We start from the raw sequence: 56,932 nt of genomic DNA, 5'->3' as shown, positions 1-56,932 counted from the left end.
AGTGGTCTAGAATGTCATTGTATGCTGTAGCGTTAAGATTTCCCTTCACTGGAACTAAGGGGCCGAAGGGGCATTATTCCTATCCTCCAATCTTTACGGTTGGCACTATGCATTGGGGCAGGTAGCGTTCTCCTGGCATCCGGATTTGTCTGTCGGACTGCCAGATGGTGAAGCGTGATTCATCACTCCAGAGAACATGTTTCCACTGCTCCAGAGTCCAATGGCGGCGAGCTTTACACCACTCAAGCCGATGCTTGGCATTGCACATGGTGATCTTAGGCTTGAGTGTGGCTACTCGGCCATGGCAGCCCATTTCATGAAGCTCCCGACAAACCGTTCTTGTACTGACGTTGCTTCCAGAGATGGTTTGGAACTGGGTATTAAGTGTTGCAACCGAGGAGAGATGATTTTTACGTGCTTCAGCACTCGGCGTTCTCGTTCTGTGAGCTTGTGTGGCCTGCCACTTCAAAGCTGAGACGTTGTTTCTCCTAGACGTTTTCACTTCACAACAGCACTTACGGCACTTACTGGCTCTAGCAAGGCATGAATTTGACGAACTGACTTGTTGGAAAGGTGGCATCTTATGATGGATTAAATAATAAAAGTTCCTCAGCCATCTACACACTAACTCATAATGACAAAGCAAAAGTGTTTTTTTATTTTACGTTTTGCGAATTTAGTAAAAATAAAAAGGTATACATTTTGCTATGAGACTTGAAATGGAGCTCCGGTACATCCTGTTTCCATTGATCATCATTGGGTTTCTAAAACCTGATTGGAGTCCACCTGTCACTCTGACAGAGCTCTAGAGTTCCTTGGTGGAGATCGGAGAACCTTCCAGAAGGACAACAGTCTCTGCAGCATGCCACCAATCTGGCCTTTACGGTAGTTGCTGGACAAAAGCCACTCCTCAGTAAAAGGCACATACCAGCCCGCTTGGAGTTTGCCAAAAGGCACCAAAGGACTCGCCGACCATGAGAAACAAGGTTCTCTGGTCTGATGAAACCAAGATTGAACTCTTTGGCCTGAATGGCAAATCTGGCATCATCCCAACGGTGAAGCATGGTGGTGGCAGCATCATGCTCTGGAGATGTTTTTCAGCAGCAGGGACTGGGAGACTATTCAGGATTAAGGCAAAGATGAACAGGGCAAAGTACAGAGATCCTTCATGAAAACCAGCTCAGAGCTCTCAGGACCTCAGACTGGGGTGAATGTTCACCTTCCAACAGGACAACGACCCTAAGCACACAGACAAGACAATGCAGGAGTGGCTTAGCGACAAGTTTCTGAATATCCTTGAGTGGCAAAGCCAGGGCCTGGACTTGAACCCGACCTAATGTCTCTGGGGATACCTGAAAATAGCTTTGGGCTCCCAAGTGGCACAGCAGTCTAAGGAACTGCATCACTCGACGCTGTAATTGCTGCCAAAGGTACTAAGGGTCTGAATACGTATGTAAATGTAATATTTGTTTTTTTGGGGGAGGGGGAAATAATCTAAACCTGTTTTTGCTTTGTCATTATGGGGATTGTGTGTAGAGATGGGGGGGTGACAAAATGTGGAAAAAGTCAAGGTGTCTGAATACTTTGACGGCACTGTATAGTGTAGTTTTAAGCGTAATTGATCGTGTTTACACTTGAAATGTCAATACAATATTCTTATGACCGCTAGAAACCTTTCTAATACATTTTCAGAGTTGCATAGGAGTTTTGCTTCGACCCGATAAAGACATGTACTACATCTCAAAGATGAATGCAATTTGTAGAAGTAGGAATTGTTTGGAAAGAAAGAGGCAGAACATTTCACCGTGGACATGTTGATTAATAACCAAAGCAGGGACCTATTCTAAGTCATTTAATTAAAACATTAAATAGCAGTACAGTAAATAATCCAATAGCTCCTCAATACCAAAAGTTTACTTCTGGCAAAATGAAATTCTCAAAATGAGATCCTAATCTTGACAGTGATTTACGTTCCTACTTCCCCGGAATGATTAAACAGCAGAATTAAATACAAGTTAGCAGTGAGCAGAATTCCTGCTGATGTTACACCAAATAAGCAGTGCAATCAGTGATAACTTCTGCGGTATTGCCACGACAACCCAGACACGAGAAATAATGAAGGTAGATTCAGTGTGTGCTCTCCGGCGCCCCACAAACACTGCAAGAGAACAACTGCTCTATTATAAGGTACAGATATAGGGCTTGTTCACACTCAATGGCCAAGTTCACACTCAATTTCTGTATATCATGAACATGAAAATATACTTTTTTTGTTGTCTGAATTTAAGCTTTGGGTTAGGGATGTGGTTAAGTTTTGGGCAAAATTAAATCAGGGATAGGGTAAAATCCCTTTTTTTTTTTTTTTTTTTTTATCCATCTGTGCAGCTTGACCCGATAGTGACAACACATAACAGGTGAGGAAGAAACAGTACTGTACAGAAAGCATGGCGGCAATACGGGACCAAAATGTAGTTTCTATACAGTAGACTGCACTGGTACAGAAAAGTACTGTACATATTTAGGTCTCAGCTTGTCCATATTGTCCTATTGAGAAGACATCTTCATGAGAATATATTTTAAAGTTTAACCATGTCTTATAAATTATCATATTGAAGCAGTCCCTGGGCCTCAGTCCCATTTCATACAAAGGATCAACAATCCTAAATGTCTCGTATGTGTCTTGGGTCCTTGGGTACAGTATATCTATCAAAAGGCCTTGGACAGTCCCGAACTCGGAAAATTGAGTTTGGATGCATCTCCTTCAAAGGCGGCGGCTTCTTTTAATCCCTTCAATCCACCATAATCCTGAAATGACACAATGAACAAACAAAAGTTCCCTCTGTAGGTTCCCTAACCCAATTCCTCATCTAGGGTTCAATAAAGACGTTTATGGGTCTCTGGACATGCTGGACAGTCACATGGGAACCAAACCAACCAAGATCCTAAGCCAGGATGTCGCTGCGCTTGCTGCACCACACCACCAGCGCGATCATAGCCAGGGTGAGGAAGACTGGGATGAGGATGAGGATGGTGAGTGTGTCGTCCGGTGGGTCCACCAGGATCACCCTCTCCAGGGTGCAGTTGGAGAAGAAGTGCTTGTGGATGCGGATGATGTAGCTCTCCACCAGTGGGTTGGGCCAGTAGCAGTTGATGCGCTCGGCGTTGGTCTCCGTGCACAGCGAGAAAAGGTGGTACTCACTACAGAGAGAGCAGAGGAACATAAAGGGTTAAAACAAAATGGGAATACAGGCTTTTGTTCCTGCCTTGCTCTAACAGCCTATGAGCGGCTGATCAGTAGATTCAAGTGTGTTAAGGCAGGGCTCTCCAGGAGGGTGGTTGGCCAATCCCTGGTCCAAAGGACTAAGGAACACAAACTGTTTAGTCGATCATAGGGCAGTGGAACACAAAGTGATTAGCCAATCAGAAGGCAGGGTGAGGCGAATCTGAGGCCATGGATTAGACTGCAAATCATGTTCTCTGTATCTCAAAATGTATTCTCCATTTCTGGGGATAAGAAGAGTTAAGGGGTATATTTAGCAGTATAGCTGTTACGATATGCTCAGCTACTTAGGTAAAAATCAAATCAAATCAAAATGTATTTGTCACATACACATGGTTAGCAGATGTTAATGCGAGTGTAGTGAAATGCTTGTGCTTCTAGTTCCGACAATGCAGTAATAACCAACAAGTAATCTAACAAACAATTCCAAAACTACTACCTTATAGACACAGTGTAAGGGGATAAAGAATATGTACATAAAGATATGAGTGAGTGATGGTACAGAGCGGCATAGGCAAGATACAGTAGATGGTATTGAGTGCAGAATATACATATGAGATGAGTATGTAAACAAAGTGGCATAGTTAAAGTGGCTAGTGATACATGTATTACATAAATATGCAGTAGATGATATAGAGTACAGTATATACATATACATATGAGATGAATAATGTAGAGTATGTAAACATTATATTAGGTAGCATTGTTTAAAGTGGCTAGTGATATATTTTACATCATTTCCCATCAATTCCCATTATTAAAGAGGCTGGAGTTGAGTCAGTGTGTTGGCAGCAGCCACTCAATGTTAGTGGTGGCTGTTTAACAGTCTGATGGCCTTGAGATAGAAGCTGTTTTTCAGTCTCTCTGTCCCAGCTTTGATGCACCTGTACTGACCTCGCCTTCTGGATGATAGCGGGGGGAACAGGCAGTGGCTCAGGTGGTTGTTGTCCTTGATCTTTATGGCCTTCCTGTGACATCGGGTGGTGTAGGTGTCCTGGAGGGCAGGTAGTTTGCCCCCGGTGATGCGTTGTGCAGACCTCACTACCCTCTGGAGAGCCTTACGGTTGTGGGCGGAGCAGTTGCCGTACCAGGCGGTGATACAGCCCGACAGGATGCTCTCGATTGTGCATCTGTAGTAGTTTGTGAGTGCTTTTGGTGACAAGCCGAATTTCTTCAGCCTCCTGAGGTTGAAGAGGCGCTGCTGCGCCTTCTTCGCGATGCTGTCTGTGTGGGTGGACCAATTCAGTTTGTCTGTGATTTGTACGCCGAGGAACTTAACTTACTACCCTCTCCACTACTGTCCCATCAATGTGGATAGGGGGGTGTTCCCTCTGCTGTTTCCTGAAGTCCACAATCCTCTCCTCCCTGTAGGCCCTGTATTTTCCTGACACCACACTCCGAGGGCCCTCACCTCCTCCCTGTAGGCCGTTTCGTCGTTGTTGGTAATCAAGCGTACCACTGTTGTGTCGTCCTCAAACTTGATGATTGAGTTGGAGGCGTGCGTGGCCACGCAGTCGTGGGTGAACAGGGAGTTCAGGAGAGGGCTCAGAACGCACCCTTGTGGGGCCCCAGTGTTAAGGATCAGCGGGGTGGAAATGTTGTTGCCTACCCTCACCACCTGGGGGCGGCCCGTCAGGAAGTCCAGTACCCAGTTGCACAGGGCGGGGTCGAGACCCAGGGTCTCGAGCTTGATGACGAGTTTGGAGGGCACTATGGTGTTAAATGCCGAGCTGTAGTCGATGAACAGCATTCTCACATAGGTATTCATCTTGTCCAGATGGGTTAGGGCAGTGTGCAGTGTGGTTGAGATTGAATTGTCTGTGGACCTTTTAGGGCGGTAAGCAAATTGGAGTGGGTCTAGGGTGTCAGGTAGGGTGGAGGTGATATGGTCCTTGACTAGTCTCTCAAAGCACTTCGTGATGACGGAAGTGAGTGCTACGTGGCGGTAGTCGTTTAGCTCAGTTACCTTAGCTTTCTTGGGAACAGGAACAATGGTGGCCCTCTTGAAGCATGTGGGAACAACAGACTGGGATAGGGATTGATTGAATATGTCCGTAAACACACCAGCCAGCCGTCTGGGCCTGCAGCCTTGCGAGGGTTGACACGTTTAAATGTTTTCCTCACGTCGGCTGCAGTGAAGGAGAGTCCGCATGTTTTAGTTGCGGGCCGTGTCAGTGGCACTGTTTTGTCCTCAAAGCGGGCAAAAAAGTTATTTAGTCTGCCTGGGAGCAAGACATCCTGGTCCGTGACTGGGCTGGTTTTCTTTTTGTAATCCGTGATTGACTGTAGACCCTGCCACATACCTCTTGTGTCTGAGCTGTTGAATTGAGATTCTACTTCGTCTCTATACTGACGCTTGGCTTGTTTGATTGCCTTGCGGAGGGAATAGTTACACTGTTTGTATTCGGTCATGTTTCCGGTCACCTTGCCCTGATTAAAAGCAGTGGTTCGGGCTTTCAGTTTCACGCAAAAGCTACCATCAATCCACGGTTTCTGGTTTGGGAATGTTTTAATCGTTGCTATGGGAACGACATCTTCGACGCACGTTCTAATGAACTCGCTCACCGAATCCGCGTATTCGTCAATGTTGTTGTCTGACGCAATACGAAACATATCCCAGTCCACGTGATGGAAGCAGTCTTGGAGTGTGGAATGAGATTGGTCGGACCAGCGTTGAACAGACCTCAGCGTGGGAGCTTCTTGTTTTAGTTTCTGTCTGTAGGCAGGGATCAACAAAATGGAGTCGTGGTCAGCTTTTCCGAAAGGAGGGCGGGGCAGGGCCTTATATGCGTCGCGGAAGTTAGAATAGCAATGATCCAAGGTTTTTCCCGCCCTGGTTGCGCAATCGATATGCTGATAAAATTTAGGGAGTCTTGTTTTCAGATTAGCCTTGTTAAAATCCCCAGCTACAATGATTGCAGCCTCCGGATAAATGGATTCCAGTTTGCAAAGATAGGTAGGATGTGTTTCAACTGAGAAATAGGGAGGATTTATCCCTCAAATTCTTACTCTGCAAAAAAAGTTCTCTCTATAGATAGACGCTAAAGTCCTGCATCTTGTTTCATAATACTCTATCGGAGACTGGTTTGTGGTCTCACGTGATCGTTACATCAATCTGGTCAACAGACAAATAGGCTGGTCCCACTTTAAATTAACAACATATAGAGCATTCATAAAGCCTTCATAAGCACTACTTAGATACATGAGACATAGTCCACTACGTTATATACCCATAAGTATGTCCTCCGTTATAGAGTATGACACAAGCCAATAGATGATTTGTGAAGAATCTATGTAGTGCTTATGAAGCCATTAAGAATATGTTATAAAGCCCTTGTAACTTTGTTTGTTTTTAAATGGGACAAATGTGTTTATTTCACTGTGGAAAATTATGGAGTAGCCATATGCCTAGGAAACTAATGACACAGACCCTGTGGCCAGATGTGTGTCCTCCTCATTGTTTACTTCATTAGCTACTAGTTGTGCCCAGGCTGCCTCATTAGGGTCAATTTCTGTGTGTCTTACAAAGTGCACTAAAAGCAACCCATTCTAACATAAACATGACACAAATGAGCTGCACTTTCAAGGCTTGGTATAGTACAGGTTTAGGAGTTAATTGGGTGATTCGAGCCGAGATAATAGCCATCTAGGTGACATGGGGTCCCAGCCATGATGCTCACCTAGCAAAACAGATCATATCAGCCCCTGTTCGATGAAACTAGTCAAGACAAGTGGTTAGTTCTATATTTATCTTCAGTTTCCCCTCCAATGCCTTTCACACTAGCGGTGTGGTTTGACGTCAGCCAATCCCCGTCACTGCTTTCAGACGACCTCCACCTAAGTGCTGCAAATCGAATGAGCCTCGATCAAACGTATAAATTGTGTCTCCATATGGACATAAGCTACCTGATTGCCGAGATAAGGGAGGCTGCTGTAAAGTCAATGGATTGGTTGTATGGTAACTCTGGAATAGCTTTTTGGCTTTTGGAAATTATTGTAAAAACTATGGTAAAACACATTGACCCCAGACTGAAAAGTGATGGAATATGTCAAATTAGGATTTATGTTTACCAAGAATTTGAGGCTGTGTGCTGTATTGTCTTTTATCATTTAAAACCGGCAAAATCTTACCTATCATTAGAAAAACCAATGAATTCTTATAAAAGCTGATATTGACTCTTTCGTAACAATTGTATTTGTATTTATTTTACCTTTATTTAAGTAGACTAGTCAGTTAAGAACATATTCTTATTTACAATAACAGCCTACCCCGGCCAAACTCTAACCCGGACGACGCTGGGCCAATTGTGCGCCGCCCTATGGTACTCCCAATCATGGCCGGTTGTGATACAGCCTGGAATTGAACCAGGGTCTGTAGTGAAGCCTCTAGCACTGAGATGCAGTGCCTTAGACTGCTGCGCCACTCGGGAGTCCGACAAGGGTCACATTTTGAAAGAATGTAGTTTTTCCATCCACAAGGAGCATTCAAGAGGCAACTCATTAAGGAATGGATCGAAATGTACAGGATGGTTACCTGGAGGAAAATGAGGAAGTCTCATGCTTTTTCAATTTCAGTCTATTCCAAGGGAGGGTCATGCGATTTGTAATTGATTACATTTCTATATATCTCAGAATTTGTTGCTTATTTGGCTATATATCAACGTGTGCCTGATGCCGCCCCCATCTCTAATTCTCAGCTGAACGCATAATATCAAGTGTGCCTATAGGCTATTTAATGTGGTCTCAATCAAATGATCCATAGCCTATAGACAATAACCTAGGAAGTGCATGATCAGAGAAGCACAGCACCAAGTTATATTTCGAAGATAGCCTATGTTCTGTTCAGAAACTAAAAAGGTTCTGATTATATAAAGTGATCTATAACAGTATTTCCAGCAGCCCTTTACATTTGGTGTAAGAGAAGAGCTGAGGAGACTGTTATTCAGATGTATTTCTCCTGTAAGGAAAGCGAACAAGTTCCACGCTTCCTACTCGCAGTGCCAGAACAAAACCAACCCTCAATGACAACATTACATGTCAAATTCACTGCCAAACATTGCCTGGACAAATATTCTTGAAAAAATTACCTTAAAGCCTTTTGGGTCAGTTTTTAAATTAGCAGTAGCTTTTGAAATGCATCTGAACCATGGAGCACAGTCTCCCCTGGCCACATAGAATACTTTCAGGGTGTCACACCATGATCTGTTTCACCTGTCCTTATGATTGTCTCCGCCCCCCTCCAGGTGTCGCCCATCTTCCCCTGTGTATTTATACCTGTGTTCTTTGTTTGTCCGTTGCCAGTTCATCTTGTTTGTCAGGAGAATAACCTCACACTCAACGTCAACAAAACTAAGGAGATGATTGTGGACTTCAGGAAACAGCAGAGGGAACACCCCCCTATCCACATCGATGGAACAGTAGTGGAGAGGGTAGTAAGTTTTAAGTTCCTCGGCGTACAAATCACAGACAAACTGAATTGGTCCACCCACACAGACAGCATCGTGAAGAAGGCGCAGCAGCGCCTCTTCAACGCTGAAGAAATTTGGCTTGTCACCAAAAGCACTCAAACTTCTACAGATGCACAATCGAGAGCATCCTGTCGGGCTGTATCACCGCCTGGTACGGCAACTGCTCCGCCCACAACCGTAAGGCTCTCCAGAGGGTAGTGAGGTCTGCACAACGCATCACCGGGGGCAAACTACCTTCCCTCCAGGACACCTACACCACCCGAAGTCACAGGAAGGCCATAAAGATCATCAAGGACAACAACCACCCGAGCCACTGCCTGTTCACCCCGCTATCATCCAGAAGGCGAGGTCAGTACAGGTGCATCAAAGCTGGGACCGAGAGACTGAAAAACAGCTTCTATCTCAAGGCCATCAGACTGCTAAACAGCCACCACTAACATTGAGTGGCTGCTGCCACTTTGTTTACATACTCATCTCATATGTATATACTGCACTCAATACCATCTACTGTATCTTGCCTATGCCGCTCTGTACCATCACTCATTCATATATCTTTATGTACATATTCTTTATCCCCTTACACTTGTGTCTATAAGGTAGTAGTTTTGGAATTGTTAGCTAGATTACTTGTTGGTTATTACTGCATTGTTGGAACTAGAAGCACAAGCATTTCGCTACACTCGCACTAACATCTGCTAACCATGTGTATGTGACAAATAAAATTTGATTTGATTTTTCAAGTCAACCAGCGGTATTCTCAGCTCCCGCTTTTTCCCAGTCTCACATTTCTCACCCCCCTGGTTTTGACCCTTGCCTGTCCTGTCTCTGAGGCCTTCTGCCCGACTACACTGCCCGACTCTGAGCGCGCCTGCCGTCCTGTACCTTTACCCCACCTCTGAATTACTGACCTCTGCCTGACCTGACCCTGCCTGCCATCCTGTACCTTTACCCCACCTCTGAATTACTGACCTCTGCCTGACCTGACCCTGCCTGCCATCCTGTACCTTTACCCCATCTCTGAATTACTGACCTCTGCCTGACCTGACCCTGCCTGCCGTCCTGTACCTTTACCCCACCTCTGAATTACTGACCTCTGCCTGACCTGACCCTGCCTGCCATCCTGTATCTTTGCCCATTTACTCTGGATTATTGACCCCTGCCTGCCTTGACCTGTTGTAGCCTGCCTTGACCTGTTGTAGCCTGCCTTGACCTGTTATAGCCTGCCTTGACCTGTTATAGCCTGCCTTAACCTGTTGTTGCCTGCCTTGACCTGTTGTTGCCTGCCTTGACCTGTTGTTGCCTGCCTTGACCTGTTGTTGCCTGCCTTGACCTGTTGTAGCCTGCCTTGACCTGTTGTAGCCTGCCTTGACCTGTTGTAGCCTGCCTTGACCTGTTGTAGCCTGCCTTGACCTGTTGTAGCGTGCCTTGACCTGTTGTAGCCTGCCCCGTTGCTATAATAAACATTGTTACTTCGACAGTCTGCATCTGGGTCTTACCTTGATCCCTGATACAGGGTAAGTAAAAAATATTGGAAAGTGAAAATATTGTTTTTTTAATTATTATTTTCTTTTTTAAATTATTCATTACAAAAAACACAAGGAAGGGGTAACATTAATGTATTAGAACATGAAGGACAAACAATACAGCATCAAGACACTATCAAACATGTATCAGTTTCCGCAACAGAGCCATCCTTATGTTTGAGGGTGCGTGTGCATGATAGTGATATAAAATGTATATCATAGTTTCCTTTTTCATGATCACAGTCTTGTGAAACCAGAACCCTCCAAGATCTCCCCACAGTTCCCCAATAGCTGTCCCTCAACCAATCAAGATCCCTCCCACAGTCTCCCCCCGAAGGAAATAAAATAAAAAATACAAATAATTCCATTCCCCACCCCCAAGAACCTCCCAATGCACCAACAACCAAGAGAACGAACTAACGAGAAAAAAGGAAAAGACAGAAGAAAACAGCAAACAACAATGCAATTAAAAAATATATATAATAATACATTTAAAATAAAGGACATCAAGGACAACTGAAATCATAACAGCAATGCCTACTTGATATGTTTGTGTGTATGTCTGGCACTATTACATGTATGTGTGTGTCCTTGTATGTGTTTATTTGAATGAGAGTATGTGCATATGCATGTGTACAAACACCTGCAAGTGAAGATATTCTTTGCTGAAGCCATATAATATCCTCTTTACAAGGTCTAGAAAGATGCTTCAGAAATCGATGACGTCTTTATGCATGTTCTTCTGTAGAAAGCCTTGATAAAGTTTGTTTCAAATGAGACCCTGTTATGAAGTGTTGAGTCCAGCTTGTAAAATACATAACCAAACATAATTGTCTGATTGTGTAGAGTCAATCAGGTTGTCAGAAGAATTTGTGCTGCTGACAAATTTATCATAGTCTGCATTTGCCCTTTTTTTTAACTACATGTTTAGAGAGGGATACTTGATGGAGGAGAGACTTTATCACTCACATTTTAGATGGAGTATTGCAAGATTGTTTTATCCCAGGAGATCAACCTGGGGCATGGGGGAAAAAAACTGTTCTCTTCAAGTGATACATTTCATTTATTTCCAACTCCTCTCCCCATCTGCCCTCTCTGACTGGTTCTGTACTGACTTCATTAAATGTTTTACTAAATCACACAGACAGTAAATTCTCATTGTGTTTGCAAATGGCTGCCAGGATGCCATTTAAGGCCACTCTAACATGTATGCACTGATGACCTTGGAGCATCTGTTAGTTGGAAGACAGACCAGGCCTGCTGATGATAATGTCCCTGTGTTAATATTCATTAGGGGGGGATGGCACCGTACCTGGCAATGGCATTCAGTCTCTGTGGGTGTTCTGCAGTTGGTCCTGGCCTGCTCAGCTGTCCCATTTGCTTGACTGTGTAACCGTGGTTCAGATTTGCTCATTCGAATCAATATAGCTGGCCATACATTTTAGAGAGCGTTCACTCTAACATGTACCCGACACCTCACTGACATGGCCACATGCTTTGTTTCTCTCAGCGTGGAAGCACTGGCATTTAGTCATGCATGCCAAGGGATGCCAAGCTTTCCCTTCAATTTGCAAGATGCTGAATGTATCTCACCGGAGAAAGCATCCGAGCGAGCGAAACAGAGCCCCTCTGTCTCTGTATGTGTAGGCCATATATCTGATGCTGTCTGGTCAAAAATAGTATAACATTGTTGCCACCTGTAGCATTGAATGCAATGGAAACCAGTGAGAATTTTGCCTCACTTGATTAAAAAAAAGTATAAAATAATAGCCAATTAGCCTTGAGCTCAACTGTGAACGGTCCTGTCGCACCAAAAAACAGTGTCAAGGGATCAAGGGATCGTCAATCACATTGAGAGCCAAAAGTCATTGACAGAAACAACTGAAATTGTTGCCTCTCATTGTGTTGTTGTCCTCCGGTGACTAGCTAGCTAAAATGGGCCCTTTCCTAAATTACCTATGGATGGAGATAGGGATTTGGACTTGTGGTTTTACTTCATTCTCAGTACTGGCCAATGATTAACAGTGATTCTGATCCAACCATGAATTCATACATTGTACCCCTGGCCTGAGAGGAAGGAAGTTCAAATGTAGCTAGATGTAGAAGGCTAACGCTAACTAGCTCGCTCATTGTTGCCCATGAAAGCAAGTTAGGCTAGCAAGCAAGCATTTTAGCCAGGTAGCCTAGGACAACAACAACTAAAAGCGTGTACTGTATGACAGTCATAGACCGTTTCGTCAACATGAGAGGATGGCATTGGATTTCTTTACAAGTAGCGTAAGTCAACATGTCTTTTCTACTTGCGTGAATGCACACGCACGCTCACACACTCACAGAAATCAGAACCATGGACAGCCACATCATATTTAGCTTACGTTGATTGGATAATAAAAAATATTTTTTTTCGTTTTCACCGTATTAGACTGAGCATAGGTGATGTTGAGATGGTGCTGGAATAGTGGAGGCAGCTCCTGTTTTCTTTGAGACTTAAGGTAACTCTCCGTGGTGCTAAATCAATAGTTGTTTAGTAGTCCGACAATGTCGGAAACATTAACTTGCTTGTGTAACGGCTTTCTTCGTTTGTAGAAAGATATTCGGACCGAAATGCAGCGTGGTGGTTACTCATGACTTTAATGGAAAAAAGCGAAACATGAAATAACTATACAAAAACAACAAACGGAACTTGAAAACCTAATTACAGCCTATCTGGTGAAACTACACAGAGACAGGAACAATCACCCATGAAATACAAAGCGAAACCCAGGCTACCTAAATACGGTTCCCAATCAGAGACAACGAGAATCACCTGACTCTGATTGAGAACCGCCACAGGCAGCCAAGCCCATACAACACCCCTACTCAGCCGCAATCCCAATAACCACAAAACCCCAATACGAAATACAACAAAACAAACCCATGTCACACCCTGGCCTGACCAAACAATCAACGAAAACCCAAAACACTAAGACCAAGGCGTGACAGCTTGACAAGGCTGTAGGTCATGCAACTGTTATATGCAATATGCTTTGTGGACTTCACCGACAGGTAGCTCTCTGGTTTTGTAATGAAACAAAGGTGAGGTTTAAGTTATTCTACCACTGTGTCTTCTTATTGTCTCAGCCATTCAGACTACATATTAAGGTTGGCATATTAATTAACAGGTTATAGAGCAAATGACGCAAATATCACAATACATAGGTTGTAATATGTCTATTTTGGGGGGGGGGGGGGGGGGCTTGGCTTCACCGGTGATTTATTAAAAACATTTAAAATAAATGTTTTACCCACGCACCACTACTGCACGGAACATAAACGAGGACCACTGTTTACATCAATCCAGAATGACAGATTACTGTGAAATAGACACATATCTTATTGGAAATTCATGAAAAGGCACACATGAAAAATATATATTTTTTGTTTTCAGTGAATTTTAATCACAGATAAAGACAGTAGGTTACTTAAGACAGAAACGATATGAGGGAGGTTGGTGGATGAGGATGAATAGGTGGATGGGCATATAACATCTAGCAACCCAAAGATTGCATGTTCAAATCTCATCACTGATGACTTTAGCATTTTAGCTAATTAGCAACTTTGCAACTACTTCCTACTTTTTAGCTACTTAGCATGTTAGCTAACCCTTCCTCTAACCCTAACCTTAACCCTTTACCTCCTTAGCTAGCATGTTAGCTAACCCTAACTTTAACCCCTAAACCTAACCTTAACCCCTAACTTGATAGTGTGTTGGTTTACATAAAGGTCCTTCACTTTCTCCCTTTTTCAATGTCTGTGTCTCTCTCGCTCTCTTTCATCAGAGTGCCACAGGCTCCCTGGAGATGTCCATGAGAATACATATCTCATGAATAACACATTAACAAATACTGTAAACATCATTCTCAAATGCTCCTCGTGAAAACCTGTTATGTATGGTAATGGCTGTCTCACGGAGAGAGAAATGTCTTGACAATATAAAGCTACTGGACAATATTATAAGAGGTATTGTACTAGGTACAATATACGTGTATTCTTCCTAGAATTCCTTATCTAAAGCTTCAAGTGTATCATGTATTCTTCACAGATAAAGCACAGTGTAAACTTAACATCAAATAAAGCTTGTGCCCTGTTGAAATAAACAGATTGGAACTTTCAATGGCTGGTTATTACAAAAGGCCTTATGGTTCAACTTCTGTCGAAACCCTGTCTGTGGAAGATGGGGTTTACATGTATATTTTCCTTAGATCCAATATTTGTAAATGTCTTGTCTGACTACAACATGGAATGTTGATCTCCCAATCGGGACTCCCCACTGAGAAGTAATAGAGAAAGTGAATTTCCCCAGAAACCATGTGTGAGATGCCCACAAAGCTACTCGCAATGTTTTGATGGACTAAAGAACAATGTCCATGAACACATTGATTCTAGGAATGGAGCAGGCTTTGATGACACTAGGGGAAAGAGAGAAGGGTTCTTAGAAATGTCTGTTTCATCCCTATAACATTCTGTCATTCATGCTGAATTCTATTGAGGCTTAATCAACTCAAATAGGGGGGAAAAAATCAGGCTTCTGAATCCCCAGCACAATTATTTACACAGCACTGACATTTACAGAGGGACATTTTTCTAGTGTTGATTTGCCTGTGTATGTGTGTTTGCGTGTGTGAACGGTTGAAGGGTGTTAGAGAACCATGCTGGGTCAGCCAGCAGGTGCAGGTGCCGCTCATTGGCCAGGGGGGGAATTAACACTGAGCAGGTCCAGCCAGGCAAATGGCCCCCTGGATCTACTGTGCCAACAGGCATCTGGATTCCAATCGCCTGTTCACACACAAACAGCCAGATAGTGGGTTCAGAATATTGGCACGTTTTATTTAATTTTTTACTAGCCTACCTACACTGCAATACAGTATTCCTTGATTCCTCCTACTGTGTGTCTTAATTGTTCTATTTAAAAAAAATACTTTTAGCAATTTATGTTCTGAACTTCCCCAAAATGTTGTGTAACAATGTTAGTGCATTTCATCATTTTAATGGAAATGTGTTTTATTTTGGCTTCAAGTTCCAAATCTTAGACTGCATCCAAAAGCTAAAAGTTGACCAACTGGTGTAGTGGGATGACACAGGTTTTTCTTGCCGGAAGTAATCCTACCTTTGCATTCTGACATGGATTAATATAACAGTTATACTGAGTGCCCTTAAGAACTGGGGCAGTGCATTGATAGACGGACTCTTTGGCTTATTCTGATAAGACTGAAAGGGCTTTTACCTGATGAAGTGTGTTAAGTTGCACCAGTTCTGGGGATCCACGTGGTCCATCTTTCGCTTGAATTCCTCCCCACACACCTCCATCTCCCACAGTAGATGGGTCTCGTTGCACAGAGCCACACTAGGCCTTCGTGGTATAGACTCAACATTGATATTCTCTGTGGCTGCAAGACATAAAAAGGTCAAAGTTAGAAGAATAAAAACACCACCTTTAATGTTCTACAGTAGTATTAGGGTTGTCTTCATTAGGGAACGCAACAGGAAAAAGTACTACACCTGAAAATGGGGTGTTTCTTAATGGGAGCCTAATGAACATACTGTAACTGAATCTATTGTTATTACAAATAGTGGCTATAACTTCTGGCACAGGTTAAGTCAGAAGTAAGGAATTTACATTTGACCAATTTTGCCTATTATTATTGGCACAAGTTTTAAAATGTAATTGTAAAAAGTAGAGCATTTGTAAGCCATGCTGCACAGTGTTTCATGTCTTCAGAAGGAGATGTAAGTTAAACTTCCTTACCTGACGATCCTCTTGTCATCCAAGAGTTCACTGTCAAAGACAAAATCACACAGAAACATGAAACAGAGTTACTAGTCATGACAAGTCTCAGTGAAGCTTGATTACATTTAGAACCATCATTAAATGCTGTTGACAAAACACAACTGAAACCTATGTGGAACTTTTAACATAAAACTTACCATTTTGACCAGGTGGCCATTAAATGTACAATTCCAAACACATCCTGGCAAAAAAAAAAAAATGAATCCTCAGTTCATGTAACTGTGGTTTGAGCATGGCTGACTAAATGACGCTGAGAATAACAGTCATTAAGGAGTTTTCTGGTACAAATGCCAAGCTGTCAGATGTTGTTGCTGCTGGGTTATTATAATGTTGAAGCTGAGGAGAGGTCAATAGCTAGTACTCTTTTCACATTATTGTGTCGACCTGAACCAAACCGTGCTGGCAAAGATATTTAGAACTTAAAGGGAACACTAAAATAACACATCCTAGATCTGAATGAATGAAATATTCTTATTAAATACTTTATCTTTACATTGTTGAATGTGCTGACAACAAAATCACACAAAAATTATCAATAGAAATCAAATTTATCAACCCATAGAGGTCTGGATTTGGAGTCACACTCAAAATTAAAGTGGACAACCACACTACAGGCTGATCCAACTTTGATGTAATGTCCTTAAAACAAGTCAAAATGAGGCTCAGTAGTGTGTGTGGCCTCCACGTGCCTGTATGACCTCCCTACAACGCCTAGGCATGCTCCTGATGAGGTGGCGGATGGTCTCCTGAGGGATCTTCTCCCAGACCTGGACTAAAGCATCTGCCAACTCCTGGACAGTCTGTGGTGCAATGTGGCGTTGGTGGATGGAGCGAGACATGATGTCCCAGATGTACTCAATTGAATTCAGGTCTGGGGAACAGGCAGGCCAGTCCATAACATCAATGCCTTTCTCTTGCAGGAACTGCTGACACACTCCAGCCACATGAAGTCTAGCATTGTATTGCATTAGGAGGAACCCAGGGCCAACCACACCAGCATATGGTCTCACAAGGGGTCTAAGGATCTCATCTCGGTACCTAATGGCAGTCAGGCTACCTCTGGTGAGCACATGGAGGGCTGTGCGGCACCCCCAAAGAAATGCCACCCCACACCATGACTGACCAACCGCCAAACCGGTCATGCTGGAGGATGTTGCACGCAGCAGAACGTTCTCCACAGCATCTCCAGACTCTGTCACGTCTGTCACATGTGCTCAGTGTGAACCTGCTTTCATCTGTGAAGAGCACAGGGCGCCAGTGGCAAATTTGCCAATCTTGGTGTTCTCTGGCAAATGCCAAACGTCCTGCACGGTGTTGGACTGTAAGCACAACCCCCACCTGTGGACTTCGAGCCCTCATACCACCCTCATGGAGTCTGTTTCTGACCGTTTGAGCAGACACATGCACATTTGTGGCCTGCTGGAGGTCATTTTGCAGGGCTTTGGCAGTGCTCCTCCTGCTCCTCCTTGCACAAAGGCGGAGGTAGCGGTCCTGCTGCTGGGTTGTTTCCCTCCTACGGCCTCCTCCACGTCTCCTGATGTACTGGCCTGTCTCCTGGTAGCATCTCCATGCTCTGGACACTACGCTGACAGACACAGCAAACCTTATTGCCACAGCTCGCATTGATGTTCCATCCTGGATGAGCTGCACTACCTGAGCCACTTGTGTGGGTTGTAGACTCCGTCTCATGCTACCACTAGAGTGAAAGCACCGCCAGCATTCAACAGTGACCAAAACATCAGCCAGGAAGCATAGGAACTGAGAAGTGGTCTGTGTTCACCACCTGCAGAATCACTCCTTTATTGGGGGTGTCTTGCTAATTGCCAATCATTTCCACCTGTGGTCTATTCCATTTGCACAACAGAATGTGAAATGTATTGTCAATCAGTGTTGCTTCCCAAGTGTACAGTTTGATGTTACAGAAGTGTGATTGACTTGGAGTTACATTGTGTTGTTGAAGTGTACCCTTTATTTTTTTGAGCAGTGTAGATACTGTGAGTTTGCCCACAATTCGTCAATTTCTCCCTTAAGCGATTGGACATTGGAGAGCAGGATAGTTGGAAGCGGAATCTTTGTTTTGTTCCTTCTCAACCTCTCCCGCACCTCGCCTTTCCTGCCCCTCTTCCTCTTCCTACTTAATAGTCCTTCACCCAGGTTGTTTTGTCTCACGATCTCTGCAGGTATGTCCCCTTTGATCTGTTCTCCCCAATGTGAGTTATTACATTGTAAGAGTTTCTTCTGTAGCGGATGTGTGGTGCCGCCGACTTTCTCATAGATTCGCATCCTGTTTCAGATACCAGCAAAGGGAATCCAAGTAGGAGAATAATCCTCTGTACGCACTTCATGCCACTCTACCGTAGCCTAATCGGTAATCCGATGCAACATAAAAAATTATTAAACTACTAAAATCAAAGCAACAAAAATGGACAAGTTTAAACATAGAACAAGGACGCAGCAGGGCACAATTGGACAGGATAGGACAGGATAGGATAGGAGCTTTTCTCTGAGCTTTTAGTGCAGTGTTTCTCAAACATCTCCTTGGGGAGCCCCAGATGTTTCACAATTATGTTGTAACCCTGAACTAGCCCACATGATTTAACTAGACAAGGGCTTGATGATTATCTGACATGTTTAATTAGGTGACAAAGTGGAAATCCACAACCCTCTGCACCATCAGACAACATACTCCAGAAGCACCTTCTGGTTGTGGGGAGATGGTACTTGTAGGACTCAGGAAGACCATAGCATTTCCCTTATCCATCCTCTACACTAGCTCTGGGAATAGATCAAATACATGTGGCGGGAATCCCTGAGGAGAGGTTTGAGAAATGCTGCTTTCTACCACAGCACAGCACAGAGAGACAGAGAGGGAGGCAAGTCGATATGGCGCAGCGTGAAACCCCCAGTCCGACTCCATGCAGTGTCTGTTGTTTGGCGCTGGTGCTGGCACTGCCAAGTGTGGGACACACATAATCAATCTTCCATCCTCCGCCCTGACCCAGCTGCTTGTTTGCTTCAATAAGCCTGTGTAGCAATCCTGTTAAGTGGGACAGCTGTCCAAAACTGAAGCACCACTGAAGGACCTACTAGAGAATACACACGTAAACACACACACACTCACACTCTCGACTCATTCGTTTAATTTTCACCTCCGTCTTTCCTTGTTTCACTCTCCCACCATTATCTCCCTATTATAATTACAGTACCTTCATGATACCAGGCAGTAAAATGTTTGTTCTTGTTTTTTTCCAGTCTTAAGCCCCAATTCAAACAATCACAGATAATGGTAAACCTCACTGCAGGTTCACTTAGAATATCTATGTTGTACCAGATCTGCTAAGCACATTAAAACAGATATCTTCGTAGACTTTGTCATTGTTCTATATTGAATCGTAACCACAACTGTCCTTAATAAGAAACAGTCTAAGTATTCTGAGTGAACACACAGTTTTGATTTTTCCTTCATATGTGATTACAAAATCCATCCTGTTCAGTTCAGTCTCAACCAGGGGATAACTGTTGTTGAGCAGCCAAGTTAAATTTAGCAATTTCTTCCTGCAGGATATGTGTTCAAAGCATAGAGGTCTGTGATTGCTAAGCCTGATAACTTCAAACAGTAGCAGGGCATGACGCGAATACAGGGTTGCGTCACATTTGTTTTTAATGCCAAACCTTCAATGTTACCCCCCCCCTTCCCCTTCCCCCTGCCAAACCTTTAATACTATTTGCATTCCCAGCCTGACATCAACGCCATGCTAAATATACTTGAGGTATTTCTGAGCACCTCCAAGTATCATGGTCTAATCCGCAACAATCTAGAAATCCAAAGGCTGCATTTTCGTGTCGCGTCGGGGACAACTGTAGCATTTTAACTAACCTTCCCTAACCATTATTCTAAACATTACCCAATTCACCTAACCTGCTACATAAACTCATCTAACCATTTGTCGTTTAAGATCTTCCCTAACCGCCACCGTAAATGATCCCCTTAATTCTCCTGCAAGAGTCAACCTGGTCTGAGATAAATACGTGCACTACTATACGTCCGCCAAGAAGGCCTCCAAAATGTATGAAAAGTTATTTCATCCAATTCACATGCTATTGTAAAACCAGGTAAGGGGTATCATATATTTTTCTCTCTGCTACCGCACGGCAAGTTGTACCGATGGACCAAGTCTGGAACCAACAGGACCCTGAACAGCTTCTACCCCCAAGCCATAAGACAGTTAAATAGCTACCCCGACTAACTATTTAGCAATCTGCATTGACCGTTTTTGCACTCATTACATGCGCTGCTGCTACTGTTTATTATACCTAGTTAGAGTGCCTTTAGAAAGTATACAGCCTGAATTCAAAATTGATTAAATATCGTTTTTTTCTCACCCATCTATGCACAATACCTCATAATGATGAGGTGAAAACATGTTTAAAGAAAATGTTGCACATTTATTGAAAATGAAGTTCAGAAATATAAGTATTCACAACCCTGAGGCAGTCATTTGTAGAAGCCCCTTTGGCAGTGATTACAGTATTGGGTATTTCTCGGTAAGTCTAAGAGCTTTCCACACCTGGATTGTGCAACATTTGCCCATTATACTTTTAAAAATTCTTCAAGATCTGTCAAATTGGTTGTTGAGCATTGCTAGAAAACATTTTCAGGTCTTGCCATAGATTTAAGTCAAAACTGTAACTCGGCCACTCAGGAATATTCACTGTCTTCTTGGTAAGCAACTCCAGTGTAGATTTGGCCTTGTGTTTTAGGTTATTATCCTTCTGAAAGGTAAATTAATCTCCCATTAATATCCCAGTGGTGGAAAGCTGAACACTGTTTTCCTCTAGGATTTTGCCTGTGCTTAGCTCCAGTCAGTTTCATTTTTATGCTGAAAAACTCCCCAGTCCTTAACAATTATAAGCAGACCCATAACATGATGCAGCTACCAGTGTGATTGAAAATATGGAGAGTGATACTCAGCAATGTGTTGTATTGAATTTGCCCCAAACATAACACGTTGTATTCAGAACAAAAAGGGAATTGCTTTGCCACATTTTTTTGCAATATTGCTTTAGTGCCTTACTGCAAACCGGATGCATGTTTTTTAAATATTTTATTCTTTACAGGTTTCCTTCTTTTCTCTCTGTCAATTAGGTTAGTATTGGAGTATCTGCAATGTTGTTGATCCATCCTCAGTTTTCTCCTATCATAGCCATTAAACTCTGTAACTGTTTTAAAGTCACCATTGACCTCGTGGTGAAATCACTGAGTGGTTTCCTTCTTCTCTGACAACTGAGTTAGAATGGACGCCTGTATCTTTGTAGTGGCTGGGTGCATTGATACACCATTCAAAGTGTAGGTTATAACTTCACCATGCTCAAAGGGATATTCAATGTATGCTTATTTTATTTTTACCCATCTACCAATAGGTGCAAGGCATTGGAAAACCTCCATGGTCTTTTTGGTTTAATCTGTGTTAGAAATTCAGTGCTTGACTGAGGGACCTTACAGATAATTGTATGTGTGGGTTACAGAGATGAGGTAGTCATTCAAAAATCATACTAAACACTATTATTAATGTGACTTGTTAAGCAAATCTTTACTCCTGAACTTATTTAGTTTTGCCATAACAAAGGGGTTGAATACTTATTGACAAGACATTTCAGCTTTAAATGTTTAATTAATTTGCAAACATTTCAAAATCATAATTCCACTTTGACATTATGGGATATTGTGTGCAGGCCAGTGATAAAAAAAATCTAAATTGGATCCATTTTAAATTCAAGCTGTAACACAACCAAATGTGGAAGAAGTCAAGGGGTGTGAATATTTTCCGAAGGCACTGCATACAGTATGTACATATCTACAGTACCTCAATTACCTTGTACCCCTGCACATCAACTCGGTACTGGTACACCGTGTTTATAGCCAAGTTATCATTACTCATTGTGCATTTATTAGTTATTTATTACTACTTTATTATCATTACATGTTATTACTTTTCTATTATTTCTCTACTTTATTTCTTTAGGCATTGTTGGAAAGGACCTGTAGGTAAGCATTTAACTGTCAGTTTATGAAGTTTGTCACAAATAACATTTGATTTGAAATTTTATTTGATACTATATGTCCTCTAATTCGTATGAAATTGTACGACCACTATTCCACTCATAATGCAGCCTAACGTAACGGAACGGAACATATCATACTAATGGAGTGTATAGATTTACGTACAGAATAATACAAATTGCCCATGAGACCATGTTGGCATCTAAAGACAAAAGGGCATTCGGCATCCCTTACACAGTGCATCCCTTACACAGTGCATCCCTTACACAGTGCATCCCTTACACAGTGCATCCCTTGCACAGTGCATCCCTTACACAGTGCATCCCTTACACAGTGCATCCCTTACACAGTGCATCCCTTACCCATCCCTTTCACAGTGCATCCCTTTCACAGTGCATCCCTTTCACAGTGCATCCCTTACACAGTGCATCCCTTACACAGTGCATCCCTTTCACAGTGCATCTCTTACACAGTGCTCCCCCCACAATTTTATAGGTGGCTCACGGCTCTCTTTCCCCCTACCTGAAAGAGTTTCAATTGACAGATTTGGTTTCCAATTGGTCTGGAAATTGCTTTGGGGGCCTTTGCACCTCACCTGAAATGTCTGGAAGGGAAACACGAATGACACTCAATGTCATGGAAACCACTGTATCCCAAAAGTTTGGGAAAGCGAGACCCTTCCGAATTGATGTGCTATTTCACTCTTTCTCTCATGTGTCATGGTTTTGCAAAGATACGCTAGGACCAAAATACAATCCAACAGTCGATCCAGTACGAGGTAGCTCTGAGTACACACCATGAAAAGGAAGTCTCTGATAAACCTACACTGCCACACTGAATCGTTGACGGCTGTTCTTGTGGAAAGTAGAAAAACAGTCTTATGGTGCCACTTTAAACCAACAAGTTATAAAGTCTTTATAGAGCATTCATAAGCACTTCATGAACATTAAATATATGTTTTACATTAGGACAAGTCATACTACATAAAGGGTGATATATAAGGTCCTTACGTCTAGTGTTTTCCAAATGTGGCATAACCCTTTTGCTACTTTGGCTGCATTCATCTTTACTGTAGCCTTGTATCCTCTCACTTGGCAATAGGATGACATGGTTTATGAGAAGCAGCAACTAGAAAGCTGAAGTCTCACACTAAATAATAGGCGTCTCTTGATATTCATGGTTTACATTTCCACAGCAGTCACAGTGCCAAATATATCCATTAATTAATGGAGAAATGAGGCTTTTTTAAGCCTCCAGCTAGCAAGCCTTGTCTGTCTCTCTCCCACACTACAAGGATATCAGAAAGCTGAGAAATTAATTTGCATCCTGTCTCGAAAGAAAATAAACATTATTCTAGGGCAGGAAAAACTCAAATAGATATGGGCTATAAAAGAAGAGGCTGTTTTCAAATTGTAGAAACAGTATCGTTGTCACGCCTTGGTCATTGTATTTTGTGTTTTTGTTATGTTTGGGTAGGCCAGGGTGTGACATGGGTTTTTATGTTGTTTTTCGTATTGGGGTTTGTAGTATTTGGGATCGCGGCTGATTAGGGGTGTTGTATAGGCTTGGCTGCCTGAGGCGATTCTCAATCAGAGTCAGGTGATCCTCGTTGTCTCTGATTGGGAACCGTATTTAGGGAGCCATAGTTTCGCTTTGTATTTCGTGGGTGATTGTTCCTGTCTTTGTCTAGTGTTCACCAGATAGGCTGTAATAGGTTCACGTTCCGTTTGTTGTTTTCGTCTTTCAGTTATTTCATGTACCGCATTTTCATTCATTAAAGTCATGAGTAACCAACACGCTGCATTTCGGTCCGACTCTCTTCTTTCAACAGACGAACGGCGTTACAATCGTAATTAGTTTCTTCCTAGCAACCACATGATCCATTTACAGTACCAGCAGTCTAAGAGAAGCCATAGAAGCCAATCCTCCAAGACCTAAAACATGCCAGGTTCTGATAAAAATAGAATACAGCATAATGCCAAGTGCAGGGCCATCAAGCATAACACTTCCCATTCGGTTTCATCTTCATGGGGACATTGTTGAGACTCCGAAGTCTTGTCAACACCTCCCCACACCTCCATGTGCCTAATATAGTCCTGTGGTTGAAACACTTAAGACCTTGATGGTAGAGAATGTCGACTAAAGCAGGAAATACAAAGGCTTCACCTTGTCGCATTGCCATGTTCCTGAATTGCAAACTTGTCTGGCATATACATATTCATATTCTTTTACACAGATATCCACTTAAAGCTGAGTGTACGAGTGTGATGAAGTGGGGTGAAAAATGTAGCTACTGCAAAAATTGAGTACGTACTGTTAGTGGGGCTTAGGCGGGCTAACTGTTTGAGCTTCCGATCATCTTTATGTGAAGTAATATGATGTAATGGGTCTGTGTTCGGAAAATGGGAGGCAAGGAAAGAACAGATACTGTAGATTCTAGCACATTCACGTTGACTGACAAACCAGAAGGGTTCCCATTAGAAATACCTCATAATATTTGCCTGCCCTGTTACTACTAATACACTATACATCTAGAAAAACAGTAATGGGCACATTACAGATGGAGGGGGGTGTGACATGACGTCATTATGGTGTTTGTCTCCATCCTTCTTGATTAGCTTCCTTGTTAAAAGCCGAGGAACGTTAAATTGGAGACATTTCTCAGAGACCATGACCAGGCTTAATTAAAAGTGCTCATTTCTCAAATGTGATAGTTCTAATCTCCCAGCCATTTCATTGAGGCTGCTTGAGGTTAACACAGGGCCAGACCCCGAAGGCAATCAGAAAAGTACCAGTCTGTACTCTGCCATCTACTGTATCTGTACGGGTCAAGACGTCATTCTTCGCTGGGCCCTGGAGTCGAGGACACTTACTCACCCTGCCAAGTACAGCTCCGGCTGTTTAAAAAAGAAAAAAGGACAACACCACTGCTGCTCCTTCCCTTGGCTGTATGGCTGTTTGTCTGCAGAGAGGAAGGCTCTTTGGCTCCATCTCAACTCACTGTATGCTTCTGTTGGTGCTTAACGACATCACTGCTAATGTTGACCTATCGCTTTTCTATTACGCTGAAGTTGAGCTGGAGAATTGTGCATTTGTTTTTGCTCAAGCTCTGCGGCTGAACAACAAAACTAAAGATCAATGAATACAAACGGTCTACTGGGATGCATGGGGAGATGTCATAGCGAGAGAGAGAGACATATACTGTATACCTATTTTCTTAAGATAGATGTGGGTGTATAGTAGGACTACATGGTTATAATCTTCTCTCTTTAACAATCCTTCACATTCAAACCAGTCTTCTGGTTCCACGATGAATACACAAGGCCAGTAGAATGAGCTCATTGAAGTCCATTTCCAACGGGAGCCTTTATTTAAACAGATATCATATTAGAATACAGATGGTCCGGGTATATAATAATTAAAGGGTACGTCTAGCGATTTATTTTGGTTGGTAATATTGACATTGCAGCCCTCAAAGCCTTCATCCAAAGCATAGAAGCCATTACTGCAGGAAAAACTGAAGTAGTCTGATCTCAACATTGCTATTGTCCAAATATCTGTCATTAACTGTGATTTTATAAATTGACTCTCACCACAAGGGCAGAAATAAGCATGTTCCACTTGTCACAGCGACAATTGGAGGATGTAAGTGTGATACTAACAACTGGCCAAGGTTCCCCAAGGTTCTTCTACTATCTATTTGGAGCTTGTCTGTCACTTCTTAAAGTACAAACCGCCTCCTGCTAAGGCTGTACTATAAAGGTTAAAAAGGCAGTCATCTAGTGCTGGCCATGTTGGGATAGATAGAGAAACTCTATATTGCTGTGTTTACACAGGCAGCCCAATTCTGATCTTTTGACGAATTATTGTCAAAAGATCTGATCTAATCGGTCAAAATACTAGTTAGTGGCAAAAAGTCTGAATTGGGCTGCTTGTGTAAATGCACCCTTTGTGGATCCGGATTGGAATCTCTTGCAATCCATGTATCAATCATTACTGAGAATGAGGGGGGATCTGATGGGAGAAAAAACAAATGGCACTAGCTTGCGTTTCGCATATCTGATACCTATCAGATTTTTCGAGAATATGTAAGAAAGTTCCAAATTTCTTCTCATGTGGTTCTCCATCCTGAAGTGTTTTTTTTTTGAGTGTGTGGCTATTTTAGAGGCTATATCAGTGTGGTCAAGCAAATCTGATAAGGGTCACATGTAAAACTGTGTGTGGACACAGGCAGCCCAATTCTGATATTTTGCCCAATTTTGCAATACATTTTATTTATGTTATGTACTTAGCTTTCTGTTGCTTTACTAAGCTGAATACTTTGGATAAAAGTGTCTGCTAAAGTGTCATACAATATTATTATCATCATCATCATGAGGTTGATACATTTTTGATGTCGAAAAATTTCAAAGTGGAAATTACAAACTTCAGAAGCCTTTTAAAAAAACTCAAATACACTACAGATATCATGCAGCAAGTTAATCAAATTAAGATCCTACATCTGTATGTAGACACCAGTATTGTGACACTGGTATTGTGACACTGGTATTGTGCTGGAGATTATGAAAATGAGATTGAAAAGTGGTGGAGTTGCCCTTTAAGTACTTTTCTGTGTCTAAAGTCACATACTTTAAAAAGCAATACATTTTCATTGCCACGGTATTGTGTATGGAGCCCTAATGGGGGAGTATTCAAAAAAAGAATACGCTACCAGAGTGGTGTAGCAATGTTACCAGGCCTGTCTTAGTTATTGCACTTGGGAGAATGAGGGCTGGATCCCGTCAAGAGAACGTTGAAATTATTTCTGCTAAGATTTTTTTTTAAATTGCGGTTTATTTGCCACATAACTAGATTAGAACAATCTGGTCTCTGTTACAACCAGGTAAAGATGCTTTTCCCATGGTGAGATGAAGACATCATGGTAAATACATATGTTGTTTTATCCTTATACAAGCAGTATATAACCTGACCTTAAAAGACATCATAAAGACATCATTGCAACCAGTTTTGCCCACTGATTAGATACAAAACCCATTGCTGCAAAAGATTATATAACTAATTAAAGACAAACAGTAAAAAAAAATCTCCAACAGGCAATGTGATCATCATCTTCTTAGATGATCTTACACCTAAAACAGGATTGGATCAAAGCACTTTGATTATTTTTCTCAGACACAACGAATCCCTTCGACAACATAATTCATATGGGGGAAGACAGGCATCAGCCCAAATAGAAAATGTACCTCTGAGCATGGTGGGCGTGATCTTTGAAGTCAACTCAATCAAATTTACTGAAATGAAACTGGGCAGACATGACCACATGTAATGACTTAACACCAAATTCCCTTGAAGGCCCCCAGTCATTCGTCTAAAACTCAGTCACCTAAATAATGAACAGAATTACATTTTTTAAATATAATTCTTAATTGCTAACTGCTAATACATACATCCCATTTATCCCAGAAGCTCTGAAATATTTGCCCACCTTGTGCCTGACTTCAGCTTAGACTGGGGGGGTGAAACACTAAGTGGACCAATGGACAAAAGCTCAAGATTACATTGATGTTTTGGTGACTTGGCACAACACTCTCAATCCGAGGTCTGAGGGGAAGGTTCCATGTGGGATTGTGACACTGGCCCTGGGGGATTGGACAAAAAAAAGAGGGGAAAAGGCGACTGAGGAAAAGCGGACAAGGCACTCTGCACTTGGCAAACAAAAGCAGGAAGGGGTTGTCATGGGTGGCCAAGATGAAGAGAGACAGAAATAAATGCTGCATAGCCTGAGGAAAGAGAGAACCTGAATTAAATCATGTGAGGGATGGTCACTCCATGGAGGGACTTTCCAAAGAGGCTATAGCATTAACCCATTCCAACGGTTCGGAGAGGAAAGTTACTGTGGGGAGTGTGGACAACGGGACACGTGTAAACAGATGTCTCAATCTAAATCTGACAAAATATTTGACGTGTTTTTTTCTCTATTTTAGCTTAAAAGCATGTTTTTAATCACATAATGATCATTTTCCCTCTAACATCTAGTACTTGTCTAGGTTGGAAGTGTTCTGAGAATGTTCCATTTGTCAAAGTTGCTTGAACGTGATGAGGATATTTCTGGAACATGATACTGGACAATCACTGCTGAAGACACAATGGGCATGTGTCATCACTAGGATCAGTCAATATTACCAATGCAGACTGCTAGTTACAGATAACGAATCTTAAGATGACGACATGGTGAATTGGCTGGAGCTGAAGCGTCTGAGCCATGAAATTCCAATACGGTGGAAAGAAAGAAAAACAGTGGGGAAAAGTCACTGAGGCATTTCGTTGATTGTCCCTGCTGTTCACAACTTCAAGCCAACTATTTAATTCATGAAAAAAATGAAAGAATATCCTCCAGCCTCTTTCTTCCTTCAGTTCTCTCAAAACACATACAATTTAGGACAGATATTTTTACAAACACTGGCATTGCATGGCAGTCTATTGGCACATGATCTTCAGTAAGTTGATTAATACATTTAATACCATTGGCATTCTAGCAGTTTAATTAAATCCAGCAACAAGGGGCAGAAAGAAACTACTAATTATTAAAACAGTTTAGCTTGGCATGGTTATGGTTTCCCTGAGAACCAGCATCAATATACACTCATTGGGCAGTTTATTAGGTACGCCACCCCGTTCACAAAAAAATGGTTAGCTCCTACAGACAGTAAGTCACGTGGCCATGGCTTGCAATATAAAGCAGGCGGACAGGCATCGAAAGATTCAGTTACTGTTCGATTGAACGTTAGAATGGGAAAAACGATGGACCTAAGCGACTTTGAACATGGTATGATTGTCGGTGCCAGGCGCGCCGGTTCCAGTATCTCAGAAACGGCCGGCCTCTGGGATTTTCATACAGGACATTGTCTAGGGTTTACCGAGAATGTAGCGACAACCAAAAAACATCACATCAGCGGCAGTTCTGTGGGAAAAAAACAGCTTGTGGATGAGAGGTCAATGAACTGTCTCATCAGAGGTCGACCAACTATGATACCGACGTCATTTCCGGTCACAACTTGCAGGCTTGTTTTCGAGTTGCTGTGCGTTTTGTTGCCAACCTATTTTGCTGCCTGACAACTTTACGGTTTTCACTTTTTAATTACCGTTCATATATTTATTTATTTTTTCCTCAACTTTTTTACTCCGGACGCTTTATCTAGACACGATTCGTCAGGACCTCCAACAGCCAAAGCTAAGTAGTAACATTAACATGATGCCTTCTAATTGTAGTCGCTGTACTCGCCTTACCGCGAGGATAGCTGTGCTACAAGCCCAGCTTCAGACGCAATCGTTAGGCAAGGGTAATTTCAGTGTAGGAAAGCATGAAACAGCGTCTGTGCCACCAGTAAGTATAGATAGTAGTATAAATCCCCTGGCACAGTCCCCGCAGCCGGACAACTTTCTCACGGTTTCTGGAAGGAAATGCTGTAGGAAAGCTAAACTGGTGTCGCTCATTCAGCCAACAGAAACCCATTAAGCAGCGGGTCGGAGTCAGAGGCCGAGTCTTCTCTGGTCTCTACTCCTCCCGTTACGGGGTCTGACACGCCGAAGCTTCCCACCATTAGCTCTGACAAATTGAAAACTCTAGTCATTGGCGACTCCATTACCCGCAGTATTAGACTTAAAACGAATCATCCAGCGATCATACACTGTTTACCAGGGGGCAGGGCTACCGACGTTAAGGCTAATCTGAAGATGATGCTGGCTAAAGCTAAAACTGGCGAGTGTAGAGAGTATAGAGATATTGTTATCCACATCGGCACCAACGATGTTGGGATGAAACAGTCAGAGATCACCAAGCGCAACATAGCTTCTGCGTGCATATCAGCTAGAAAGATGTGTCGGCATTGAGTAATTGTCTCTGGCCCCCTACCAGTTAGGGGGAGTGATGAGCTCTACAGCAGAGTCTCACAACTCAATCGCTGGTTGAAAACTGTTTTCTGCCCCTCCCAAAAGATAAAATTTGTAGATAACTGGCCCTCTTTCTGGGACTCGCCCACAAACAGGACCAAGCCTGACCTGCTGAGGAGTGACGGACTCCATCCTAGCTGGAGGGGTGCTCTCATCTTATCTACCAACATAGACAGGGCTCTAACTCCTCTAGCTCCACAATGAAACATGGTGCAGGCCAAGCAGCAGGCTGTTAGCCAGCCTGCCAGCATAGTGGAGTCTGCCACTAGCACAGTCAGTGTAGTCAGCTCAGCTATCACCATTGAGACCGTGTCTGTGCCTCGACCTAGGTTGGGCAAAACTAAACATGGCGGTGTTCGCCTTAGCAATCTCACTAGGATAAAGACCACCTCCATTCCTGTCATTACTGAAAGAGATCATGATACCTCACATCTCAAAATAGGGCTACTTAATGTTAGATCCCTTACTTCAAAGGCAATTATAGTCAATGAACTAATCACTGATCATAATCTTGTTGTGATTGGCCTGACTGAAACATGGCTTAAGCCTGATTAATTTACTGTTTTAAATGAGGCCTCACCTCCTAGCTACACTAATGACCATATCCCCCATGCATCCTGCAAAGGCGGAGGTGTTGCTAACATTTACGATAGCAAATTTCAATTTACAAAAAAAAATGACGTTTTTGTCTTTTGAGCTTCTAGTCATGAAATCTATGCAGCCTACTCAATCACTTTTTATAGCTACTGTTTACAGGCCTCCTGGGCCATATACAGCGTTTCTTACTGAGTTCCCTGAATTCCTATCGGACCTTGTAGTCATAGCAGATAATATTCTAATCTTTGGTGACTTTAATATTCACATGGAAAAGTCCACAGACCCACTCCAAAAGGCTTTCGGAGCCATCATCGACTCAGTGGGTTTTGTCCAACATGTCTCTGGACCCACTAACTGTCACAGTCATACGCTGGACCTAATTTTGTCCCATGGAATAAATGTTGTGGATCTTAATGTTTTTCCTCATAATCCTGGACTATCGGACCACCATTTTATTATGTTTGCAATTGCAACAAATAATCTGCTCAGACCCCAACCAAGGACCATCAAAAGTTGTGCTATAAATTCACAGACAACACAAAGATGCCTTGATGCCCTTCCAGACTCCCTCTGCCTACCCAAGGACGCCAGAGGACAAAAATCAGTTAACCACCTAACTGAGGATCTCGATTTAACCTTGCGCAATACCCTAGATGCAGTTGCACAACACCCCTAAAAACTAAAAACATTTCTCATCAGAAACTAGCTCCCTGGTACACAGAAAATACCCGAGCTCTGAAGCAAGCTTCCAGAAAATTGGAACGGAAATGGCGCCACACCAAACTGGAAGTCTTCCGACTAGCTTGGAAAGATGGTACCGTGCAGTACCGAAGAGCCCTTACTGCTGCTCGATCATCCTATTTTTCTAACTTAATTGAGGAAAATAAGAACAATCCGAAATTCCTTTTTGATACTGTCGCAAAGCTAACTAAAAAGCAGCATTCCCCAAGAGAGGATGACTTTCACTTCAGCAGTGATAAATTCATGAACTTCTTTGAGGAAAAGATTATGATTTATTAGAAAGCAAATTACGGACTCCTCTTTAAACCTGCGTATTCCTCCAAACCTCAGTTGTCCTGAGTCTGCACAACTCTGCCAGGACCTATTCCAACTAAACTACTGAAAGAGCTGCTTCCTGTGCTTGGCCATCTTATGTTGAACATGATAAATGGCTCTCTATCCACTGGATGTGTACCAAACTCACTAAAAGTGGCAGTAATAAAGCCTCTCTTGAAAAAGCCAAACCTTGACCCAGAAAATCTAAAAAACTATCGGCCTATATCGAATCTTCCATTCCTCTCAAAATTTTTAGAGAAGGCTGTTGCGCAGCAACTCACTGCCTTCCTGAAGACAAACAATGTATACGAAATGCTTCAGTCTGGTTTTAGACCCCATCATAGCACTGAGACGGCACTTGTGAAGGTGGTAAATGACATTTTAATGGCATCGGACCGAGGCTCTGCATCTGTCCTCGTGCTCCTAGACCTTAGTGCTGCTTTTGATACCATCGATCACCAAATTCTTATGGAGAGATTGGAAACCCAAATTGGTCTACACGGACATGTTCTGGCCTGGTTTAGATCTTATCTGTCGGAAAGATATCAGTTTGTCTCTGTGAATGGTTTGTCCTCTGACAAATCAACTGTAAATTTCGGTGTTCCTCAAGGTTCCGTTTTAGGACCACTATTATTTTCACTATACATTTTACCTCTTGGGGATGTTATTCGAAAACATAATGTTAACTTTCACTGCTATGCGGATGACACGCAGCTGTACATTTCAATGAAACATGGTGAAGCCCCAAAATTGCCCTCGCTAGAAGCATGTGTTTCAGACATAAGGAAGTGGATGCTGCAAACTTTCTACTATTACACTCGGACAAAACAGAGATGCTTGTTCTAGGTCCCAAGAAACAAAGAGATCTTCTGTTGAATCTGACAATTAATCTTAATGGTTGTACAGTCGTCTCAAATAAAACTGTGAAGGACCTCGGCGTTACTCTGGACCCTGATCTCTCTTTGATGAACATATCAAGACCATTTCGAGGACAGCTTTTTTCCATCTACGTAATATTGCAAAAATCAGAAACTTTCTGTCCAAAAATGATGCAGAAAAATGTATCCATGCTTTTGTTACTTCTAGGTTAGATTACTGCAATGCTCTACTTTCCGGCTACCCGGATAAAGCACTAAATAAACTTCAGTTAGTGCTAAATACGGCTGCTAGAATCCTGACTAGAACCAAAACATTTGATCATATTACTCCAGTGCTAGCCTCTCTACACTGGCTTCCTGTCAAAGCAAGGGCTGATTTCAAGGTTTTACTGCTAACCTACAAAGCATTACATGGGCTTGCTCCTACCTACCTCTATGATTTGGTCCTGCCATACATACCTACACGTATGCTACGGTCACAAGACGCAGGCCTCCTAATTGTCCCTTGAATTTCTAAGCAAACAGCTGGAGGCAGGGCTTTCTCCTATAGAGCTCCATTTTTATGGAACGGTCTGCCTACCCATGCCAGAGACGCAAACTCGGTCTCAACCTTTAAGTCTTTACTGAAGACTCATCTCTTCAGTGGGTCATATGATTGAGTGTAGTCTGGCCCAGGAGTGGGAAGGTGAACGGAAAGGCTCTGGAGCAACGAACCGCCCTTGCTGTCTCTGCCTGGCCGGTTCCCCTCTTTCCGCTAACCCTATTACAGGGGCTGAGTCACTGGCTTACTGGGGCTCTCTCATGCCGTCCCTGCAGGGGGTGCATCACCTGAGTGGGTTGATTCACTGTTGTGGTCATCCTGTCTGGGTTGGCGCCCCCCCCTTGGGTTGTGCCGTGGCGGAGATCTTTGTGGGCTATACTCAGCCTTGTCTCAGGATGGTAAGTTGGTGGTTGAAGATATCCCTCTAGTGGTGTGGGGGCTGTGCTTTGGCAAAGTGGGTGGGGCTATATCCTTCCTGTTTGGCCCTGTCCGGGGGTGTCCTCGGATGGGGCCACAGTGTCTCCTGACCCCTCCTGTCTCAGCCTCCAGTATTTATGCTGCAGTAGTTTGTGTCTGGGGGCTAGGGTCAGTTTGTTATATCTGGAGTACTTCTCCTGTCCTATTCGGTGTCCTGTGTGAATCTAAGTGTGCGTTCTCTAATTCTCTCCTTTCTTTCTCTCTCTCGGAGGACCTGAGCCCTAGGACCATGCCCCAGGACTACCTGACATGATGACTCCTTGCTGTCCCCAGTCCACCTGGCCATGCTGCTGCTCCAGTTTCAACTGTTCTGCCTTACTATTATTTGACCATGCTGGTCATTTATGAACATTTGAACATCTTGGCCATGTTCTGTTATAATCTCCACCCGGCACAGCCAGAGGAGGACTGGCCACCCCACATAGCCTGGTTCCTCTCTAGGTTTCTTCCTAGGTTTTGGCCTTTCTAGGGAGTTTTTCCTAGCCACCGTGCTTCTACACCTGCATTGCTTGCTGTTTGGGGTTTTAGGCTGGGTTTCTGTACAGCACTTTGAGATATCAGCTGATGTACGTAGGGCTATATAAATGAATTTGATTTGATTTGATTTGAATGGCAAGAATGGTGCAAGCTAACAGGCGGTCCACAAACAGTGCAGTACAACAGTGGTGTGCAGATCAACATCTCGGAATGCACAACTCGGCGGTTTTGGTCCCGGATGGGCTATTGCAGCAGACGACCACACCAGGTTCCACTCCTATCAGCTAGAAACAAGAAGCGCGTCCATGGCCCCACCCTGCCTGGAGTCAATGGTACAGGTTGGTGGCGGTGCTGTAATGGTGTGGGGAATGTTTTCCTGACACACGTTAGGTCCCTTGATACCAACTGAGCAACGTGTCCATTCCCAAGAGAATTCAGCCTGTTCTGGAGGCCAAGGGGATTCGACCCGGTACTAGATGGGTGTACCTAATAACCATTTTATGAGGTCACATACAACGGTGGGTTTAAAAACAATACCGAACACCCCATACATAAGCGAAGTAATCACTACTTTGTGAGCACAAATCAAAATAATGCAACATCTAACATGACTTACATTGTATTGTTGATAACTATGAGGGAGTAACTTCTGCACAAACCTTGTTTAAGGGTAGACTCAGCTATATGAAATCATCACACATAACAGGGTGACTTTATAAGGGCACAAGGCGAGACTCAAATGCAGACACAGGAGGCAGATAGAGCACCAATATTTATTATAACAAAGGGAGTAGGCAAATGCAGGTCAGGGACAGGCAAGAGTTCATCATTCATAAACCAGGTCAGAGTACAAACAGTACCAGATGATAGGCAGTCTCGAGATCAGGCCAGGCAGGGGTCAGAAACCAGATCCAAGTCCAAAACAGTACAAGGGGATAGGCACGTTGGTAGTCAGAACAGGCAGAGTGGTCAGGCAGGTTGGTAGTCAGAACAGGCAGAGTGGTCAGGCAGGCTGGTAGTCAGAACAGGCAGAGTGGTCAGGCAGGTTGGTAGTCAGAACAGGCAGAGTGGTCAGGCAGGTTGGTAAGTCAGAACAGGCAGAGTGGTCAGGCAGGTTGGTAGTCAGAACAGGCAGAGTGGTCAGGCAGGTTGGTAGTCAGAACAGGCAGAGTGGTCAGGCAGGCGGGTTCAGAATCAGGACAGGTCAGGGTCAAAACCAGGAGGACTAGAAACAAACGGAGACTGGGAAAGATAGGCACAAGGAAAAATGTTGCAAGACGAACTGGCACAGAGAGGCGGGAGGGGGTGGCACCTGGAGGGGGTGGAGACAATCACAAGGACAGGTAAACCAGATCAGGGTGTGACACCCCCCCCCCCCCCTCTAGGGGCGCCCCGGGGTGTTGGCGGTGGAAGTCGGCGATGAGGGCTAGATCCAGGATGTCTCAAGCGGGAACCCAGCACCTCTCCTCCGTAACCCTCCCCCCTGCCCCATGGTCGAACAACCAGGAGGCATTTTACTGTGTATGCTGGATGGCCATCAATGACATGGGGAGGGGAGGTGGGACAGAAGACAAAGGACTGTGAGACACGGGCTTAATCTTAGACACATGGAAAGTAGGGTGGATATGGAGAGTACGGGGTAAAGTGAGATGGACAGCAGTAGAACTAAGGACTCTAGAGTTGGGAAAAGGACCAATGAAACAGGGGGACAGTTTGCGTGACTCTACCCAAAGAGGCAGGTCCCGTGTGGACAGCCAATGAGGTAGCGGGGAGTCCGGCGGCGGTCCGCTTGTTGACGATACCTATCTTGAGAAGTGCTACCCGAGCTCTTCTCCGGGCACGTCGACAGCGACGGATGAACATCGGGGGCGAAGGTACGTTGACTTCCAGTTCTTGTTTTGGGAAAAGTGGAGGCTGGTACCCCATGGAGCACTCAAAAGGGGAGAGTCCCGTGGCTGAACAGGGAAGGGTGTTCCGGGCATACTCCACCCAGACCAGTTGTCGGCTCCAGGTAGTAGGGTTGGTTTAGGTCAGGCATCTTAGGGTGGTCTCCAGTTCCTGGTTAGCTCGCTTCGACTGGCCGTTAGATTGGGGTTGGAATCCAGAGGATAGGCTGGCTGACGCCCTAATAAGGGTGCAGGACATCTTCCAGAACTGACACGAGAACTGAGAACCCCGGGCAGAAACCATATCCACTGGGAGTCCATGGATCCAGAAGAAGTGCTGCACCATAAGCTGGGCCATTTCCTTGGCAGAGGGAAGTTTGGGGAGAGGGATGAAATGAGCAACCTTTGAGAACCGATCCATCGATGCCATCAGACAGTGGAAGCCGAGTGACAAAGTCCAGAGAGATATGGGACCAGGGACGATGAGGTACCAGTAGTGGCTGAAGAAGGCCAGAAAGAGCTTGTCTTGGAGTCTTGTTCTCAGCACACGCTGTGCACGCGGTGGTGAAGGCAGAGACGTCAGGAACCATTGTGGGCCACCAGAAACGTTGTCAGAGGAATGCTAGGGTCCAGCGGGAACCTGGATGACAGGTCAGCCTGGAGGAATGAGCCCATTCCAGGACCCGGGGACGGACTGAGTTAGAGACAAATAGCCGGTTAGTCAGGCCCCCTTCAGGTCCATGCTGGGAACATTGTGCCTTGCAAACCAGGGTCTTAATCCCCCAACCCACTGCAAGGTAGGGAGAATGCTTTCGGAGACAGAGGGTGTGGCAGAGGAACTGTATAGGCGGGAGAGGGTGACTCGATTCACATTTTTTGGACCTTGGGCGGTAGGAAATGGTGAAGTTGACTCTTGTAAACAAGAGAGCCCACCGGGCCTGCCTGGAGTTAAGGCGCTTGGCTGTATGGATATATTCCACATTTTTATGGTTGATCCAGACCAAGAATGGCTGTTCTACTCCTTCCAGCCAGTGCCTCCACTCTTCCAACACCATCTTGACTGCCAGGAGTTCTCGGTTGTCTACGCCGTAGTTCCTCTCTGCAGGATTTAGACAATGGGGCAGGAAGGCACAGGGATGAATCTTTTGGTCCTGGGCAGATCACTGGGACAGGATGGCCCCCACTCCAATGTCAGAAGCGTCAACCTATATCACAAATTGACGGAACAGGTCCGGATGGATGAGGGTGGGTGCTGTGGTGAACCAATGCTTCAGGTCCACAAAGGCTCTGTTGACAGCTGGAGACCACGTGAATGGTACTTTGGGAGAGGTGAGTGCAGAGAGAGGGGTCACCAGGGCCCCAAATGAAACGGCAGTAGAAGTTAGTGAAACCCAGGAAACATTGTAACTGCACCCTGGATATAGGTTGAGACCAATCTACCACTGCTTTCACTTTTCCAGGATCATTTGGACATTTCCCTCAGCGATGACATATCCCAGAAAGGAGATTGTCGAGCGGTGGAACTCACATTTCTCGGCTTTCATGAACAATTGGTTCTCCAGGAGGTTCTGAAGGACCTGTCTGACATGAAGAACGTGTTCTTGGGCAGACCGGGAAAACAAACAGGATGTCCTCAAGGTAGACAAACCCAAAACGGTTTAGCATGCCTCGGAGCACATCGTTTACCAGAGCCTGGAAGACAGCAGAGGCGTTGGTGAGCCCAAACGTCATGACCTGGTACTCATAATGTCCGCTGGCTGTGTTGAATGCTGTCTTCCACTCATCTCCTTCGTGTATCCGAACCAGATGATAGGCATTCCAAAGATCTAGCTTGCAAAAAATGGTGGCCCCTGGATAGGTTCAAATGCTGAGGAGAGATAGGGGGTAACGATTCTTAATCGTAATGTCATTCAGACCTCGGTAGTCAATGCATGGATGCAGGGTCTTGTCCTTCTTCTCCACAAAGAAAAACCCTGCGCCGGTAGGAGATGTAGACGGACAGACGCCTCCAGTAGCCAGAGAATCCTCAATGTACTCCTCCATGGCCTTGGTCTCCGGCCCAGATAGAGAATACAGCCAACCATGAGGTGGTGTGGTGCCTGGGAGGAGATCAATGGCCCAATCATAAGGACGGTGCGGGGGAAGAGAAGTAGCATGTGCCTTACTGAAAACTTCCAGGAGGTCATGGTATTCAGTGGGAATGGCACCGACATCCAAAGCCTTGCAAAATGGGCTCAAACCCAGGACGGAGCTCATGGTCCAGTCAATAACAGGGTTGTGTTTTTGAGCCAGGAAAATCCCAAGACATCAGGAACATGGGGAGATGCAATGAGGAGGAACTGTATGGTCTCCCTGTGGTTTCCTGAAATCCATATATGAACGGGCACTGTACTATAGGTGACTCTTCCAATTGAACGGCCGTCCACTGCCCTTGCATCCATGGGGACAGAGAGGGATTGAGTGGGAATGCTAAGTTCAGAAACAATAATTAGCATCCATAAAACTTTCAGCCGCAGAGTCAATGAGCACTCGAAGAGACTTAGATTGGTCTCCCCACAGCAAAAGCACAAAAAAAGCGGGTGATGGGAACTCCCAGTCTGGCTCACCAGAGTATGTGTACCCACCAGAGACAAGGCTTTCCTAACAGGGCAGGTAGCTATATAATGTCCTGCCCCTCCACAGTACAAACAACAGTTTGAACTCCGCCTACGTGAGCGTTCCCCAACCAATAAACTAGCTCTTTCCATTTGCATAGGCTCAGGATTCAACTCACCCGTCGTTGATGATCTTGGGGAACCTCGGGTGTTTCGGCTCTCCTAAGAAATACAAATTTCGGGAATTTCTGGATTCCTTAGGACGAGTGCCATCATCAGACGAACGAGTATTCCCAAGGCCCGACCTCCTCTCACACCGGTGTTCATGGAAGCGGCCATCACTCGATAAGGGAATCAAGATCCAGTAGTATTTCCCGAGCAGCGAGCTCGTCCATGATCCCCTCCGACAGTCCACGGAGGAAGGTGTCGAACAGAGCCCCCGGATTCCAGGAACTCTCGGCGGTCAATGTGCGGAAATCTACTGTGTAGTCTGCCACACTACTGGAGTTCTGATGTACCTGCAGTAGTTTGAGCCGCCTACCTCCCGGGCAGCATAAACCAGGTCAGAGTCCAAACAGTACCAGAGTACTAGAAACAAACTGGGAAAGATAGGAGAATGAAAAAAACGCTGGCTGACTTGGCAAACAAGACGAACTGGAACAGAGAGACTGGAAACAGGGATATATACACCGGGGATAATAAGCGACACCTGGAGGGGGTGGAGACAATCACAAGGACAGGTGAACAAGATCAGGGTGTGAATGACTTCCTGCTTACAAACATCAACTATACTCCTTGAGGTATGCCTAGCATTGCCTACATTAAGAAGGCGGAAATCCTGGTTGATTTGAATGTTGTTCTTGGTTTCTGTGAGCAGGCAGTCATCCCACTGTCAATGATGACGTCATATTGCTGAGTGCCTACCTATCGTCAACACAGCACTTCTGCTTTCATACTTACTTTTCGCAATGCATCTAGGATAAGTTCAGAAGAGGGGAGAGTCATGGATAAAGCTTCACTGACTGTGAAAAGCATTCATTCACACCAGTTTCATAGGATTTGTTGTTAGGGTAGTGTCAAATTGAAGTTGCTAGGATTTCTTGTTAAATTAAGGTTTTATTTAGATTTTCTTCCAATCTTATTTCTAAGACATTCAATTCCAGAAACATATTATTATTTATTATTTTGTTCTACCTTGTTATTTTTTGTTTTACGTTGTTATTGATTAGGGCATTGTGCGGAGCTTGTAATAAAGGAATTTCACTGTACTTGAGCACGTGACACTAAAACTTGAACTTGAAACTAGTAAATCACAGCACAAGAGTTAAGTAATGGAAAGTTATGAATCTGTCAACTGTGCTCATTTGCCAAATCTGTCTTAGTGCCAATTACCCTTGCCATACAGGAGGGCGACCCACTTCCAAAGATGACCTTTGCCATACAGGAGGGCGACCCACTGCCAAAGATGACCTTTGCCATACAGGAGGGCGACCCACTTCCAAAGATGACCTTTGCCATACAGGAGGGCGACCCACTGCCAAAGATGACCTTTGCCATACAGGAGGGCGACCCACTGCCAAACATGACCTTTGCCATGCAGGGCCAGAGGGTTCACCTCTTACGACAGCCTCGTAAGTTGATGACCTCCGTGTCTCCCAGGTGCCATGTCAGAGAGCAGCCCACTGCCAAAGATGACCTTTGCCATGCAGGAGAGCAGCCCACTGCCAAAGATGACCTTTGCCATGCAGGAGAGCAGCCCACTGCCAAAGATGACCTTTGCCATGCAGGAGAGCAGCCCACTGCCAAAGATGACATTTGTCATGCAGGAGAGCAGCACACTGCCAAAGATGACCTTTGCCATACAGAAGGGAAGACCACTGCCAAAGTGTCTCTGTGACCTGCTGTGTGTAGGCAGAGAAACAGATAGAAGTGTGTGCGTGTGTGTGTGTGAGAGAGAGTGAGAGACAGAGAGATAACGTGAGAGAAGAGTTTGAAATCAGGCAGAGAAAACACTGCAAAACCTGGATTTATTCCTGGCCTACATATTCAAACTACTGTATCAGTAAGCAGACAACAATAATGCTAAACGTGTCTGCTTATTGAGAGATATGAGAATAGTATGTGTTCCTTGCTTATTTTCAGGAGCGCGAGAGGAAAGCCACGTCGGAGCTGTTGCGCACACACACACAGGTAGGCAATCACACACACACACACACACACACACACACACACACACACACACACACACACACACACACACACACACACACACACACACACACACACACACACACACACACACACACACACACACACACACACACACACACACACACACACACACACACACACACACACACACACACACACAGCACTCTGCTTTCTACACAATCCTTGGCTGATCTACAACACTGTTCAAACTCTGCCCTCTTGCAGTGACAGTGGGAAGCCAAGCCAGAGGCCTGGATTCCTACTCTGCCCTCTTGCAGTGACAGTGGGAAGCCAAGCCAGAGGCCTGAGTTCCAACTGGGGGTTTGACTCATCAGCACTATTACATTATCGGAGGCGGTGACCCATTAACAGTGCACGATCTCAGCACTATTACATTATCGGAGGCGGTGACCCATTAACAGTGCACGATCTCAGCACTATTACATTATCGGAGGCAGTGACCCACTAACAGAGCATGATATTGATTGAGTGCCTACTCAAGATGGAAGACACTGCTCATGCAAAATACAGGAGCCATTTTGAAAACCTGGACAACCTGCAGAACTGAGATGTAGGTAGAGTACGTTGACAATGTGGTACTTTGCCTCAGTACCGGCATGAGTCTATATACAGCTCCAGCTGGGGACTTCATAACTTTCCAGGGGCCAAGTTCATGAGCCCACGGAGTGTATGAAAATGTTACGAGGTCATTGAAAGATGAATACAGCTTTGTACAGGGTTTTCACAGCTGTTGAGAGGGCAGCTAAAAGAAGAGGCCTTTTAGTGAATCCACATAAGGAAACTTACAAGACTTCTGAAACATATAACTACTAGCAAGTCTCTATTACCACTGGTCTGGCTGCTAGTACCAACCAAATGTAGACGTATAGCAGTAGAATTGTATTACAGAGATGTTTTTGAGCACTATACTGGAAGCAGCTGTGGCTGATGAGCCCAAGGCATTTCCTTGGTTATGGAATTCCGATGCCCCTTTATCACCATTATTATCTGCTAATTCAAGTAGACCGACCTTACTCAGTGGAGCAGTGCTGCTTGTACTTCAGCTCTGATCTAATTACATAATCTTCCTAAAATACATTTTACAACAAATAAATCATAGTCCCCCATGTGCTCCAGACAGTTGTTGAGGATATTATGTGTGCATGTAAGATGTTCCATTTGGGTTGTAAATCTCAGAACCTTTGCATTTTCCACTGGCCACTGGCTATTTCGCTGTGCACATAGCCTACATGGCAGTTATCCAGGAGAGTTCTGGACAGTTTTGGGGACTTTAGTATATCCCTCATCCATAATCTTTGGGCCTCAGCTCTCTCTTAATCTCTTGGGTATTCTGAGATGGGGTTCCTGTCTCTTCCTGATGAGAGAACCAGAAAAAAATCCTCCCTAAAGAGAAATCATCTTGGGTCCGGGACAATGAAGTCAGATTTTTCATTGCACATTCTATAGGGTCCAAGTCCATGTAGACGATATGTTACCAAAAATAAACATGAACTTGGGATAAGTGAAGATATCATTTTGAAAATATCATAAAAAATGTTAATGATTGCATATCATTATAGACAATCATAACGCTGAATACCCCCTTACAATGACAGATAGGCCATCATTGTAAATAAGAATTTGTTTTTAACTGACTTGCCTAGTTAAAGGTTAAATAAAACATAAAAATGTAAATACATTTAATTTCAATGGACATCCAACATAATCATCCCTTAAAGACCCATGTTTTCATGAATTTACCTGAAAAGCATACTGGTATGGAGATTCTTACATTGTTTTAGGAATTCTTATGGTATTTTAGCATACAGTCTTTTACATAGCCACTAGGGTCAATAGACAGTGGTGTTCATTTGGCGATTGACTATATGTTATCAAATATATTATGAAATCATATCGAATTGTGGAAGTCATTGATCAAGATGGATTTGATTTCATATTTTTATTATCCTTTTTAAAGATGATAGGCCATGCAACTTAAATATCGTATTGGCTATGGAATGAACACTGAAAGCAGTTTTGAAACAAAAGGATCTGAGAATTATTGAGAGTGTTAATAATATGTTGTTGTGCATTTTTTCGATTATAAGATTCAATTTCAGACAGTGGCAACACAAAAAAAATCATTAATAAATAATATATTTGAATAATCTAGAACACTATCCAATTGACTACTAATAGCCTATACAATAAAACACTAAAATACTCACCCAAAATTCCAACCACTAAAAGTTTAAACACAGCCAACGCATTTGTATCCATCACGTTGAGAATAACAATCCCCCACACGATTCGGATTCTTTCAATGAAATCTCAACTGGGTGATAAATGTCTGTAGCAAACCATTATTATCCAAACTCAATGAAAGCACGCGCGCGCGCAACTTCTTTCATAGTTCATGTGTCAAATTTAGAACTCCGCAATACGTCCTCAAATTAGGCACTGAACCTCCACATTGGATGCGCGTCCTCGGTGTTCTTGCCTCACTGTCCTTGTGCAAGCTTGCCTGCACATCTCGTTGCTAAAATGACTTCTGCGCTCTAGCATCCTATCAGAGGGGGGAGAAAGGAGGGGAGATAGAGCGTCCCCTTCGTCTCCGTTCCTATCTCCTTCCATATGCAGGAAACCATTATGAAATGGACAATTTAATATGAATGATAACGATTTTATTGAATGACACGTGCATATTAAAGGTCCAATGCAGTCGTTTTTTATCAAAATATCAAATAATATCTGGGTAACAATTAAGTACCTTACTGTGATTGTTTTCTATTCAAATTGTCAAAAAGAATCAAAAGTAGCATCTTAGCAAAGAGCAAATTCTCAAGCAAGAATTGTGCTAGTCAGGGAGTAGGGAGGGGAAGACTGAAAACGTGCTGTTATTGGCAGAGATGTTTGGAACTCTCTTTATTATTGTTCTCTTAACTAATTTACTACCAGGTGATGTCACCAAGCAGGCCAATATTCCATCCCACCCAAACAGGCTGAGATTTCAGGCAGTCTTTTCAAACAGCTCTTGCACTAAAAGGGCATTATCATAATTTTCAAAATGTCTCAGTATTATTCCAACCTCATAGTGTGGAAATATATATATAATAAAGGATAACCTATAACCTATAACTATTTGTTACATTTTTTAAAATAGCTTTCAAGAATAAGCCATTGTAAAATGTTATGTGTTATAGATTATTAAATTTTATGTTAGACTTCATTCTTATGCAATATTTTTGAATGGTTTAATATTCCTATACATATCCATAAATTGTAACAAAGAATGAAATACTTGTTTATTAATAGGCCTATTATGTAAGCCTACTCTAGGCTATAAATATGCCTAGATTTTTCATGAAAGTTATTATAAAGTGTTACCACCTACCTAAAACATGACAGAGGAAAAGCGGGCAAGCCACAAGTAGGATTGATACAAATATAAATTGATGATGCTGTTTGTGATTTTAGGCCTAGCAAAATTGTATTCATTCTAGGCCATTCTCTACATTATTATCCAAACATTTTAACCTGTCAAATGCTGCAATTCAAAGAAATGCGTGCAAAATAAAATCCATATTTGGAATATCCAAAAAAGTACTCTGAACGGTATCAAATTGTATACAATTTATGTATTCCTTTTCATGCAGATGCTTTATTTGACTCATGGATTCCTTTCTGGGAGAAAAACAACCGGGCGCTATCTTGAGGATTTACTGAGAATGTCAGTGCTGCCAAATGAAAGCAGAACTAACAAGGCAAAACACTTGTTTCTCAGGGGACGTATAATGAAGACGAACCATCGGTTTGGCGGGCCAAATTGAACGTCGCAACTAAATATTTATGACAGTTTGAATAACATTGAAGATGAGGTTTCGAGCAAAAATGAATGATGTTGGTTGCCTTAATCATTTCACACGTAAGTAATTTGTAATGTTGCTCTTGTATGTGGTTGTTTTTGTGTAGCTAACTAGATACTGATAATCCACCCCCAAAATATGGTTCGGTTCGGCACCGAGGTAAAGTTAGTTTTATATTGGATATTCAGATTTCTCTCTTCCATAGCAAAACAGGGAAAGGGGAATACCTAGTCGGTTGTACAACAAGTGTGTATATTCTGAATCAGAGGAGGATGGAAAATATTCACACTTTTTTGTGTGAATTTCTATTTTTTTCTATCTTCAATTTGTTTTTAAATAAAAGTGTGGATTGTTCTCCATCTTCAGCTGATTCAGAATACACCTTTAGTTTTTCTATTGATTCTACCAAATATCAACATTTAAAACTAAGAGCACAAACTTTGTGACTATCAAATCATCAATAGCCTATAGTCACATCATGCTGGCCATATATACTATATATACAAACGTATTTGGACACCCCTTCAAATGAGTGGATTCGGCTATTTCAGCCACACCCGTTGCTGACAGGTATATAAAAATCAAGCACACAGCCAGGCAATCTCCATAAACAAACATTGGCAGTATAATGGCCTTACTGAAGAGCTCAGTTACATTCAACATGGCACTGTCATAGGATGCCACCTTTCCAGCAAGTCAGTTCATAAAATTTCAGCCCTACTAGAGCTGCCGGAACTGTAGCGGAGAGGAAAACAGCATCAGGCAAGGATAACAGGATCTAATCGTAACAAACGGCTAGACACGTAGACTGACTGAGCAATGATTACAATCTGGCAGTGTGGAAGTGGCAGGGCTGAGTATTTGTAGAGGTCTTGATTATGGAACAGGTTGCAGCTGGTGGGGATCTGCTCTGACTCCAGTACACATGTCTCCACCCACACAATCACACACACACACAGATAGAGGGAGAGTGTACTGGGGGAGTGGCGGCAGGTCAAGGAGACACAGGATGAGCAGTAGAGGGCATTGCAGGAACAAACTTATGGCATGGCGCATAGCCAGATAACATACAGTAAGCCAACTCATATTCTGTTATTCTGAAATACATGTTCTTAATATCATGTTTCTTTAGACCTGCCTAAAATAAATAATGGATTTATTGTGATGTTGTATATTCAATTGATTTATTAGACTTTTGTAAATATAGATGTTCCAAAGGAGCGCATCAGAGGTTTCTATATGGCTTGTATACCTGGAGCCTGGAGATGCTAAACGTGTTTATGATAATTAATGTTCAATTATTGTGAGCCGGCAGGCTTTTGCATGTCAATAACCTGCTAACAAAATTTCATGACCGCAACAGCCCTACCCAGACACATCAAAGATACAGACGTCCTTCTGAACTGAGCTGCAAGACAGGAATGAAACTGCTCAGAGATGTTACCATGAGGCCATTGGTGATTTTTAAAACAGTTACAGAGTTCAATTGATGGATGATTAATGTGCAGGTAGAGATACTAGGGTGCAAAGGAGCAAAAATAAATAACTGTATAGGGATGAGGTAGGTGGATGGACTATGTAGAGGTGTAGTGATTTGTGAGCTGCTCTGACAGCTGGTGCTTAAAGTTAGTGAATGAGAGATGAGTCTCCAGCTTCAGTGATTTTTGCAATTCATTCCAGTCATTGGCAGCAGAGAACTGGAAGGAAAGGCGGCCAAAGGAGGAATTGGCTTTGGGGGTGACCAGTGAAATATACCTGCTGGAGCGCGTGCTACGGGTGGGTGCTGCTATGGTGACCAGTGAGCTGAGATGAGGCGGGGCTTTATCATGGTTGCATCATGGTATGGGTATGCTTGACATCGGCAAATACTGGGAAGTTTTTTCAGGATAAAAAGAAATGGGATGGAGATAAGCACAGGCAAAATTCTAGAGGAATTCCTTTCTTCAGTCTGCTTTACACCAGAGACTGGGAGATTAATTGACCTTTCAGCAGGACAAAAACCTACAACACAAGGCCAAATCTACACTGGAGTTGCTTACCAAGAAGACAGTGAATGTTCCTCAGTGGCCAAGTAACAGTTTTGACTTAAATCTGCTTGAATATCCATGGAAACACTTGAAACTTATCTAACCATGATCCCCAACACCTTGACAGAGCTTGAATAATTATGAAAATACATTGAACAAAAATATAAACACAACATGCAAAAATGTCAAACATTTTACTGAGTTACAGTACATATAAGGAAATCAGTCAATTGAAATAAATCCATTAGGCCCTAATCTATGTATTTCACATGACTGGGAATGCAGATATGCAAAGAAACCTTTAAAAAAACATCTGAAAAAGTTGGCAAAAAGTGTGGCATGGGCCCTCAAATACCTTTTGTTTATCCCACGTGTGTGTTGTTTTTGTCGCACTGCTAGGTTTTATCTTGGCCAGATCGCAGTTGTAAATGAGAACTTGTTCTCATCCGGCCTACCTGGTGAAATAAAAAATCCTCAAAGTTCTACAACAGTACCATTGAGAGCATTTTGACTGGCTACATCAATGCCTTGTATGGCCCTCGATCACATGGTGCTGCGGAGGGTGGTGCGGACAGCTCAGTACATCACTGGGGTTAAGCTCCCTGCCATCCAGGACATCTATATGAGGTGGTGTGGTAGGAAAATCGTTAAAGACTCCAACCAGCCAAGCCATAGACATTTTTTCTCTGCTTTCGCACGGCAAGCGATACCAGTGCATCAAGTCTGGCATCAACAGGCTCTTGAGCAGCTTCTATCCCCAAGCAATGAGACAGATGAATAGCTAACAAGATAGCTACATGGACTGTGTTAACCTTGCAACTTTCTTGACCTTTTTATTTTTTGCACTGTCTCTATGCACACACACAATCATTTGATCACTCACACATAATATGCACATACATTTATACTGACTGTACACACACACACACACACACACACACACACACACACACACACACACACACACACACACACACACACACACACACACACACACACACACACACACACACACACACACACACACACACACACACACACACACACACACACACACACACACACACTCAAGCTGCTGCCACTCTGTTTATCTTAAATCCTGTTGCCTAGTCACCTTACCCCTATACATATCTACCTCCATCATTCCAGTATCCCTGCACATTGTAAATATTGTATTGGAACTGACCCTGTATATAGTATGCTTACTTACATATTGTGTTCTTATTTCTCGTGGGTTTTTGCTTCTTCTAGTATAACGTTATTGATTATTGAATTGTTGGGTTTTGAGTTTGCTAGAAAGGCATTTCACTGTACTTGTGCATGTGACATAAGAACTTGGAACTTGACCACAATTTGACTTTTGCAGTGTGACATCTCCTTCGCATAGAGTTGATCAGGCTGTTGATTGTGGCCTGTGGAATGTTGTCTCACCCCTCTTCAATGGCTGTGCTAAGTTACTGGATATTGGTGGGAACTGGAACACGCTGTCGTACACGTCGAACCAAAGCATCCCAAACATGCTCAATGGGTGACATGTCTGGTGAGTATGCAGGCCATGGAAGAACTGGGACATTTTTAGCTTCAAGGAATTGTGAACAGATCCTTGTGACATGGGGCCTTGCATTATCATGCTGAAAAGTGAGGTGTTGGTGATGGATGAATGGCATGACAATGGGCCTCAGGGTCTTGTAACGGTCTCTCTATGACAGTTTCTGACAGTTTCTGCAGAAAGTATTTGGTTGTGCAAACCCACAGTTTCATCAGCTGTCTGGGTGGCTGGTCTCAGACAATCCAGCAGGGGAAGAAGCTGGATGTGGAGGTCCTAGGCTGGTGTGGTTACACTGTGCCTAAAATGACGTTGGAGGCGGTTTATGGTAGATAAATTAACATTAAATTATCTGGCGACAGCATGCCATTTTCACACTCCCTTAGAAATTGAGATATCTGTGGCATTGTGTGTTGTGTGATAAAACTGCACATTTTAGAGTGGTCTTTTATTGTCCCCAGCACAAGGTGCACCTCTGTAATGATCATGCTGTTTAATCAATTTCTTGATATGCCACACCTGGCAGATTATCTTGGCAACGGTAAAATGCTCACTAACAGGGATGTAAACATATTTGTGCACAACATTTTTGTGTAATAAAGAAAAAAATCCACACTCCAAAAACTCTAAGACATCTTGCCAGGATATGAGATGTGTTGTATTCTCTATCTTCAGATGTCTGGCGGTTTAAACAGGGAAGGCTAAGGTACCACACGACAGGCATATCCATTGTCACGGAATAGTTCTCCATTCTCGCCACCAGGGTTGGGAATAGGAATGTGTGTACAGTCTATTGCCCATAGTACACCTGGGAATCTAGCTGTCTTGTAAAATCCAGCTGCTGTTTCTTCTGTAGGATTGAACCTTATGTACTGATTCTTCAGACTGGAAATAGCACTGGACACTGATTACAATCCTCCAGACAGTTGACTTGTGGAATCCAAAAAGGTCCCCATCCACCATCTGGAAACATCCAGTTGCATAGAACTGTAGGGCCACCAAGAGCTGAAGTAGTGGGGGTACAGCTGCTTTCCTATCACTCCCATGCTTAATGGTTGATCCAACCTTTCTTTCCAGTTGCATTACAGAGTCCTTGGAGAAGCAGTATCTCCTTGAAAACTCATCATTATCATAAAATTCAACAGGATTTAACCTGTTTCTAAATATTCTCTGAGGAACTCTATCGTTTTGGTCTCTCTGCAGTAGATATGCTGCCATTTTAGCAGTTAAACCATATAAAGTGGCAGTTTAGAATTAATCTCCAATCTAAATGTATATTCATTTTTTTTTATTGAGCATTAGGTGTAAAATCTATCTTGGTTTAAAGTGAAAACAACTTATATTAGAGGAAGGATTTAATTTAACTATGATTAATTTAAAACTAAGTTTAACATTTGGTGCAACATGATTAATAGATTAACCTTGATTTAACCCAGTTTAAGAGTTAATCCATGTTGGTGCAACCCACCCTTAGAGATTTACCTAAGAAGGCTCACAGCTGTAATTGCTGCCAAAGATGTTTCTGACATGTATTGACTCAGGGACCTGATTACTTATTCAACGACTATATGTTAGTTATTTAATTCTATTCATCTTTTTTAAAAAATGTATATTTTTTAAAAGTCTTCCACTTTAACGTTAAAGACTATTTTATGAAGATTGTTGACAATTAAATCAAGTTTAATCCCGCTTTGTAACAATAAAATGTGACAATCCAAGTGTTATGAATACATTTGCAAGGTACTGTACACGCTTCGCCTTTGTACACGCAGTACATTGTTTTTCATTTGACAATAACTTTTTCTTGTTATGTATGTAGTATTGTTGATCACTTGTTGTGTTAAATGTAGTGAAACATTGGTTCAACTCATTATATATGGTAATAGAGGGAGATTGGGGGATAACGATACTTTGCCCCTTGTAAAAGATGAGCTACCTGTCCGTGAAATGCATGTATTCTTGTAATAGCAAAGACATCCTTTTTAATTAGTACGCACAGTTGGTGCTGGACAGACCAAAGGACCTTAGATATAGAAGAAGACAAAATATTGGATAATGCTCCTAGTATGAGTAAATATGCTTTTCAGACGCTATTTAATGTGTTTTTATAGTGGTAATGTAACAATAATTATTGCCCAAGCAAAAGGCTAGTCAAGGTCTACAGTGGGAGGGGGCAGAGAAGAAACAAGGATTTCTGTAACTGACTGAACCAATCAAGTGTAATACCCACTGCGTTCGGACCAGCCAGGATGCAGGTGTCATCTTATACTATTTATACCGTTCTACAGCGTTCACGTTTTGGATAATGGTTAGAGACTGTACATTTCGCACATTGTGTGTAGAATTGGATATTTTCACATTGTATTTTTACGCTCTTACGTAATTTATGGTTAACTGCATGTTAGGAATGCGTTTGCAAACACAACCACACAGCCGCGTTGCATGCTGGGAATTAATTTGAATATTCTTGAGCTGAAAAAATACAAGCGTTTGCATTGGATAGTAAAGTAAATTAGCGAAATACAAATTCGGTTTCGTTGTTAGTGGGGACAAATTGACGGCTTGACCTATACATATGGTTCTGGGTTTAGTTCGTTTTTGGGACATTTAATGCAGGTAAATATTTGAGTATATATTGTTTTCTGAGGTTACAACTATTAAGTATTACAAGGTGTGTGATAATATACATATCCGTCTATGCAAGTTACGTGAAACCGGTTACTTATATTTTCCAAAAGACCAAATCAAATTCTGTAGAGAGCGGATTGGGGTCACTATCAAGCACTTCTGACTGACAATTATCAATCGTATGAACCCACTGCAATCTGACCAGTTGAGAGTCCAATGCTGTGCCATGCATATTTATAAATGGACATGGGACGCATATAGTTCGTTTTTCGTCATGGTTGGTGAAATTGTAAAAACCAGTGTGGAAACTACATATTTGTTCCACCATTGCATTTGGTACAATTATTGCTGGCTGAAATTGGTACAATATTCTTTTGAAATATGTGTGATTTATTATTTGGAAAACTTGGCAGTGCATTAGAAATAAGCCCCTACCATAGACAGCCGGAACATCGTAAGGCACACGTTGAATATAATAGCAGAACAGACTTCGTGAACTATCACAATGAATTCCCAACTTTTTTAATGCAATTTTTCCGAGATATATAAATAAGAAGGTGCCGTATTTGAGTTGTTGAACGAAACAGATAATGTAACCGACTGACGTATACGACGTATCAGACTCAATTATTTTACCATTATCAGCCACTCGGGAGCGCACCATTACCGTGTTATTTCTGAGAACAATGGTTTCTAGCGTCTCTGGCATTATCACTATCATGGGCTACAGTGCTGTGTCATGAGTGATGAGTCAAATGACAAATTTACATTTTAGGAACAGGTGGCTTAAAATAATATAGGGATAGACTTTGCTTTGCCTTGATTTTCAGTAAGTTATAATATAACATCTTAGTAGACCCTTACCATGCTGCATCCTCTTCCATGGCTTGGATCCTGCTGCCTGTTACAGTCAATAGGCCTATTCCTCAATAACCTCTATTTACCATAACACTTCATGGATTGACTTCTGCTCTTATATCACTTTCGGACCTCACAGGATTAATCTTGTACAGCTCTCTCTGTCGAACTGCCTGGTTTCTCCACTACTATTAACCATGTTGACCAATCAATCAGCTCTGGTCCCAGAGACCCACAAGGTGTTGAAGGCTTTTTTTCCAGCCCTAAAATAACAGATTTTCTGCAAAAAGCCCTGCATGTCACGTATTTTTGTAGGACCAGGGTTGGGGAACACTGGATTATACAATCTGATGACAAACAGCGAGCTTTTACTGTACCAGTGAGTTACGGTGACCTCATCTTCTGTGATGCTTTATTGGATGCATCACTATATTATGAGCTGTGACGTGGACATAAATTGGAGTTGTGTGACATTGTATGGTTGGACCATTGTCATAAGAAAGATCCAATGTAAATTCCATGATTGCAGATCACTGATGAGCATTTTATTATCCTCACCAGACACTGTCCACAAAATGATCATTGATTTTGCAGCACGAAGACGAGTCCCTGCAATGCTTCATCCCAGCGATGGAGTTTGTTTTTCTTCTGGATCCGTCATGTTTGTCATTTATTATCATGTCTTGTCCCTGTGCTCCCCATTCTATTCGGCTGGTCTTATAAGTTTGTTTTTCTCTCTGTTCCGTTCCTGCTCCCATCCTGTCTTCCCACACCTGTTCCCGAGATTGCCCTATTTATTCCTTTGTGGTACCTGGACAGGATCCTGCTGGAGAGCTTTTTTTTTCTTCAACTCCATCATTACACACCTCGTTAATGTTAATCAAGGTTCTAATGAGCAGTAGAATCATGTGTCCTAGCTAAGGGTTGGGGAGAAAGCTTGCAGGAGGGTACCTCTTCAGAAGGAGGGATGGGTAAACCTAGACTACACATTTCCTTCATCTGAGAAGTTGTGGTGTAGGCTTATTAAGATTATATGAAAAGGTGTTCAAATCTTATAAATCGACACCACTTTCATGCAAGTCCGAATTAATCACTGTGATTTTATTTTCTCAGTGGAAGCTAATGAATTTCATGCTTAAAGATAAGGGTGACTTCATCTGCTCGTGGGAAATGGGGAAGTGGGAAGTCCGACATGAATGTGTTCACCTTCCATTGAAGTCCGAAAAATAAGATTGTAGCAAGATAGCTAAGTTATCTAGCTTGCTTAAACAAGCAACATTCTCCACATTGATAAGGTTGCAATTGTCAAAAAATGATTTGTTGTCATCTTTTGGTTTAAAGGGTAAAGGTCAGTGGTGAAACGTCACAACTCTGCAACTTGAGTAAAGTAACAACATTTTCTCAGAGGTTCTCACTTGGAAGGTCATTCAAGTGAAATGATCTGCTGGGAACAGTCCTTGCTATCTGGGATTCTTGGGACATCCCTACCCCATTGAAGTAGAAATTGAAAATGGTTAAGTATGGGATATGATTAAGGTTAGGTTTAGGGTTGGAGTTGGGACGTCCCAGTGAACTACGAGCTTCCGATAACACGTGAACGTGGAATTTAGACCTGGAACAAAGTTTGTATATTCTTTATAGTTTACTCTTTTATTTAATATGGTTATAAACTTCTATGTACGTTGCTACTCTATTGCTGTTTTGCTGTAGGATACATAGTTTAATAATTCCACTCAAGATGTAGCTTTTGTACACACAGTATGTTTTCATTTGACAATAACTTTTCTCCAGATATAGGCTATAAAAAATATATATTCTCCTTGTAGATATCTTGTGTGATTTCTAGTGAAAAATTGGTTAAACAAGTCAATGTATATGGCAATAGAGGAGGGAGATTGAAGGATAAGGACACTTTAGACAAGCTTAAATAACACCTACCTATCTGTCTAGTGCGTTATGATAAGGTGCTCTTTACTGACGAGTCACGGATTTGTCTCACCAGGGGTGATGGTCGGATTCGCGTTTATCATCGAAGGAATGAGCATTACATTGAGGCCTGTACTCTGGAGAGGGATTGATTTGGCGGTGGAGGGTCCGTCATGGTCTGGGGTGGTGTGTAACAGCATAATCTGACTGAGTTTATTGTCATTGCAGGCAATCTCAACGCTGTGCATTATAGGGAAGACATCCTCCTTCCTCATGTGGTACCCTTCCTGCAGGCTCATCCTGACATGACCCTCCAGCATAATGTTACCTGCCATACTGCTCGTTCTGTGTGTGATTTCCTGCAAAACAGGAATGTCAGTGTTCTGCCATGGCCAGCGAAGAACCCGGATCTCAATCCCATTGAGCACGTCTGAGACCTGTTGGATCGGAGGATGAGGGCCATTCCCCCCCAGAAATGTCCAGGAACTTGCAGGTGCCTTGGTGGAAGAGTGGGGTAACATCTCACAGCAAGAACTGGCAAATCTGGTGCAGTCCATGAGGAGGAGATACACTGCAGTACTTAATGCAGCTGGTGGCCACACCAGATACTGACTGCTGCTTTTGATTTTGACCCTCCCCCCTTTGTTCAGGGACACATTATTCAATTTCTGTTAGTCACATGTCTGTGGAACTTGTTCAGTTTATGTCTCAGTTATTAAATCTTGTTATGTTCATACAAATATTTACACATGACAGTGAGAGGACGCTTCTTTTTTTGTTGCAGTTTGTGTGTGTGTATACCACCCCTACCTTGTCACAACACAACTCATTGGCTCAAATGCATTAAGAAGGAAAGAAATTCCACAAATTAATTTTTAACAAGGCACACCTGTGCATTGAAATCCATTCCTGGCGGCGACTACCTCAAGAAGCTGGTTGAGAGAATGCCAACAGTGTGCAAAGCTGTCATCAAGGCAAAAGGTGGCTGCTTAGAAGAATCTCAAATATAAAATATATTTTGACTTGTTTAACACTTTTTTTTGGTTATTTCGTGATTCTGTTATTTCATAGTTTTGATGTCTTCACTATTATTCTACAATGTAGAAAATAGTAAAATAAAGAAAAACCCTGGAATGAGTAGGTGTGTCCAAAGTTTTGACTGGTACTGATAGTATTCAGACGCTTTGCTGTGAGACTCGAAATTGAGCTCAGGTGCACAGGTGGACTCCAACTTGATTGGAGTCCACCTGGGGTAAATTCAGTTGATTGGACATGATTGTGTCGAGTCACAGATCTGGGGAAGGGTACCAAAACATTTCTGCAGCATTGAAGGTCCTCAAGAACACAGGGGCCTCCATCATTCTTAAATGGAAAAAGTTTGGAACCACCAAGACTCTTCCTAGAGCTGGCCACCTGGCCAAACGGGGGAGAAGGGCTTTGGTCAGGGAGGTGACCAAGAACCCAATGGTCACTCTGACAGAGCCCTAGAGTTCCTCTGTGGAGATGGGAGAAACCTCCAGAAGGACAACCATCTCTGCAGCACGCCACAAATCAGGCCTTTATTGGTAGTGTGATCAGACTGAAGCCAGTCCTCAGTAAAAGGCACATGACAGCCTGCTTGGAGTTTGCCAAAAGGCACCTAAAGACTCTCAGACCATGAGAAACAAGATTCTCTGGCCTGATGAAACCAAGGTTGGATGTGCAGCAACACTCCCCATCCAACCTGACAGAGCTTGAGAGGATTTGCAGAGAATAATGGGAGAAACTGCCCAAATACACATGTACCAAGCTTGTAGCGTCATACCGAAGAGGAATTGATGCTCTAATCGCTGCCAAAGGTGCTTCAACAAAGTACTGAGTAAAGGGTCTGAATACTTATGTAAATGTAATATTTCCGTATTTTTATTTGATTTATTTTTAAAAACCTCCTTTTGCTTTTTTTGCTATTGGGTATTGTGTGTAGATTGATGAGCAAAAAAAACCCCACATTTAATCCATTTCAGAATAAGGCTGTAACAAATTGTGGGGAAAGTCAAGGGGTCTGAATACTTTCCGAAGCCACTGTGGGTGTTCCTCTTGCCCAGATGTGTTACAGCCGTGTGAACAGTGATGGAAATGGCATCTTCCGTGGATCTGTTGGAGTTGTAGGGAAATTGGAGTGGGGCCAGTGTGCCTGGCATGCACTCCCCAAATGATTGAAACACAGGTCAGCCTGTTACAATCAATGGGCCTCTCTATTCCTCAAGAACCTCTATTTCCCATAACACTTCATTGATTGACTGCTGCTGTTATGTCACTTCAGGACAGACCTGTGGGGTGGAAATGGCTTGCAGTCGACCATAATGAGAGAGTGAGTAATTTGGTATGGGTATTGTACTGAAAATGTTTTTAAAATGGGAAATTATTGCAAATTGCAAATGCACATGGGGATGCACACCCACTTTTTCAAGTGGTTTGTTGTGAATGGGATTTCTAGATCTGTTGTGTATGTGGTCGTGCGTATATTTCGTGACTAACTTGCACTCATACAAACAAAAGCCTCAGTATGGGATCCTTTGATCTTCTTCCCACTGAATTTGTTATGTAATGCTGCCAGTCTCTTTGTCTTCACACAAATTACCATGGGACATTTTCTGCCTGTGCTCATCTTTCAGCTGTGCTGCTGGTCCACAGATTTAGGATTGTCATGGATGATGTAAACAAAAAGGGATGGTTCTACAGAGAATTATGAGTCTTTTTTAAATGAAAAGATTGCAAAGTAAAAGATATAGAATGAAGGATTGTAAAGATAACCATTCATGTGACGCTTGGTCATTGACACAACATAAACAAGTCAAAATTGCTTATCTTTGGTTGCCTATGACAACATTTTTAGCCTACCCATCAGCTTTCAACAGCACATTAAATGGAATAGGCTTCTGTTGAATTTCATTTGCTGCCTAGTTTGCGCTCTCTCTCTCTCTCTCTCTCTCTCTCTCTCTCTCTCTCTCTCTCTCTCTCATAAGGAACACAGGAACATCATGTGTTCCTGGCTTGGCGCTGTCGCTGAATCAAGCAGCTTGGAGCGTGGTAGGTGCTGTGTCACACAAGCAGCCACAGTTTACGTCTGTTCAATTGTAATGCGGCATCCACTCAGGACAGGATAGTGACTGTGCGAACTCTGAGAGACGCTCTACTTTGTTTATTTCTACCGACTTGACCTCGGGATGTGAAGTAAAGCTGTTACCAGATTTCAAATAACTATTTTCACACTAA

The 56,932-nt window shown here is 42.9% G+C and overlaps 2 protein-coding genes across 4 annotated transcripts in view; one reads left to right on the top strand and one right to left on the bottom strand.

Annotated features, from left to right (window-relative positions):
* Positions 1-1,837: 1,837 nt before the first annotated feature.
* LOC123990269 (receptor activity-modifying protein 3-like) lies at positions 1,838-43,345 on the bottom strand. 3 transcript variants are annotated; one of them, XM_046290854.1, is made up of 5 exons: positions 43,055-43,345; positions 16,236-16,279; positions 16,057-16,086; positions 15,535-15,697; positions 1,838-3,198 (listed from the first exon to the last, which is right to left on the bottom strand). In XM_046290854.1, the coding sequence occupies exons 3-5, from the start codon at positions 16,073-16,075 to the stop codon at positions 2,943-2,945; spliced, it is 438 nt and encodes a 145-aa protein (XP_046146810.1). In that variant the 5' UTR covers positions 16,076-16,086; positions 16,236-16,279; positions 43,055-43,345; the 3' UTR covers positions 1,838-2,942. The 3 variants fall into 3 exon arrangements, with proteins under 3 accessions (XP_046146810.1, XP_046146808.1, XP_046146809.1); XM_046290852.1 differs by lacking the exon at positions 16,236-16,279; XM_046290853.1 differs by lacking the exons at positions 16,236-16,279; positions 43,055-43,345 and having other exon boundaries at positions 16,057-16,135.
* A 13,362-nt stretch (positions 43,346-56,707) lies between these two features.
* Positions 56,708-56,932, top strand: part of LOC123991344 (LIM zinc-binding domain-containing Nebulette-like) — a 79,087-nt gene continuing 78,862 nt past the window's right edge. Inside the window, exon 1 of the mRNA XM_046292847.1 lies at positions 56,708-56,932. This exon is cut by the window's right edge and continues 113 nt beyond it. The gene's annotated coding sequence lies outside the window, so the exon portion shown is untranslated.

This window comes from Oncorhynchus gorbuscha, linkage group LG12 (assembly GCF_021184085.1).
Source record: "Oncorhynchus gorbuscha isolate QuinsamMale2020 ecotype Even-year linkage group LG12, OgorEven_v1.0, whole genome shotgun sequence".
NCBI lineage: Eukaryota > Metazoa > Chordata > Actinopteri > Salmoniformes > Salmonidae > Oncorhynchus > Oncorhynchus gorbuscha.
The sequence above is the reverse complement of the archived record's forward strand: the minus strand, read 5'-3'. Positions and strand labels throughout refer to the sequence as shown.

Excerpts from the sequence above, each read along its gene's own strand:
- LOC123990269 (XM_046290852.1), bottom strand. The coding sequence starts at position 43,106 with ATGGATACAAATGCGTTGGCTGTGTTTAAACTTTTAGTGGTTGGAATT. Across the intron at positions 16,087-43,054 it reads TTTAGTGGTTGGAATTTTGG|TGAACTCTTGGATGACAAGA; the intron begins GTGAGTATTTTA and ends TGTCTTTGACAG. Across the intron at positions 15,698-16,056 it reads GATGACAAGAGGATCGTCAG|CCACAGAGAATATCAATGTT; the intron begins GTAAGGAAGTTT and ends TATGTCTTGCAG.